Source organism: Dendrobates tinctorius, unplaced genomic scaffold (assembly GCF_039654945.1).
Source record: "Dendrobates tinctorius isolate UK_male_01 unplaced genomic scaffold, ASM3965494v1 ptg000019l, whole genome shotgun sequence".
NCBI lineage: Eukaryota > Metazoa > Chordata > Amphibia > Anura > Dendrobatidae > Dendrobates > Dendrobates tinctorius.
In genome coordinates, this window is record NW_027361687.1 from 15,629,105 (window position 1) to 15,701,193 (window position 72,089).

Sequence of the window (72,089 nt, forward strand, 5' to 3'; positions counted from 1 at the left end):
TAATGATTATGACATCATCAAATGATTATGACATCAACAAAATGATTATGACATCAACAAAATGATTATGACATCATCTAATGATTATGACATCATCAAATGATTATGACATCAACAAAATGATTATGACATCATCCAATGATTATGACATCAAATGATTATGACATCATCAAATGATTATGACATCAACAAAATGATTATGACATCATCTAATGATTATGACATCATCAAATGATTATGACATCATCAAATCATTATGACATAATCAAATGATTATGACATCAACAAAATGATTATGACATCATCCAATGATTATGACATCAAATGATTATGACATCATCAAATGATTATGACATCAACAAAATGATTATTACATCATCTAATGATTATGACATCATCAAATGATTATGACATCAACAAAATGATTATGACATCATCCAATGATTATGACATCAAATGATTATGACATCATCAAATCATTATGACATCAACAAAATGATTATGACATCAACAACATGATTATGACATCACCAAATGATTATGACATCAAATGATTATGACATCAACAAAATGATTATGACATCATCTAATGATTATGACATCAAACGATTATGACATCATCAAATGATTATGACATCAACAAAATGATTATGACATCAACAAAATGATTATGACATCATCTAATGATTATGACATCAAATGATTATGACATCAACAAAATGATTATGACATCATCTAATGATTATGACATCATCAAATGATTTTGACATCAACAAAATGATTATGACATCAACAAAATGATTATGACTTCATCTAATGATTATGACATCATCAAATGATTATGACATCAACAAAATGATTATGACATCATCCAATGATTATGACATCAAATGATTATGACATCATCAAATGATTATGACATCAACAAAATGATTATGACATCATCCAATGATTATGACATCAAATGATTATGACATCATCAAATCATTATGACATCAACAAAATGATTATGACATCAACAAAATGACTATGACATCATCAAATGATTGTAACATCAACAAAATGATTATGACATCATCTAATGATTATGACATCATCAAATGATTATGACATCAACAAAATGATTATGACATTATCCAATGATTATGAAATCAAATGATTATGACATCATCAAATGATTATGACATCAACAAATGATTATGACATCATCAAATGATTATGACATCAACAAAATGATTATGACATCATCAAATGATTATCACATCATCAAATGATTATGACATCAAAAAAATGATTATGACATCATCTAATGATTATGACATCAACAAAATGATTATGACATCATCCAATGATTATGACATCAAATGATTATGACATCATCAAATGATTATGACATCAACAAAATGATTATTACATCAACAAAATGATTATGACATCATCAAATGATTATGACATCAACAAAATGATTATGTCATCATCCAATGATTATGACATCAAATGATTATGACATCATCAAATGATTATGACATCAACAAAATGATTATGACATTATCTAATGATTATGACATAGTCAAATGATTATGACATCAACAAAATGATTATGACATCATCCAATGATTATTACATCAAATGATTATGACATCATCAAATGATTATGACATCAACAAAATGATTATGACATCATCAAATGACAATGACATCAACAAAATGATTATGACATCATCTATTGATTATGACATCAAATGAATATGACATCATCTAATGATTATGACATCAAACGATTATGACATCTTCAAATGATTATGACATCAACAAAATGATTATGACATCATCAAATGATTATGACATCAACAAAATGATTATGACATCATCTAATGATTATGACATCATCAAATGATTATGACATCAACAAAATGATTATGACATCATCAAATGATTATGACATCAACAAAATGATTATGACATCAACAAAATGATTATGACATCATCTAATGATTATGACATCAACAAAATGATTATGACATCATCCAATGATTATGACATCAAATGATTATGACATCATCAAATGATCATGACATCAACAAAATGATTATGACATCATCCAATGATTATGACATCAAATGATTATGACATCATCAAATGATTATGACATCAACAAAATGATTATGACATCATCAAATGATTATGACATCAACAAAATGATTATGACATCATCTAATGATGATGACATCATCAAATGATTATGATATCAACAAAATGAATATGACATTATACAATGATTATGACATCAAATGATTTTGACATCATCAAATGATTATTACATCAACAAAATGATTATGACATCATCAAATGATTCTGACATCAACAAAATGATTATGACATCATCTAATGATTATGACATCAGCAAATGATTATGACATCAACAAAATGATTATGACATCATCCAATGATTATGACATCAAATGATTATGACATCATAAAATGATTATGACATCAACAAATTGATTATGACATCATCTAATGATTATGACATCATCAAATGATTATGACATCAACAAAATGATTATGACATCATCCAATGATTATGACATCATCTAATGATTATGACATCATCAAATGATTATGACATCAACAAAATGATTATGACATCATCCAATGATTATGACATCAAATGATTATTACATCATCAAATCATTATGACATCAACAAAATGATTATGACATCAACAAAATGATTATGACATCATCTAATGATTATGACATAATCAAATGATTATGACATCATCTAATGATTATGACATATTCAAATGATTATGACATCAAATGATTATGACATCATCAAATGATTATGACATCAACAAAATGATTATGACATCATCAAATGACTATGAAATCAACAAAATGATTATGACATCATCTAATGATTATGACATCAAATGATTATGACATCATCAACATGATTATGACATCATCTAATGATTATGACATCATCAAATCATTATGACATCAACAAAATGATTATTACATCAACAAAATGATTATGACATCATCAAATGATTATGACATCAACAAAATGATTATGTCATCATCCAATGATTATGACATCAAATGATTATGACATCATCAAATGATTATGACATCAACAAAATGATTATGACATCATCTAATGATTATGACATAGTCAAATGATTATGACATCAACAAAATGATTATGACATCATCCAATGATTATGACATCAAATGATTATGACATCATCAAATGATTATGACATCAACAAAATGATTATGACATCATCAAATGACTATGACATCAACAAAATGATTAAGACATCATCTATTGATTATGACATCAAATGAATATGACATCATCTAATGATTATGACATCAAACGATTATGACATCTTCAAATGATTATGACATCAACAAAATGATTATGACATCATCAAATGATTATGACATCAACAAAATGATTATGACATCATCTAATGATTATGACATCATCAAATGATTATGACATCAACAAAATGATTATGACATCATCTAATGATTATGACATCATCAAATGATTATGACATCAACAAAATGATTATGACATCAACAAAATGATTATGACATCATCTAATGATTATGACATCAACAAAATGATTATGACATCATCCAATGATTATGACATCAAATGATTATGACATCATCAAATGATTATGACATCAACAAAATGATTATGACATCATCCAATGATTATGACATCAAATGATTATGACATCATCAAATGATTATGACATCAACAAAATGATTATGACATCATCAATTGATTATGACATCAACAAAATGATTATGACATCATCTAATGATGATGACATCATCAAATGATTATGATATCAACAAAATGAATATGACATTATACAATGATTATGACATCAAATGATTTTGACATCATCAAATGATTATTACATCAACAAAATGATTATGACATCATCAAATGATTCTGACATCAACAAAATGATTATGACATCATCTAATGATTATGACATCAGCAAATGATTATGACATCAACAAAATGATTATGACATCATCCAATGATTATGACATCAAATGATTATGACATCATCAAATGATTATGACATCAACAAATTGATTATGACATCATCTAATGATTATGACATCATCAAATGATTATGACATCAACAAAATGATTATGACATCATCCAATGATTATGACATCATCTAATGATTATGACATCATCAAATGATTATGACATCAACAAAATGATTATGACATCATCCAATGATTATGACATCAAATGATTATGACATCATCAAATCATTATGACATCAACAAAATGATTATGACATCATGAAATGATTATGACATCAACAAAATGATTATGACATCATCTAATGATTATGACATAATCAAATGATTATGACATCATCTAATGATTATGACATATTCAAATGATTATGACATCAAATGATTATGACATCATCAAATGATTATGACATCAACAAAATGATTATGACATCATCAAATGACTATGAAATCAACAAAATGATTATGACATCATCTAATGATTATGACATCAAATGATTATGACATCATCAACATGATTATGACATCATCTAATGATTATGACATCATCAAATCATTATGACATCAACAAAATGATTATTACATCAACAAAATGATTATGACATCATCAAATGATTATGACATCAACAAAATGATTATGTCATCATCCAATGATTATGACATCAAATGATTATGACATCATCAAATGATTATGACATCAAGAAAATGATTATGACATCATTTAATGATTATGACATCATCAAATGATTATGACATCAACAAAATGATTATGACATCATCCAATGATTATGACATCAAATGATTATGACATCATCAAATGATTATGACATCAACAAAATGATTATGACATCATCAAATGACTATGACATCAACAAAATGATTATGACATCATCTAATGATTATGACATCAAATGATTATGACATCAACAAAATGATTATGACATCATCTAATGATTATGACAACAAACGATTATGACATCTTCAAATGATTATGACATCAACAAAATGATTATGACATCATCAAATGATTATGACATCAACAAAATGATTATGACATCATCTAATGATTATGACATCATCAAATGATTATGACATCCACAAAATGATTATGACATCATCTAATGATTATGACATCATCAAATGATTATGACATCAACAAAATGATTATGACATCATCCAATGATTATGACATCAAATGATTATGACATCATCAAATGATTGTGACATCAACAAAATGATTATTACATCAACAAAATGATTATGACATCATCAAATGATTATGACATCAACAAAATGATTATGTCATCATCCAATGATTATGACATCAAATGATTATGACATCATCAAATGAATATGACATCAACAAAATGATTATGACATCATCAAATGATTATGACATCAACAAAATGATTATGACATCATCTAATGATTATGACATCATCAAATGTTTATGGCATCATCAAATGATTATGACATCAACAAAAAGATTATGACATCATCCAATGATTATGACATCAAATTATTATGTCATCATCCAATCATTATGACATCAACAAAATGATTATTACATCAACAAAATGATTATGACATCATCAAATGATTATGACATCAACAAAATGATTATGTCATCATCCAATGATTATGACATCAAATGATTATGTTATCATCAAATGATTATGACATCATCTAATGATTATGACATCATCAAATGATTATGACATCAACAAAATGATTATGACATCAACAAAATGATTATGACATCATCTAATGATTATGACATAATCAAATGATTATGACATCAACAAAATGATTATGACATCATCTAATGATTATAACATCATCAAATGATTATGACATCAACAAAGTGATTATGACATCATCCAATGATTATGACATCAAAAGATTATGACATCATCAAATCATATGACATCAGCAAAATGATTATGACATCAACAAAATGATTATGACATCATCAAATGATTATGACATCAACAAAATGATTATGACATCATCAAATGATTCTGACATCAACAAAATGATTATGACATCATCTAATGATTATGACATCATCAAATGATTATGACATCAACAAAATGATTATGACATCATCCAATGATTATGACATCAAATGATTATGACATCATCAAATGATTATGACATCAACAAAATGATTATGACATCATCTAATGATTATGACATCATCAAATAATTATGACATCAACAAAATGATTATGACATCATCCAATGATTATGACATCAAATGATTATGACATCATCAAATGATTATGACATCAACAAAATGATTATGACATCATCCAATGATTATGACATCAAATGATTATGACATCATCAAATCATTATGACATCAACAAAATGATTATGACATCAACAAAATGATTATGACATCACCAAATGATTATGACATCAAATGATTATGACATCAACAAAATGATTATGACATCATCTAATGATTATGACATCAAACGATTATGACATCATCAAATGATTATGACATCAACAAAATGATTATGACATCAACAAAATGATTATGACATCATCTAATGATTATGACATCAAATGATTATGACATCAACAAAATGATTATGACATCATCTAATGATTATGACATCATCAAATGATTATGACATCAACAAAATGATTATGACATCATCCAAAGATTATGACATCAAATGATTATGACATCATCAAATGATTATGACATCAACAAAATGATTATTACATCAACAAAATGATTATGACATCATCAAATGATTATGACGTCAACAAAATGATTATGTCATCATCCAATGATTATGACATCAAATGATTATGACATCATCAAATGATTATGACATCAACAAAATGATTATGACATCATCTAATGATTATGACATCATCAAATGATTATGACATCAACAAAATGATTATGACATCATCCAATGATTATGACATCAAATGATTATGACATCCTCTAATGATTATGACATCATCTAATGATTATGACATAATCAAATGACTATGACATCAACAAAATGATTATGACATCATCTAATGATTATGACATCAAATGATTATGTCATCAACAAAATGATTATGACATCATCTAATGATTATGACATCAAATGATTATGTCATCATCCAATCATTATGACATCAACAAAATGATTATTACATCAACAAAATGATTATGACATCATCAACTGATTATGACATCAACAAAATGATTATGTCATCATCCAATGATTATGACATCAAATGATTATGACATCATCAAATGATTATGACATCAACAAAATGATTATGACATCATCTAATGATTATGACATCATCAAATAATTATGACATCAAAAAAATGATTATGACATCATCCAATGTTTATGACATAAAATGATTATGACATCATCAAATGATTATGACATCAACAAAATGATTATGACATCATCAAATGATTCTGACATCTACAAAATGATTATGACATCATCTAATGATTATGACATCATCAAATGATTATGACATCAACAAAATGATTATGACATCATCTAATGATTATGACATCATCAAATGATTATGACATCAACAAAATGATTATGACATCATCCAATGATTATGACATCATCAAATGATTATGACATCATCAAATGATTATGACATCAACAAAATGATTATGACATCATCTAATGATTATGACATCATCAAATGATTATGACATCAACAAAATGATTATGACATCATCCAATGATTATGACATCAAATGATTATGACATCATCAAATGATTATGACATCAACAAAATGATTATGACATCATCCAATGATTATGACATCAAATGATTATGACATCATCTAATGATTATGACATCAACAAAATGATTATGACATCAACAACATGATTATGACATCACCAAATGATTATGACATCAAATGATTATGACATCAACAAAATGATTGTGACATCATCTAATGATTATGATATCAAACGATTATGACATCATCAAATGATTATGACATCACCAAAATGATTATGACATCAACAAAATGATTATGACATCATCTAATGATTATGACATCAAATGATTATGACATCACCAAAATGATTATGACATCATCTAATGATTATGACATCATCAAATGATTATGACATCAACAAAATGATTATGACATCAACAAAATGATTATGACATCATCTAATGATTATGACATCATCAAATGATTATGACATCAACAAAATGATTATGACATCATCCAATGATTATGACATCAAATGATTATGACATCATCAAATGATTATGACATCAACAAAATGATTATGACATCATCTAATGATTATGACATCATCAAATGATTATGACATCATCAAATCATTATGACATAATCAAATGATTATGACATCAACAAAATGATTATGACATCATCCAATGATTATGACATCAAATGATTATGACATCATCAAATGATTATGACATCAACAAAATGATTATTACATCATCTAATGATTATGACATCATCAAATGATTATGACATCAACAAAATGATTATGACATCATCCATTGATTATGACATCAAATGATTATGACATCATCAAATGATTATGACAACAACAAAATGATTATGACATCATCCAATGATTATGACATCAAATGATTATGACATCATCAAATCATTATGACATCAACAAAATGATTATGACATCAACAACATGATTATGACATCACCAAATGATTATGACATCAAATGATTATGACATCAACAAAATGATTATGACATCATCTAATGATTATGACATCAAACGATTATGACATCATCAAATGATTATGACATCAACAAAATGATTATGACATCAACAAAATGATTATGACATCATCTAATGATTATGACATCAAATGATTATGACATCAACAAAATGATTATGACATCATCTAATGATTATGACATCATCAAATGATTTTGACATCAACAAAATGCTTATGACATCAACAAAATGATTATGACATCATCTAATGATTATGACATCATCAAATGATTATGACATCAACAAAATGATTATGACATCATCCAATGATTATGACATCAAATGATTATGACATCATCAAATGATTATGACATCAACAAAATGATTATGACATCATCCAATGATTATGACATCAAATGATTATGACATCATCAAATCATTATGACATCAACAAAATGATTATGACATCAACAAAATGACTATGACATCATCAAATGATTGTAACATCAACAAAATGATTATGACATCATCTAATGATTATGACATCATCAAATGATTATGACATCAACAAAATGATTATGACATTATCCAATGATTATGAAATCAAATGATTATGACATCATCAAATGATTATGACATCAACAAAATGATTATGACATCATCAAATGATTATGACATCAACAAAATGATTATGACATCATCAAATGATTATCACATCATCAAATGATTATGACATCAACAAAATGATTATGACATCATCTAATGATTATGACATCAACAAAATGATTATGACATCATCCAATGATTATGACATCAAATGATTATGACATCATCAAATGATTATGACATCAACAAAATGATTATTACATCAACAAAATGATTATGACATCATCAAATGATTATGACATCAACAAAATGATTATGTCATCATCCAATGATTATGACATCAAATGATTATGACATCATCAAATGATTATGACATCAACAAAATGATTATGACATCATCTAATGATTATGACATAGTCAAATGATTATGACATCAACAAAATGATTATGACATCATCCAATGATTATGACATCAAATGATTATGACATCATCAAATGATTATGACATCAACAAAATGATTATGACATCATCAAATGACTATGACATCAACAAAATGATTATGACATCATCTATTGATTATGACATCAAATGAATATGACATCATCTAATGATTATGACATCAAACGATTATGACATCTTCAAATGATTATGACATCAACAAAATGATTATGACATCATCAAATGATTATGACATCAACAAAATGATTATGACATCATCTAATGATTATGACATCATCAAATGATTATGACATCAACAAAATGATTATGACATCATCTAATGATTATGACATCATCAAATGATTATGACATCAACAAAATGATTATGACATCAACAAAATGATTATGACATCATCTAATGATTATGACATCAACAAAATGATTATGACATCATCCAATGATTATGACATCAAATGATTATGACATCATCAAATGATTATGACATCAACAAAATGATTATGACATCATCCAATGATTATGACATCAAATGATTATGACATCATCAAATGATTATGACATCAACAAAATGATTATGACATCATCAAATGATTATGACATCAACAAAATGATTATGACATCATCTAATGATGATGACATCATCAAATGATTATGATATCAACAAAATGAATATGACATTATACAATGATTATGACATCAAATGATTTTGACATCATCAAATGATTATTACATCAACAAAATGATTATGACATCATCAAATGATTCTGACATCAACAAAATGATTATGACATCATCTAATGATTATGACATCAGCAAATGATTATGACATCAACAAAATGATTATGACATCATCCAATGATTATGACATCAAATGATTATGACATCATCAAATGATTATGACATCAACAAATTGATTATGACATCATCTAATGATTATGACATCATCAAATGATTATGACATCAACAAAATGATTATGACATCATCCAATGATTATGACATCATCTAATGATTATGACATCATCAAATGATTATGACATCAACAAAATGATTATGACATCATCCAATGATTATGACATCAAATGATTATGACATCATCAAATCATTATGACATCAACAAAATGATTATGACATCATGAAATGATTATGACATCAACAAAATGATTATGACATCATCTAATGATTATGACATAATCAAATGATTATGACATCATCTAATGATTATGACATATTCAAATGATTATGACATCAAATGATTATGACATCATCAAATGATTATGACATCAACAAAATGATTATGACATCATCAAATGACTATGAAATCAACAAAATGATTATGACATCATCTAATGATTATGACATCAAATGATTATGACATCATCAACATGATTATGACATCATCTAATGATTATGACATCATCAAATCATTATGACATCAACAAAATGATTATTACATCAACAAAATGATTATGACATCATCAAATGATTATGACATCAACAAAATGATTATGTCATCATCCAATGATTATGACATCAAATGATTATGACATCATCAAATGATTATGACATCAAGAAAATGATTATGACATCATCTAATGATTATGACATCATCAAATGATTATGACATCAACAAAATGATTATGACATCATCCAATGATTATGACATCAAATGATTATGACATCATCAAATAATTATGACATCAACAAAATGATTATGACATCATCTAATGATTATGACATCAACAAAATGATTATGACATCATCCAATGATTATGACATCAAATGATTATGACATCATCAAATGATTATGACATCAACAAAATGATTATGACATCATCAAATGACTATGACATCAACAAAATGATTATGACATCATCTATTGATTATGACATCAAATGAATATGACATCATCTAATGATTATGACATCAAACGATTATGACATCTTCAAATGATTATGACATCAACAAAATGATTATGACATCATCAAATGATTATGACATCAACAAAATGATTATGACATCATCTAATGATTATGACATCATCAAATGATTATGACATCAACAAAATGATTATGACATCATCTAATGATTATGACATCATCAAATGATTATGACATCAACAAAATGATTATGACATCAACAAAATGATTATGACATCATCTAATGATTATGACATCAACAAAATGATTATGACATCATCCAATGATTATGACATCAAATGATTATGACATCATCAAATGATTATGACTTCAACAAAATGATTATGACATCATCCAATGATTATGACATCAAATGATTATGACATCATCAAATGATTATGACATCAACAAAATGATTATGACATCATCAAATGATTATGACATCAACAAAATGATTATGACATCATCTAATGATGATTACATCATCAAATGATTATGATATCAACAAAATGAATATGACATTATACAATGATTATGACATCAAATGATTTTGACATCATCGAATGATTATTACATCAACAAAATGATTATGACATCATCCAATGATTATGACATCAAATGATTATGACATCATCAAATCATTATGACATCAACAAAATGATTATGACATCAACAAAATGACTATGACATCATCAAATGATTGTAACATCAACAAAATGATTATGACATCATCTAATGATTATGACATCATCAAATGATTATGACATCAACAAAATGATTATGACATTATCCAATGATTATGAAATCAAATGATTATGACATCATCAAATGATTATGACATCAACAAAATGATTATGACATCATCAAATGATTATGACATCAACAAAATGATTATGACATCATCAAATGATTATCACATCATCAAATGATTATGACATCAACAAAATGATTATGACATCATCTAATGATTATGACATCAACAAAATGATTATGACATCATCCAATGATTATGACATCAAATGATTATGACATCATCAAATGATTATGACATCAACAAAATGATTATTACATCAACAAAATGATTATGACATCATCAAATGATTATGACATCAACAAAATGATTATGTCATCATCCAATGATTATGACATCAAATGATTATGACATCATCAAATGATTATGACATCAACAAAATGATTATGACATCATCTAATGATTATGACATAGTCAAATGATTATGACATCAACAAAATGATTATGACATCATCCAATGATTATGACATCAAATGATTATGACATCATCAAATGATTATGACATCAACAAAATGATTATGACATCATCAAATGACTATGACATCAACAAAATGATTATGACATCATCTATTGATTATGACATCAAATGAATATGACATCATCTAATGATTATGACATCAAACGATTATGACATCTTCAAATGATTATGACATCAACAAAATGATTATGACATCATCAAATGATTATGACATCAACAAAATGATTATGACATCATCTAATGATTATGACATCATCAAATGATTATGACATCAACAAAATGATTATGACATCATCTAATGATTATGACATCATCAAATGATTATGACATCAACAAAATGATTATGACATCAACAAAATGATTATGACATCATCTAATGATTATGACATCAACAAAATGATTATGACATCATCCAATGATTATGACATCAAATGATTATGACATCATCAAATGATTATGACATCAACAAAATGATTATGACATCATCCAATGATTATGACATCAAATGATTATGACATCATCAAATGATTATGACATCAACAAAATGATTATGACATCATCAAATGATTATGACATCAACAAAATGATTATGACATCATCTAATGATGATGACATCATCAAATGATTATGATATCAACAAAATGAATATGACATTATACAATGATTATGACATCAAATGATTTTGACATCATCAAATGATTATTACATCAACAAAATGATTATGACATCATCAAATGATTCTGACATCAACAAAATGATTATGACATCATCTAATGATTATGACATCAGCAAATGATTATGACATCAACAAAATGATTATGACATCATCCAATGATTATGACATCAAATGATTATGACATCATCAAATGATTATGACATCAACAAATTGATTATGACATCATCTAATGATTATGACATCATCAAATGATTATGACATCAACAAAATGATTATGACATCATCCAATGATTATGACATCATCTAATGATTATGACATCATCAAATGATTATGACATCAACAAAATGATTATGACATCATCCAATGATTATGACATCAAATGATTATGACATCATCAAATCATTATGACATCAACAAAATGATTATGACATCATGAAATGATTATGACATCAACAAAATGATTATGACATCATCTAATGATTATGACATAATCAAATGATTATGACATCATCTAATGATTATGACATATTCAAATGATTATGACATCAAATGATTATGACATCATCAAATGATTATGACATCAACAAAATGATTATGACATCATCAAATGACTATGAAATCAACAAAATGATTATGACATCATCTAATGATTATGACATCAAATGATTATGACATCATCAACATGATTATGACATCATCTAATGATTATGACATCATCAAATCATTATGACATCAACAAAATGATTATTACATCAACAAAATGATTATGACATCATCAAATGATTATGACATCAACAAAATGATTATGTCATCATCCAATGATTATGACATCAAATGATTATGACATCATCAAATGATTATGACATCAAGAAAATGATTATGACATCATCTAATGATTATGACATCATCAAATGATTATGACATCAACAAAATGATTATGACATCATCCAATGATTATGACATCAAATGATTATGACATCATCAAATAATTATGACATCAACAAAATGATTATGACATCATCTAATGATTATGACATCAACAAAATGATTATGACATCATCCAATGATTATGACATCAAATGATTATGACATCATCAAATGATTATGACATCAACAAAATGATTATGACATCATCAAATGACTATGACATCAACAAAATGATTATGACATCATCTATTGATTATGACATCATCAAATGATTATGACATCAACAAAATGATTATGACATCATCTAATGATTATGACATCATCAAATGATTATGACATCAACAAAATGATTACGACATCAACAAAATGATTATGACATCATCTAATGATTATGACATCAACAAAATGATTATGACATCATCCAATGATTATGACATCAAATGATTATGACATCATCAAATGATTATGACTTCAACAAAATGATTATGACATCATCCAATGATTATGACATCAAATGATTATGACATCATCAAATGATTATGACATCAACAAAATGATTATGACATCATCAAATGATTATGACATCAACAAAATGATTATGACATCATCTAATGATGATTACATCATCAAATGATTATGATATCAACAAAATGAATATGACATTATACAATGATTATGACATCAAATGATTTTGACATCATCGAATGATTATTACATCAACAAAATGATTATGACATCATCAAATGATTCTGACATCAACAAAATGATTATGACATCATCTAATGATTATGACATCAGCAAATGATTATGACATCAACAAAATGATTATGACATCATCCAATGATTATGACATCAAATGATTAAGACATCATCAAATGATTATGACATCAACAAATTGATTATGACATCATCTAATGATTATGACATCATCAAATGATTATGACATCAACAAAATGATTATGACATCATCCAATGATTATGACATCATCTAATGATTATGACATCATCAAATGATTATGACATCAACAAAATGATTATGACATCATCCAATGATTATGACATCAAATGATTATGACATCATCAAATCATTATGACATCAAAAAAATGATTATGACATCATGAAATGATTATGACATCAACAAAATGATTATGACATCATCTAATGATTATGACATAATCAAATGATTATGACATCATCTAATGATTATGACATATTCAAATGATTATGACATCAAATGATTATGACATCATCAAATGATTATGACATCAACAAAATGATTATGACATCATCAAATGACTATGAAATCAACAAAATGATTATGACATCATCTAATGATTATGACATCAAATGATTATGACATCATCAACATGATAATGACATCATCTAATGATTATGACATCATCAAATCATTATGACATCAACAAAATGATTATGACATCATCAAATGATTATGACATCAACAAAATGATTATGACATCATCTAATGATTATGACATCATCAAATGTTTATGGCATCATCAAATGATTATGACATCAACAAAAAGATTATGACATCATCCAATGATTATGACATCAAATGATTATGTCATCATCCAATCATTATGACATCAACAAAATGATTATTACATCAACAAAATGATTATGACATCATCAAATGATTATGACATCAACAAAATGATTATGTCATCATCCAATGATTATGACATCAAATGATTATGTTATCATCAAATGATTATGACATCATCTAATGATTATGACATCATCAAATGATTATGACATCAACAAAATGATTATGACATCATCCAATGATTACGACATCAAATGATTATGACATCATCAAATGATTATGACATCAACAAAATGATTATGACATCATCTAATGATTATGACATAATCAAATGATTATGACATCAACAAAATGATTATGACATTATCTAATGATTATAACATCATCAAATGATTATGACATCAACAAAGTGATTATGACATCATCCAATGATTATGACATCAAAAGATTATGACATCATCAAATCATATGACATCAGCAAAATGATTATGACATCAACAAAATGATTATGACATCATCAAATGATTCTGACATCAACAAAATGATTATGGCATCATCTAATGATTATGACATCATCAAATGATTATGACATCAACAAAATGATTATGACATCATCCAATGATTATGACATCAAATGATTATGACATCATCAAATGATTATGACATCAACAAAATGATTATGACATCATCTAATGATTATGACATCATCAAATAATTATGACATCAACAAAATGATTATGACATCATCCAATGATTATGACATCAAATGATTATGACATCATCAAATGATTATGACATCAACAAAATGATTATGACATCATCCAATGATTATGACATCAAATGATTATGACATCATCAAATCATTATGACATCAACAAAATGATTATGACATCAACAAAATGATTATGACATCACCAAATGATTATGACATCAAATGATTATGACATCAACAAAATGATTATGACATCATCTAATGATTATGACATCAAACGATTATGACATCATCAAATGATTATGACATCAACAAAATGATTATGACATCAACAAAATGATTATGACATCATCTAGTGATTATGACATCAAATGATTATGACATCAACAAAATGATTATGACATCATCTAATGATTATGACATCATCAAATGATTATGACATCAACAAAATGATTATGATATCATCCAATGATTATGACATCAAATGATTATGACATCATCAAATGATTATGACATCAACAAAATGATTATTACATCAACAAAATGATTATGACATCATCAAATGATTATGACGTCAACAAAATGATTATGTCATCATCCAATGATTATGACATCAAATGATTATGACATCATCCAATGATTATGACATCAAATGATTATGACATCCTCTAATGATTATGACATCATCTAATGATTATGACATCATCAAATGACTATGACATCAACAAAATGATTATGACATCATCTAATGATTATGACATCAAATGATTATGTCATCAACAAAATGATTATGACATCATCTAATGATTATGACATCAAAAGATTATGTCATCATCCAATCATTATGACATCAACAAAATGATTATTACATCAACAAAATGATTATGACATCATCAACTGATTATGACATCAACAAAATGATTATGTCATCATCCAATGATTATGACATCAAATGATTATGACATCATCAAATGATTATGACATCAACAAAATGATTATGACATCATCTAATGATTATGACATCATCAAATGATTATGACATCAACAAAATGATTATGACATCATCCAATGTTTATGACATAAAATGATTATGACATCATCAATTGATTATGACATCAACAAAATGATTATGACATCATCAAATGATTCTGACATCAACAAAATGATTATGACATCATCTAATGATTATGACATCATCAAATGATTATGACATCAACAAAATGATTATGACATCATCTAATGATTATGACATCATCAAATGATTATGACATCAACAAAATGATTATGACATCATCCAATGATTATGACATCATCAAATGATTATGACATCATCAAATGATTATGACATCAACAAAATGATTATGACATCATCTAATGATTATGACATCAACAAAATGATTATGACATCATCTAATGATTATGACATCATCAAATGATTATGACATCAACAAAATGATTATGACATCATCCAATGATTATGACATCAAATGATTATGACATCATCAAATGATTATGACATCAACAAAATGATTATGACATCATCCAATGATTATGACATCAAATGATTATGACATCATCAAATCATTATGACATCAACAAAATGATTATGACATCAACAACATGATTATGACATCACCAAATGATTATGACATCAAATGATTATGACATCAACAAAATGATTATGACATCATCTAATGATTATGATATCAAACGATTATGACATCATCAAATGATTATGACATCAACAAAATGATTATGACATCAACAAAATGATTATGACATCATCTAATGATTATGACATCAAATGATTATGACATCACCAAAATGATTATGACATCATCTAATGATTATGACATCATCAAATGATTATGACATCAACAAAATGATTATGACATCAACAAAATGATTATGACATCATCTAATGATTATGACATCATCAAATGATTATGACATCAACAAAATGATTATGACATCATCCAATGATTATGACATCAAATGATTATGACATCATCAAATGATTATGACATCAACAAAATGATTATGACATCATCTAATGATTATGACATCATCAAATGATTATGACATCATCAAATCATTATGACATAATCAAATGATTATGACATCAACAAAATGATTATGACATCATCCAATGATTATGACATCAAATGATTATGACATCATCAAATGATTATGACATCAACAAAATGATTATTACATCATCTAATGATTATGACATCATCAAATGATTATGACATCAACAAAATGATTATGACATCATCCATTGATTATGACATCAAATGATTATGACATCATCAAATGATTATGACATCAACAAAATGATTATGACATCATCCAATGATTATGACATCAAATGATTATGACATCATCAAATCATTATGACATCAACAAAATGATTATGACATCAACAACATGATTATGACATCACCAAATGAATATGACATCAAATGATTATGACATCAACAAAATGATTATGACATCATCTAATGATTATGACATCAAACGATTATGACATCATCAAATGATTATGACATCAACAAAATGATTATGACATCAACAAAATGATTATGACATCATCTAATGATTATGACATCAAATGATTATGACATCAACAAAATGATTATGACATCATCTAATGATTATGACATCATCAAATGATTTTGACATCAACAAAATGATTATGACATCAACAAAATGATTATGACTTCATCTAATGATTATGACATCATCAAATGATTATGACATCAACAAAATGATTATGACATCATCCAATGATTATGACATCAAATGATTATGACATCATCAAATGATTATGACATCAACAAAATGATTATGACATCATCCAATGATTATGACATCAAATGATTATGACATCATCAAATCATTATGACATCAACAAAATGATTATGACATCAACAAAATGACTATGACATCATCAAATGATTGTAACATCAACAAAATGATTATGACATCATCTAATGATTATGACATCATCAAATGATTATGACATCAACAAAATGATTATGACATTATCCAATGATTATGAAATCAAATGATTATGACATCATCAAATGATTATGACATCAACAAATGATTATGACATCATCAAATGATTATGACATCAACAAAATGATTATGACATCATCAAATGATTATCACATCATCAAATGATTATGACATCAAAAAAATGATTATGACATCATCTAATGATTATGACATCAACAAAATGATTATGACATCATCCAATGATTATGACATCAAATGATTATGACATCATCAAATGATTATGACATCAACAAAATGATTATTACATCAACAAAATGATTATGACATCATCAAATGATTATGACATCAACAAAATGATTATGTCATCATCCAATGATTATGACATCAAATGATTATGACATCATCAAATGATTATGACATCAACAAAATGATTATGACATCATCTAATGATTATGACATAGTCAAATGATTATGACATCAACAAAATGATTATGACATCATCCAATGATTATTACATCAAATGATTATGACATCATCAAATGATTATGACATCAACAAAATGATTATGACATCATCAAATGACAATGACATCAACAAAATGATTATGACATCATCTATTGATTATGACATCAAATGAATATGACATCATCTAATGATTATGACATCAAACGATTATGACATCTTCAAATGATTATGACATCAACAAAATGATTATGACATCATCAAATGATTATGACATCAACAAAATGATTATGACATCATCTAATGATTATGACATCATCAAATGATTATGACATCAACAAAATGATTATGACATCATCAAATGATTATGACATCAACAAAATGATTATGACATCAACAAAATGATTATGACATCATCTAATGATTATGACATCAACAAAATGATTATGACATCATCCAATGATTATGACATCAAATGATTATGACATCATCAAATGATCATGACATCAACAAAATGATTATGACATCATCCAATGATTATGACATCAAATGATTATGACATCATCAAATGATTATGACATCAACAAAATGATTATGACATCATCAAATGATTATGACATCAACAAAATGATTATGACATCATCTAATGATGATGACATCATCAAATGATTATGATATCAACAAAATGAATATGACATTATACAATGATTATGACATCAAATGATTTTGACATCATCAAATGATTATTACATCAACAAAATGATTATGACATCATCAAATGATTCTGACATCAACAAAATGATTATGACATCATCTAATGATTATGACATCAGCAAATGATTATGACATCAACAAAATGATTATGACATCATCCAATGATTATGACATCAAATGATTATGACATCATCAAATGATTATGACATCAACAAATTGATTATGACATCATCTAATGATTATGACATCATCAAATGATTATGACATCAACAAAATGATTATGACATCATCCAATGATTATGACATCATCTAATGATTATGACATCATCAAATGATTGTGACATCAACAAAATGATTATGACATCATCCAATGATTATGACATCAAATGATTATTACATCATCAAATCATTATGACATCAACAAAATGATTATGACATCAACAAAATGATTATGACATCATCTAATGATTATGACATAATCAAATGATTATGACATCATCTAATGATTATGACATATTCAAATGATTATGACATCAAATGATTATGACATCATCAAATGATTATGACATCAACAAAATGATTATGACATCATCAAATGACTATGAAATCAACAAAATGATTATGACATCATCTAATGATTATGACATCAAATGATTATGACATCATCAACATGATTATGACATCATCTAATGATTATGACATCATCAAATCATTATGACATCAACAAAATGATTATTACATCAACAAAATGATTATGACATCATCAAATGATTATGACATCAACAAAATGATTATGTCATCATCCAATGATTATGACATCAAATGATTATGACATCATCAAATGATTATGACATCAACAAAATGATTATGACATCATCTAATGATTATGACATAGTCAAATGATTATGACATCAACAAAATGATTATGACATCATCCAATGATTATGACATCAAATGATTATGACATCATCAAATGATTATGACATCAACAAAATGATTATGACATCATCAAATGACTATGACATCAACAAAATGATTATGACATCATCTATTGATTATGACATCAAATGAATATGACATCATCTAATGATTATGACATCAAACGATTATGACATCTTCAAATGATTATGACATCAACAAAATGATTATGACATCATCAAATGATTATGACATCAACAAAATGATTATGACATCATCTAATGATTATGACATCATCAAATGATTATGACATCAACAAAATGATTATGACATCATCTAATGATTATGACATCATCAAATGATTATGACATCAACAAAATGATTATGACATCAACAAAATGATTATGACATCATCTAATGATTATGACATCAACAAAATGATTATGACATCATCCAATGATTATGACATCAAATGATTATGACATCATCAAATGATTATGACATCAACAAAATGATTATGACATCATCCAATGATTATGACATCAAATGATTATGACATCATCAAATGATTATGACATCAACAAAATGATTATGACATCATCAATTGATTATGACATCAACAAAATGATTATGACATCATCTAATGATGATGACATCATCAAATGATTATGATATCAACAAAATGAATATGACATTATACAATGATTATGACATCAAATGATTTTGACATCATCAAATGATTATTACATCAACAAAATGATTATGACATCATCAAATGATTCTGACATCAACAAAATGATTATGACATCATCTAATGATTATGACATCAGCAAATGATTATGACATCAACAAAATGATTATGACATCATCCAATGATTATGACATCAAATGATTATGACATCATCAAATGATTATGACATCAACAAATTGATTATGACATCATCTAATGATTATGACATCATCAAATGATTATGACATCAACAAAATGATTATGACATCATCCAATGATTATGACATCATCTAATGATTATGACATCATCAAATGATTATGACATCAACAAAATGATTATGACATCATCCAATGATTATGACATCAAATGATTATGACATCATCAAATCATTATGACATCAACAAAATGATTATGACATCATGAAATGATTATGACATCAACAAAATGATTATGACATCATCTAATGATTATGACATAATCAAATGATTATGACATCATCTAATGATTATGACATATTCAAATGATTATGACATCAAATGATTATGACATCATCAAATGATTATGACATCAACAAAATGATTATGACATCATCAAATGACTATGAAATCAACAAAATGATTATGACATCATCTAATGATTATGACATCAAATGATTATGACATCATCAACATGATTATGACATCATCTAATGATTATGACATCATCAAATCATTATGACATCAACAAAATGATTATTACATCAACAAAATGATTATGACATCATCAAATGATTATGACATCAACAAAATGATTATGTCATCATCCAATGATTATGACATCAAATGATTATGACATCATCAAATGATTATGACATCAAGAAAATGATTATGACATCATCTAATGATTATGACATCATCAAATGATTATGACATCAACAAAATGATTATGACATCATCCAATGATTATGACATCAAATGATTATGACATCATCAAATGATTATGACATCAACAAAATGATTATGACATCATCAAATGACTATGACATCAACAAAATGATTATGACATCATCTAATGATTATGACATCAAATGATTATGACATCAACAAAATGATTATGACATCATCTAATGATTATGACAACAAACGATTATGACATCTTCAAATGATTATGACATCAACAAAATTATTATGACATCATCAAATGATTATGACATCAACAAAATGATTATGACATCATCTAATGATTATGACATCATCAAATGATTATGACATCAACAAAATGATTATGACATCATCTAATGATTATGACATCATCAAATGATTATGACATCAACAAAATGATTATGACATCATCCAATGATTATGACATCAAATGATTATGACATCATCAAATGATTGTGACATCAACAAAATGATTATTACATCAACAAAATGATTATGACATCATCAAATGATTATGACATCAACAAAATGATTATGTCATCATCCAATGATTATGACATCAAATGATTATGACATCATCAAATGAATATGACATCAACAAAATGATTATGACATCATCAAATGATTATGACATCAACAAAATGATTATGACATCATCTAATGATTATGACATCATCAAATGTTTATGGCATCATCAAATGATTATGACATCAACAAAAAGATTATGACATCATCCAATGATTATGACATCAAATTATTATGTCATCATCCAATCATTATGACATCAACAAAATGATTATTACATCAACAAAATGATTATGACATCATCAAATGATTATGACATCAACAAAATGATTATGTCATCATCCAATGATTATGACATCAAATGATTATGTTATCATCAAATGATTATGACATCATCTAATGATTATGACATCATCAAATGATTATGACATCAACAAAATGATTATGACATCAACAAAATGATTATGACATCATCTAATGATTATGACATAATCAAATGATTATGACATCAACAAAATGATTATGACATCATCTAATGATTATAACATCATCAAATGATTATGACATCAACAAAGTGATTATGACATCATCCAATGATTATGACATCAAAAGATTATGACATCATCAAATCATATGACATCAGCAAAATGATTATGACATCAACAAAATGATTATGACATCATCAAATGATTATGACATCAACAAAATGATTATGACATCATCAAATGATTCTGACATCAACAAAATGATTATGACATCATCTAATGATTATGACATCATCAAATGATTATGACATCAACAAAATGATTATGACATCATCCAATGATTATGACATCAAATGATTATGACATCATCAAATGATTATGACATCAACAAAATGATTATGACATCATCTAATGATTATGACATCATCAAATAATTATGACATCAACAAAATGATTATGACATCATCCAATGATTATGACATCAAATGATTATGACATCATCAAATGATTATGACATCAACAAAATGATTATGACATCATCCAATGATTATGACATCAAATGATTATGACATCATCAAATCATTATGACATCAACAAAATGATTATGACATCAACAAAATGATTATGACATCACCAAATGATTATGACATCAAATGATTATGACATCAACAAAATGATTATGACATCATCTAATGATTATGACATCAAACGATTATGACATCATCAAATGATTATGACATCAACAAAATGATTATGACATCAACAAAATGATTATGACATCATCTAATGATTATGACATCAAATGATTATGACATCAACAAAATGATTATGACATCATCTAATGATTATGACATCATCAAATGATTATGACATCAACAAAATGATTATGACATCATCCAAAGATTATGACATCAAATGATTATGACATCATCAAATGATTATGACATCAACAAAATGATTATTACATCAACAAAATGATTATGACATCATCAAATGATTATGACGTCAACAAAATGATTATGTCATCATCCAATGATTATGACATCAAATGATTATGACATCATCAAATGATTATGACATCAACAAAATGATTATGACATCATCTAATGATTATGACATCATCAAATGATTATGACATCAACAAAATGATTATGACATCATCCAATGATTATGACATCAAATGATTATGACATCCTCTAATGATTATGACATCATCTAATGATTATGACATAATCAAATGACTATGACATCAACAAAATGATTATGACATCATCTAATGATTATGACATCAAATGATTATGTCATCAACAAAATGATTATGACATCATCTAATGATTATGACATCAAATGATTATGTCATCATCCAATCATTATGACATCAACAAAATGATTATTACATCAACAAAATGATTATGACATCATCAACTGATTATGACATCAACAAAATGATTATGTCATCATCCAATGATTATGACATCAAATGATTATGACATCATCAAATGATTATGACATCAACAAAATGATTATGACATCATCTAATGATTATGACATCATCAAATAATTATGACATCAACAAAATGATTATGACATCATCCAATGTTTATGACATAAAATGATTATGACATCATCAAATGATTATGACATCAACAAAATGATTATGACATCATCAAATGATTCTGACATCTACAAAATGATTATGACATCATCTAATGATTATGACATCATCAAATGATTATGACATCAACAAAATGATTATGACATCATCTAATGATTATGACATCATCAAATGATTATGACATCAACAAAATGATTATGACATCATCCAATGATTATGACATCATCAAATGATTATGACATCATCAAATGATTATGACATCAACAAAATGATTATGACATCATCTAATGATTATGACATCATCAAATGATTATGACATCAACAAAATGATTATGACATCATCCAATGATTATGACATCAAATGATTATGACATCATCAAATGATTATGACATCAACAAAATGATTATGACATCATCCAATGATTATGACATCAAATGATTATGACATCATCAAATCATTATGACATCAACAAAATGATTATGACATCAACAACATGATTATGACATCACCAAATGATTATGACATCAAATGATTATGACATCAACAAAATGATTGTGACATCATCTAATGATTATGATATCAAACGATTATGACATCATCAAATGATTATGACATCACCAAAATGATTATGACATCAACAAAATGATTATGACATCATCTAATGATTATGACATCAAATGATTATGACATCACCAAAATGATTATGACATCATCTAATGATTATGACATCATCAAATGATTATGACATCAACAAAATGATTATGACATCAACAAAATGATTATGACATCATCTAATGATTATGACATCATCAAATGATTATGACATCAACAAAATGATTATGACATCATCCAATGATTATGACATCAAATGATTATGACATCATCAAATGATTATGACATCAACAAAATGATTATGACATCATCTAATGATTATGACATCATCAAATGATTATGACATCATCAAATCATTATGACATAATCAAATGATTATGACATCAACAAAATGATTATGACATCATCCAATGATTATGACATCAAATGATTATGACATCATCAAATGATTATGACATCAACAAAATGATTATTACATCATCTAATGATTATGACATCATCAAATGATTATGACATCAACAAAATGATTATGACATCATCCATTGATTATGACATCAAATGATTATGACATCATCAAATGATTATGACAACAACAAAATGATTATGACATCATCCAATGATTATGACATCAAATGATTATGACATCATCAAATCATTATGACATCAACAAAATGATTATGACATCAACAACATGATTATGACATCACCAAATGATTATGACATCAAATGATTATGACATCAACAAAATGATTATGACATCATCTAATGATTATGACATCAAACGATTATGACATCATCAAATGATTATGACATCAACAAAATGATTATGACATCAACAAAATGATTATGACATCATCTAATGATTATGACATCAAATGATTATGACATCAACAAAATGATTATGACATCATCTAATGATTATGACATCATCAAATGATTTTGACATCAACAAAATGCTTATGACATCAACAAAATGATTATGACATCATCTAATGATTATGACATCATCAAATGATTATGACATCAACAAAATGATTATGACATCATCCAATGATTATGACATCAAATGATTATGACATCATCAAATGATTATGACATCAACAAAATGATTATGACATCATCCAATGATTATGACATCAAATGATTATGACATCATCAAATCATTATGACATCAACAAAATGATTATGACATCAACAAAATGACTATGACATCATCAAATGATTGTAACATCAACAAAATGATTATGACATCATCTAATGATTATGACATCATCAAATGATTATGACATCAACAAAATGATTATGACATTATCCAATGATTATGAAATCAAATGATTATGACATCATCAAATGATTATGACATCAACAAAATGATTATGACATCATCAAATGATTATGACATCAACAAAATGATTATGACATCATCAAATGATTATCACATCATCAAATGATTATGACATCAACAAAATGATTATGACATCATCTAATGATTATGACATCAACAAAATGATTATGACATCATCCAATGATTATGACATCAAATGATTATGACATCATCAAATGATTATGACATCAACAAAATGATTATTACATCAACAAAATGATTATGACATCATCAAATGATTATGACATCAACAAAATGATTATGTCATCATCCAATGATTATGACATCAAATGATTATGACATCATCAAATGATTATGACATCAACAAAATGATTATGACATCATCTAATGATTATGACATAGTCAAATGATTATGACATCAACAAAATGATTATGACATCATCCAATGATTATGACATCAAATGATTATGACATCATCAAATGATTATGACATCAACAAAATGATTATGACATCATCAAATGACTATGACATCAACAAAATGATTATGACATCATCTATTGATTATGACATCAAATGAATATGACATCATCTAATGATTATGACATCAAACGATTATGACATCTTCAAATGATTATGACATCAACAAAATGATTATGACATCATCAAATGATTATGACATCAACAAAATGATTATGACATCATCTAATGATTATGACATCATCAAATGATTATGACATCAACAAAATGATTATGACATCATCTAATGATTATGACATCATCAAATGATTATGACATCAACAAAATGATTATGACATCAACAAAATGATTATGACATCATCTAATGATTATGACATCAACAAAATGATTATGACATCATCCAATGATTATGACATCAAATGATTATGACATCATCAAATGATTATGACATCAACAAAATGATTATGACATCATCCAATGATTATGACATCAAATGATTATGACATCATCAAATGATTATGACATCAACAAAATGATTATGACATCATCAAATGATTATGACATCAACAAAATGATTATGACATCATCTAATGATGATGACATCATCAAATGATTATGATATCAACAAAATGAATATGACATTATACAATGATTATGACATCAAATGATTTTGACATCATCAAATGATTATTACATCAACAAAATGATTATGACATCATCAAATGATTCTGACATCAACAAAATGATTATGACATCATCTAATGATTATGACATCAGCAAATGATTATGACATCAACAAAATGATTATGACATCATCCAATGATTATGACATCAAATGATTATGACATCATCAAATGATTATGACATCAACAAATTGATTATGACATCATCTAATGATTATGACATCATCAAATGATTATGACATCAACAAAATGATTATGACATCATCCAATGATTATGACATCATCTAATGATTATGACATCATCAAATGATTATGACATCAACAAAATGATTATGACATCATCCAATGATTATGACATCAAATGATTATGACATCATCAAATCATTATGACATCAACAAAATGATTATGACATCATGAAATGATTATGACATCAACAAAATGATTATGACATCATCTAATGATTATGACATAATCAAATGATTATGACATCATCTAATGATTATGACATATTCAAATGATTATGACATCAAATGATTATGACATCATCAAATGATTATGACATCAACAAAATGATTATGACATCATCAAATGACTATGAAATCAACAAAATGATTATGACATCATCTAATGATTATGACATCAAATGATTATGACATCATCAACATGATTATGACATCATCTAATGATTATGACATCATCAAATCATTATGACATCAACAAAATGATTATTACATCAACAAAATGATTATGACATCATCAAATGATTATGACATCAACAAAATGATTATGTCATCATCCAATGATTATGACATCAAATGATTATGACATCATCAAATGATTATGACATCAAGAAAATGATTATGACATCATCTAATGATTATGACATCATCAAATGATTATGACATCAACAAAATGATTATGACATCATCCAATGATTATGACATCAAATGATTATGACATCATCAAATAATTATGACATCAACAAAATGATTATGACATCATCTAATGATTATGACATCAACAAAATGATTATGACATCATCCAATGATTATGACATCAAATGATTATGACATCATCAAATGATTATGACATCAACAAAATGATTATGACATCATCAAATGACTATGACATCAACAAAATGATTATGACATCATCTATTGATTATGACATCAAATGAATATGACATCATCTAATGATTATGACATCAAACGATTATGACATCTTCAAATGATTATGACATCAACAAAATGATTATGACATCATCAAATGATTATGACATCAACAAAATGATTATGACATCATCTAATGATTATGACATCATCAAATGATTATGACATCAACAAAATGATTATGACATCATCTAATGATTATGACATCATCAAATGATTATGACATCAACAAAATGAATATGACATCAACAAAATGATTATGACATCATCTAATGATTATGACATCAACAAAATGATTATGACATCATCCAATGATTATGACATCAAATGATTATGACATCATCAAATGATTATGACTTCAACAAAATGATTATGACATCATCCAATGATTATGACATCAAATGATTATGACATCATCAAATGATTATGACATCAACAAAATGATTATGACATCATCAAATGATTATGACATCAACAAAATGATTATGACATCATCTAATGATGATTACATCATCAAATGATTATGATATCAACAAAATGAATATGACATTATACAATGATTATGACATCAAATGATTTTGACATCATCGAATGATTATTACATCAACAAAATGATTATGACATCATCAAATGATTCTGACATCAACAAAATGATTATGACATCATCTAATGATTATGACATCAGCAAATGATTATGACATCAACAAAATGATTATGACATCATCCAATGATTATGACATCAAATGATTAAGACATCATCAAATGATTATGACATCAACAAATTGATTATGACATCATCTAATGATTATGACATCATCAAATGATTATGACATCAACAAAATGATTATGACATCATCCAATGATTATGACATCATCTAATGATTATGACATCATCAAATGATTATGACATCAACAAAATGATTATGACATCATCCAATGATTATGACATCAAATGATTATGACATCATCAAATCATTATGACATCAAAAAAATGATTATGACATCATGAAATGATTATGACATCAACAAAATGATTATGACATCATCTAATGATTATGACATAATCAAATGATTATGACATCATCTAATGATTATGACATATTCAAATGATTATGACATCAAATGATTATGACATCATCAAATGATTATGACATCAACAAAATGATTATGACATCATCAAATGACTATGAAATCAACAAAATGATTATGACATCATCTAATGATTATGACATCAAATGATTATGACATCATCAACATGATAATGACATCATCTAATGATTATGACATCATCAAATCATTATGACATCAACAAAATGATTATGACATCATCAAATGATTATGACATCAACAAAATGATTATGACATCATCTAATGATTATGACATCATCAAATGTTTATGGCATCATCAAATGATTATGACATCAACAAAAAGATTATGACATCATCCAATGATTATGACATCAAATGATTATGTCATCATCCAATCATTATGACATCAACAAAATGATTATTACATCAACAAAATGATTATGACATCATCAAATGATTATGACATCAACAAAATGATTATGTCATCATCCAATGATTATGACATCAAATGATTATGTTATCATCAAATGATTATGACATCATCTAATGATTATGACATCATCAAATGATTATGACATCAACAAAATGATTATGACATCATCCAATGATTACGACATCAAATGATTATGACATCATCAAATGATTATGACATCAACAAAATGATTATGACATCAACAAAATGATTATGACATCATCTAATGATTATGACATAATCAAATGATTATGACATCAACAAAATGATTATGACATTATCTAATGATTATAACATCATCAAATGATTATGACATCAACAAAGTGATTATGACATCATCCAATGATTATGACATCAAAAGATTATGACATCATCAAATCATATGACATCAGCAAAATGATTATGACATCAACAAAATGATTATGACATCATCAAATGATTCTGACATCAACAAAATGATTATGGCATCATCTAATGATTATGACATCATCAAATGATTATGACATCAACAAAATGATTATGACATCATCCAATGATTATGACATCAAATGATTATGACATCATCAAATGATTATGACATCAACAAAATGATTATGACATCATCTAATGATTATGACATCATCAAATAATTATGACATCAACAAAATGATTATGACATCATCCAATGATTATGACATCAAATGATTATGACATCATCTAATGATTATGACATAATCAAATGATTATGACATCATCTAATGATTATGACATATTCAAATGATTATGACATCAAATGATTATGACATCATCAAATGATTATGACATCAACAAAATGATTATGACATCATCAAATGACTATGAAATCAACAAAATGATTATGACATCATCTAATGATTATGACATCAAATGATTATGACATCATCAACATGATAATGACATCATCTAATGATTATGACATCATCAAATCATTATGACATCAACAAAATGATTATGACATCATCAAATGATTATGACATCAACAAAATGATTATGACATCATCTAATGATTATGACATCATCAAATGTTTATGGCATCATCAAATGATTATGACATCAACAAAAAGATTATGACATCATCCAATGATTATGACATCAAATGATTATGTCATCATCCAATCATTATGACATCAACAAAATGATTATTACATCAACAAAATGATTATGACATCATCAAATGATTATGACATCAACAAAATGATTATGTCATCATCCAATGATTATGACATCAAATGATTATGTTATCATCAAATGATTATGACATCATCTAATGATTATGACATCATCAAATGATTATGACATCAACAAAATGATTATGACATCATCCAATGATTACGACATCAAATGATTATGACATCATCAAATGATTATGACATCAACAAAATGATTATGACATCAACAAAATGATTATGACATCATCTAATGATTATGACATAATCAAATGATTATGACATCAACAAAATGATTATGACATTATCTAATGATTATAACATCATCAAATGATTATGACATCAACAAAGTGATTATGACATCATCCAATGATTATGACATCAAAAGATTATGACATCATCAAATCATATGACATCAGCAAAATGATTATGACATCAACAAAATGATTATGACATCATCAAATGATTCTGACATCAACAAAATGATTATGGCATCATCTAATGATTATGACATCATCAAATGATTATGACATCAACAAAATGATTATGACATCATCCAATGATTATGACATCAAATGATTATGACATCATCAAATGATTATGACATCAACAAAATGATTATGACATCATCTAATGATTATGACATCATCAAATAATTATGACATCAACAAAATGATTATGACATCATCCAATGATTATGACATCAAATGATTATGACATCATCAAATGATTATGACATCAACAAAATGATTATGACATCATCCAATGATTATGACATCAAATGATTATGACATCATCAAATCATTATGACATCAAATGATTATGACATCAACAAAATGATTATGACATCATCTAATGATTATGACATCACCAAATGATTATGACATCAAATGATTATGACATCAACAAAATGATTATGACATCATCTAATGATTATGACATCAAACGATTATGACATCATCAAATGATTATGACATCAACAAAATGATTATGACATCAACAAAATGATTATGACATCATCTAGTGATTATGACATCAAATGATTATGACATCAACAAAATGATTATGACATCATCAAATGATTATGACATCATCAAATGATTATGACATCAACAAAATGATTATGATATCATCCAATGATTATGACATCAAATGATTATGACATCATCAAATGATTATGACATCAACAAAATGATTATTACATCAACAAAATGATTATGACATCATCAAATGATTATGACGTCAACAAAATGATTATGTCATCATCCAATGATTATGACATCAAATGATTATGACATCATCCAATGATTATGACATCAAATGATTATGACATCCTCTAATGATTATGACATCATCTAATGATTATGACATCATCAAATGACTATGACATCAACAAAATGATTATGACATCATCTAATGATTATGACATCAAATGATTATGTCATCAACAAAATGATTATGACATCATCTAATGATTATGACATCAAAAGATTATGTCATCATCCAATCATTATGACATCAACAAAATGATTATTACATCAACAAAATGATTATGACATCATCAACTGATTATGACATCAACAAAATGATTATGTCATCATCCAATGATTATGACATCAAATGATTATGACATCATCAAATGATTATGACATCAACAAAATGATTATGACATCATCTAATGATTATGACATCATCAAATGATTATGACATCAACAAAATGATTATGACATCATCCAATGTTTATGACATAAAATGATTATGACATCATCAATTGATTATGACATCAACAAAATGATTATGACATCATCAAATGATTCTGACATCAACAAAATGATTATGACATCATCTAATGATTATGACATCATCAAATGATTATGACATCAACAAAATGATTATGACATCATCTAATGATTATGACATCATCAAATGATTATGACATCAACAAAATGATTATGACATCATCCAATGATTATGACATCATCAAATGATTATGACATCATCAAATGATTATGACATCAACAAAATGATTATGACATCATCTAATGATTATGACATCATCAAATGATTATGACATCAACAAAATGATTATGACATCATCCAATGATTATGACATCAAATGATTATGACATCATCAAATGATTATGACATCAACAAAATGATTATGACATCATCCAATGATTATGACATCAAATGATTATGACATCATCAAATCATTATGACATCAACAAAATGATTATGACATCAACAACATGATTATGACATCACCAAATGATTATGACATCAAATGATTATGACATCAACAAAATGATTATGACATCATCTAATGATTATGATATCAAACGATTATGACATCATCAAATGATTATGACATCAACAAAATGATTATGACATCATCTAATGATTATGACATCAAATGATTATGACATCACCAAAATGATTATGACATCATCTAATGATTATGACATCATCAAATGATTATGACATCAACAAAATGATTATGACATCAACAAAATGATTATGACATCATCTAATGATTATGACATCATCAAATGATTATGACATCAACAAAATGATTATGACATCATCCAATGATTATGACATCAAATGATTATGACATCATCAAATGATTATGACATCAACAAAATGATTATGACATCATCTAATGATTATGACATCATCAAATGATTATGACATCATCAAATCATTATGACATAATCAAATGATTATGACATCAACAAAATGATTATGACATCATCCAATGATTATGACATCAAATGATTATGACATCATCAAATGATTATGACATCAACAAAATGATTATTACATCATCTAATGATTATGACATCATCAAATGATTATGACATCAACAAAATTATTATGACATCATCCATTGATTATGACATCAAATGATTATGACATCATCAAATGATTATGACATCAACAAAATGATTATGACATCATCCAATGATTATGACATCAAATGATTATGACATCATCAAATCATTATGACATCAACAAAATGATTATGACATCAACAACATGATTATGACATCACCAAATGATTATGACATCAAATGATTATGACATCAACAAAATGATTATGACATCATCTAATGATTATGACATCAAACGATTATGACATCATCAAATGATTATGACATCAACAAAATGATTATGACATCAACAAAATGATTATGACATCATCTAATGATTATGACATCAAATGATTATGACATCAACAAAATGATTATGACATCATCTAATGATTATGACATCATCAAATGATTTTGACATCAACAAAATGATTATGACATCAACAAAATGATTATGACTTCATCTAATGATTATGACATCATCAAATGATTATGACATCAACAAAATGATTATGACATCATCCAATGATTATGACATCAAATGATTATGACATCATCAAATGATTATGACATCAACAAAATGATTATGACATCATCCAATGATTATGACATCAAATGATTATGACATCATCAAATCATTATGACATCAACAAAATGATTATGACATCAACAAAATGACTATGACATCATCAAATGATTGTAACATCAACAAAATGATTATGACATCATCTAATGATTATGACATCATCAAATGATTATGACATCAACAAAATGATTATGACATTATCCAATGATTATGAAATCAAATGATTATGACATCATCAAATGATTATGACATCAACAAATGATTATGACATCATCAAATGATTATGACATCAACAAAATGATTATGACATCATCAAATGATTATCACATCATCAAATGATTATGACATCAAAAAAATGATTATGACATCATCTAATGATTATGACATCAACAAAATGATTATGACATCATCCAATGATTATGACATCAAATGATTATGACATCATCAAATGATTATGACATCAACAAAATGATTATTACATCAACAAAATGATTATGACATCATCAAATGATTATGACATCAACAAAATGATTATGTCATCATCCAATGATTATGACATCAAATGATTATGACATCATCAAATGATTATGACATCAACAAAATGATTATGACATCATCTAATGATTATGACATAGTCAAATGATTATGACATCAACAAAATGATTATGACATCATCCAATGATTATTACATCAAATGATTATGACATCATCAAATGATTATGACATCAACAAAATGATTATGACATCATCAAATGACAATGACATCAACAAAATGATTATGACATCATCTATTGATTATGACATCAAATGAATATGACATCATCTAATGATTATGACATCAAACGATTATGACATCTTCAAATGATTATGACATCAACAAAATGATTATGACATCATCAAATGATTATGACATCAACAAAATGATTATGACATCATCTAATGATTATGACATCATCAAATGATTATGACATCAACAAAATGATTATGACATCATCAAATGATTATGACATCAACAAAATGATTATGACATCAACAAAATGATTATGACATCATCTAATGATTATGACATCAACAAAATGATTATGACATCATCCAATGATTATGACATCAAATGATTATGACATCATCAAATGATCATGACATCAACAAAATGATTATGACATCATCCAATGATTATGACATCAAATGATTATGACATCATCAAATGATTATGACATCAACAAAATGATTATGACATCATCAAATGATTATGACATCAACAAAATGATTATGACATCATCTAATGATGATGACATCATCAAATGATTATGATATCAACAAAATGAATATGACATTATACAATGATTATGACATCAAATGATTTTGACATCATCAAATGATTATTACATCAACAAAATGATTATGACATCATCAAATGATTCTGACATCAACAAAATGATTATGACATCATCTAATGATTATGACATCAGCAAATGATTATGACATCAACAAAATGATTATGACATCATCCAATGATTATGACATCAAATGATTATGACATCATAAAATGATTATGACATCAACAAATTGATTATGACATCATCTAATGATTATGACATCATCAAATGATTATGACATCAACAAAATGATTATGACATCATCCAATGATTATGACATCATCTAATGATTATGACATCATCAAATGATTATGACATCAACAAAATGATTATGACATCATCCAATGATTATGACATCAAATGATTATTACATCATCAAATCATTATGACATCAACAAAATGATTATGACATCAACAAAATGATTATGACATCATCTAATGATTATGACATAATCAAATGATTATGACATCATCTAATGATTATGACATATTCAAATGATTATGACATCAAATGATTATGACATCATCAAATGATTATGACATCAACAAAATGATTATGACATCATCAAATGACTATGAAATCAACAAAATGATTATGACATCATCTAATGATTATGACATCAAATGATTATGACATCATCAACATGATTATGACATCATCTAATGATTATGACATCATCAAATCATTATGACATCAACAAAATGATTATTACATCAACAAAATGATTATGACATCATCAAATGATTATGACATCAACAAAATGATTATGTCATCATCCAATGATTATGACATCAAATGATTATGACATCATCAAATGATTATGACATCAACAAAATGATTATGACATCATCTAATGATTATGACATAGTCAAATGATTATGACATCAACAAAATGATTATGACATCATCCAATGATTATGACATCAAATGATTATGACATCATCAAATGATTATGACATCAACAAAATGATTATGACATCATCAAATGACTATGACATCAACAAAATGATTATGACATCATCTATTGATTATGACATCAAATGAATATGACATCATCTAATGATTATGACATCAAACGATTATGACATCTTCAAATGATTATGACATCAACAAAATGATTATGACATCATCAAATGATTATGACATCAACAAAATGATTATGACATCATCTAATGATTATGACATCATCAAATGATTATGACATCAACAAAATGATTATGACATCATCTAATGATTATGACATCATCAAATGATTATGACATCAACAAAATGATTATGACATCAACAAAATGATTATGACATCATCTAATGATTATGACATCAACAAAATGATTATGACATCATCCAATGATTATGACATCAAATGATTATGACATCATCAAATGATTATGACATCAACAAAATGATTATGACATCATCCAATGATTATGACATCAAATGATTATGACATCATCAAATGATTATGACATCAACAAAATGATTATGACATCATCAATTGATTATGACATCAACAAAATGATTATGACATCATCTAATGATGATGACATCATCAAATGATTATGATATCAACAAAATGAATATGACATTATACAATGATTATGACATCAAATGATTTTGACATCATCAAATGATTATTACATCAACAAAATGATTATGACATCATCAAATGATTCTGACATCAACAAAATGATTATGACATCATCTAATGATTATGACATCAGCAAATGATTATGACATCAACAAAATGATTATGACATCATCCAATGATTATGACATCAAATGATTATGACATCATCAAATGATTATGACATCAACAAATTGATTATGACATCATCTAATGATTATGACATCATCAAATGATTATGACATCAACAAAATGATTATGACATCATCCAATGATTATGACATCATCTAATGATTATGACATCATCAAATGATTATGACATCAACAAAATGATTATGACATCATCCAATGATTATGACATCAAATGATTATGACATCATCAAATCATTATGACATCAACAAAATGATTATGACATCATGAAATGATTATGACATCAACAAAATGATTATGACATCATCTAATGATTATGACATAATCAAATGATTATGACATCATCTAATGATTATGACATATTCAAATGATTATGACATCAAATGATTATGACATCATCAAATGATTATGACATCAACAAAATGATTATGACATCATCAAATGACTATGAAATCAACAAAATGATTATGACATCATCTAATGATTATGACATCAAATGATTATGACATCATCAACATGATTATGACATCATCAACATGATTATGACATCATCAAATCATTATGACATCAACAAAATGATTATTACATCAACAAAATGATTATGACATCATCAAATGATTATGACATCAACAAAATGATTATGTCATCATCCAATGATTATGACATCAAATGATTATGACATCATCAAATGATTATGACATCAAGAAAATGATTATGACATCATCTAATGATTATGACATCATCAAATGATTATGACATCAACAAAATGATTATGACATCATCCAATGATTATGACATCAAATGATTATGACATCATCAAATGATTATGACATCAACAAAATGATTATGACATCATCAAATGACTATGACATCAACAAAATGATTATGACATCATCTAATGATTATGACATCAAATGATTATGACATCAACAAAATGATTATGACATCATCTAATGATTATGACAACAAACGATTATGACATCTTCAAATGATTATGACATCAACAAAATGATTATGACATCATCAAATGATTATGACATCAACAAAATGATTATGACATCATCTAATGATTATGACATCATCAAATGATTATGACATCAACAAAATGATTATGACATCATCTAATGATTATGACATCATCAAATGATTATGACATCAACAAAATGATTATGACATCATCCAATGATTATGACATCAAATGATTATGACATCATCAAATGATTGTGACATCAACAAAATGATTATTACATCAACAAAATGATTATGACATCATCAAATGATTATGACATCAACAAAATGATTATGTCATCATCCAATGATTATGACATCAAATGATTATGACATCATCAAATGAATATGACATCAACAAAATGATTATGACATCATCTAATGATTATGACATCATCAAATGATTATGACATCAACAAAATGATTATGACATCATCCAATGATTAGGACATCAAATGATTATGACATCATCAAATGATTATGACATCAACAAAATGATTATGACATCATCAAATGACTATGACATCAACAAAATGATTATGACATCATCTATTGATTATGACATCAAATGATTATGACATCAACAAAATGATTATGACATCATCTAATGATTATGACATCAAACGATTATGACATCTTCAAATGATTATGACATCAGCAAAATGATTATGACATCATAAAATGATTATGACATCAACAAAATGATTATGACATCATCTAATGATTATGACATCATCAAATGATTATGACATCAACAAAATGATTATGACATCATCTAATGATTATGACATCATCAAATGATTATGACATCAACAAAATGATTATGACATCAACAAAATGATTATGACATCAACAAAATGATTATGACATCATCTAATGATTATGACATCATCAAATGATTATGACATCAACAAAATGATTATGACATCATCCAATGATTATGACATCAAATGATTATGACATCATCAAATGATTATGACATCAACAAAATGATTATGACATCAACAAAATGATTATGACATCAACAAATGATTATGACATCAACAAAATGATTATGACATCATCTAATGATGATGACATCATCAAATGATTATGATATCAACAAAATGAATATGACATTATACAATGATTATGACATCAAATGATTTTGACATCATCAAATGATTCTGACATCAACAAAATGATTATGACATCATCAAATGATTCTGACATCAACAAAATGATTATGACATCATCTAATGATTATGACATCAACAAAATGATTATGACATCATCCAATGATTAAGACATCATCTAATGATTATGACATCATCAAATGATTATGACATCAACAAAATGATTATGACATCATTCAATGATTATGACATCAAATGATTATGACATCATCAAATCATTATGACATCAACAAAATGATTATGACATCATGAAATGATTATGACATCAACAAAATGATTATGACATCATCCAATGATTATGACATCAAATGATTATGACATCATCAAATGATTATGACATCAACAAATTGATTATGACATCATCTAATGATTATGACATCATCAAATGATTATGACATCAACAAAATGATTATGACATCATCCAATGATTATGACATCATCTAATAATTATGACATCATCAAATGATTATGACATCAACAAAATGATTATGACATCATCCAATGATTAGGACATCAAATGATTATGACATCATCAAATCATTATGACATCAACAAAATGATTATGACATCATGAAATGATTATGACATCAACAAAATGATTATGACATCATCTAATGATTATGACATAATCAAATGATTATGACATCATCTAATGATTATGACATATTCAAATGATTATGACATCAAATGATTATGACATCATCAAATGATTATGACATCAACAAAATGATTATGACATCATCAAATGACTATGAAATCAACAAAATGATTATGACATCATCTAATGATTATGACATCAAATGATTATGACATCATCAACATGATTATGACATCATCTAATGATTATGACATCATCAAATCATTATGACATCAACAAAATGATTATTACATCAACAAAATGATTATGACATCATCAAATGATTATGACATCAACAAAATGATTATGTCATCATCCAATGATTATGACATCAAATGATTATGACATCATCAAATCATTATGACATCATCAAATGATTATGACATCAACAAAATGATTATGACATCATCTAATGATTATGACATCATCAAATGATTATGACATCAACAAAATGATTATGACATCATCTAATGATTATGACATCATCAAATGATTATGACATCAACAAAATGATTATGACATCATCTAATGATTATGACATCATCAAATGACTATGACATCAACAAAATGATTATGACATCATCCAATGATTATGACATCAAATGATTATGACATCATCAAATGATTATGACATCAACAAAATGATTATGACATCATCCAATGACTATGACATCAAATGATTATGACATCATCAAATGATTATGACATCAACAAAATGATTATGACATCATCTAATGATTATGACATCATCAAATGATTATGACATCAACAAAATGATTATGACATCATCCAATGATTATGACATCAAATGATTATGACATCATCAAATGATTATGACATCAACAAAATGATTATGACATCATCAAATGACTATGACATCGACAAAATGATTATGACATCATCTAATGATTATGACATCAAATGATTATGACATCAACAAAATGATTATGACATCATCTAATGATTATGACAACAAACGATTATGACATTTTCAAATGATTATGACATCAACAAAATGATTATGACATCATCAAATGATTATGACATCAACAAAATGATTATGACATCATCTAATGATTATGACATCATCAAATGATTATGACATCAACAAAATGATTATGACATCATCTAATGATTATGACATCATCAAATGATTATGACATCAACAAAATGATTATGACATCATCCAATGATTATGACATCAAATGATTATGACATCATCAAATGATTATGACATCAACAAAATGATTATTACATCAACAAAATGATTATGACATCATCAAATGATTATGACATCAACAAAATGATTATGTCATCATCCAATGATTATGACATCAAATGATTATGACATCATCAAATGATTATGACATCAACAAAATGATTATGACATCATCTAATGATTATGACATCATCAAATGATTATGACATCAACAAAATGATTATGACATCATCCAATGATTAGGACATCAAATGATTATGACATCATCAAATGATTATGACATCAACAAAATGATTATGACATCATCAAATGACTATGACATCAACAAAATGATTATGACATCATCTATTGATTATGACATCAAATGATTATGACATCAACAAAATGATTATGGCATCATCTAATGATTATGACATCAAACGATTATGACATCTTCAAATGATTATGACATCAACAAAATGGTTATGACATCATAAAATGATTATGACATCAACAAAATGATTATGACATCATCTAATGATTATGACATCATCAAATGATTATGACATCAACAAAATGATTATGACATCATCTAATGATTATGACATCATCAAATGATTATGACATCAACAAAATGATTATGACATCATCTAATGATTATGACATCATCAAATGATTATGACATCAACAAAATGATTATGACATCAACAAAATGATTATGACATCAACAAAATGATTATGACATCATCTAATGATTATGACATCATCAAATGATTATGACATCAACAAAATGATTATGACATCATCTAATGATTATGACATCAGCAAATGATTATGACATCAACAAAATGATTATGACATCATCCAATGATTATGACATCAAATGATTATGACATCATCAAATGATTATGACATCAACAAATTGATTATGACATCATCTAATGATTATGACATCATCAAATGATTATGACATCAACAAAATGATTATGACATCATCCAATGATTATGACATCATCTAATGATTATGACATCATCAAATGATTATGACATCAACAAAATGATTATGACATCATCCAATGATTATGACATCAAATGATTATTACATCATCAAATCATTATGACATCAACAAAATGATTATGACATCAACAAAATGATTATGACATCATCTAATGATTATGACATAATCAAATGATTATGACATCATCTAATGATTATGACATATTCAAATGATTATGACATCAAATGATTATGACATCATCAAATGATTATGACATCAACAAAATGATTATGACATCATCAAATGACTATGAAATCAACAAAATGATTATGACATCATCTAATGATTATGACATCAAATGATTATGACATCATCAACATGATTATGACATCATCTAATGATTATGACATCATCAAATCATTATGACATCAACAAAATGATTATTACATCAACAAAATGATTATGACATCATCAAATGATTATGACATCAACAAAATGATTATGTCATCATCCAATGATTATGACATCAAATGATTATGACATCATCAAATGATTATGACATCAACAAAATGATTATGACATCATCTAATGATTATGACATAGTCAAATGATTATGACATCAACAAAATGATTATGACATCATCCAATGATTATGACATCAAATGATTATGACATCATCAAATGATTATGACATCAACAAAATGATTATGACATCATCAAATGACTATGACATCAACAAAATGATTATGACATCATCTATTGATTATGACATCAAATGAATATGACATCATCTAATGATTATGACATCAAACGATTATGACATCTTCAAATGATTATGACATCAACAAAATGATTATGACATCATCAAATGATTATGACATCAACAAAATGATTATGACATCATCTAATGATTATGACATCATCAAATGATTATGACATCAACAAAATGATTATGACATCATCTAATGATTATGACATCATCAAATGATTATGACATCAACAAAATGATTATGACATCAACAAAATGATTATGACATCATCTAATGATTATGACATCAACAAAATGATTATGACATCATCCAATGATTATGACATCAAATGATTATGACATCATCAAATGATTATGACATCAACAAAATGATTATGACATCATCCAATGATTATGACATCAAATGATTATGACATCATCAAATGATTATGACATCAACAAAATGATTATGACATCATCAATTGATTATGACATCAACAAAATGATTATGACATCATCTAATGATGATGACATCATCAAATGATTATGATATCAACAAAATGAATATGACATTATACAATGATTATGACATCAAATGATTTTGACATCATCAAATGATTATTACATCAACAAAATGATTATGACATCATCAAATGATTCTGACATCAACAAAATGATTATGACATCATCTAATGATTATGACATCAGCAAATGATTATGACATCAACAAAATGATTATGACATCATCCAATGATTATGACATCAAATGATTATGACATCATCAAATGATTATGACATCAACAAATTGATTATGACATCATCTAATGATTATGACATCATCAAATGATTATGACATCAACAAAATGATTATGACATCATCCAATGATTATGACATCATCTAATGATTATGACATCATCAAATGATTATGACATCAACAAAATGATTATGACATCAACAAAATGATTATGACATCATCTAATGATTATGACATCATCAAATGATTATGACATCAACAAAATGATTATGACATCATCCAATGATTATGACATCAAATGATTATGACATCATCAAATGATTATGACATCAACAAAATGATTATGACATCAACAAATGATTATGACATCAACAAAATGATTATGACATCATCTAATGATGATGACATCATCAAATGATTATGATATCAACAAAATGAATATGACATTATACAATGATTATGACATCAAATGATTTTGACATCATCAAATGATTCTGACATCAACAAAATGATTATGACATCATCAAATGATTCTGACATCAACAAAATGATTATGACATCATCTAATGATTATGACATCAACAAAATGATTATGACATCATCCAATGGTTAAGACATCATCTAATGATTATGACATCATCAAATGATTATGACATCAACAAAATGATTATGACATCATTCAATGATTATGACATCAAATGATTATGACATCATCAAATCATTATGACATCAACAAAATGATTATGACATCATGAAATGATTATGACATCAACAAAATGATTATGACATCATCCAATGATTATGACATCAAATGATTATGACATCATCAAATGATTATGACATCAACAAATTGATTATGACATCATCTAATGATTATGACATCATCAAATGATTATGACATCAACAAAATGATTATGACATCATCCAATGATTATGACATCATCTAATAATTATGACATCATCAAATGATTATGACATCAACAAAATGATTATGACATCATCCAATGATTAGGACATCAAATGATTATGACATCATCAAATCATTATGACATCAACAAAATGATTATGACATCATGAAATGATTATGACATCAACAAAATGATTATGACATCATCTAATGATTATGACATAATCAAATGATTATGACATCATCTAATGATTATGACATATTCAAATGATTATGACATCAAATGATTATGACATCATCAAATGATTATGACATCAACAAAATGATTATGACATCATCAAATGACTATGAAATCAACAAAATGATTATGACATCATCTAATGATTATGACATCAAATGATTATGACATCATCAACATGATTATGACATCATCTAATGATTATGACATCATCAAATCATTATGACATCAACAAAATGATTATTACATCAACAAAATGATTATGACATCATCAAATGATTATGACATCAACAAAATGATTATGTCATCATCCAATGATTATGACATCAAATGATTATGACATCATCAAATCATTATGACATCATCAAATGATTATGACATCAACAAAATGATTATGACATCATCTAATGATTATGACATCATCAAATGATTATGACATCAACAAAATGATTATGACATCATCTAATGATTATGACATCATCAAATGATTATGACATCAACAAAATGATTATGACATCAACAAAATGATTATGACATCATCTAATGATTATGACATCATCAAATGATTATGACATCAACAAAATGATTATGACATCAACAAAATGATTATGACATCATCCAATGATTATGACATCAAATGATTATGACATCATCAAATGATTATGACATCAACAAAATGATTATGACATCATCCAATGACTATGACATCAAATGATTATGACATCATCAAATGATTATGACATCAACAAAATGATTATGACATCATCTAATGATTATGACATCATCAAATGATTATGACATCAACAAAATGATTATGACATCATCCAATGATTATGACATCAAATGATTATGACATCATCAAATGATTATGACATCAACAAAATGATTATGACATCATCAAATGACTATGACATCGACAAAATGATTATGACATCATCTAATGATTATGACATCAAATGATTATGACATCAACAAAATGATTATGACATCATCTAATGATTATGACAACAAACGATTATGACATTTTCAAATGATTATGACATCAACAATATGATTATGACATCATCAAATGATTATGACATCAACAAAATGATTATGACATCATCTAATGATTATGACATCATCAAATGATTATGACATCAACAAAATGATTATGACATCATCTAATGATTATGACATCATCAAATGATTATGACATCAACAAAATGATTATGACATCATCCAATGATTATGACATCAAATGATTATGACATCATCAAATGATTATGACATCAACAAAATGATTATTACATCAACAAAATGATTATGACATCATCAAATGATTATGACATCAACAAAATGATTATGTCATCATCCAATGATTATGACATCAAATGATTATGACATCATCAAATGATTATGACATCAAGAAAATGATTATGACATCATCTAATGATTATGACATCATCAAATGATTATGACATCAACAAAATGATTATGACATCATCCAATGATTAGGACATCAAATGATTATGACATCATCAAATGATTATGACATCAACAAAATGATTATGACATCATCAAATGACTATGACATCAACAAAATGATTATGACATCATCTATTGATTATGACATCAAATGATTATGACATCAACAAAATGATTATGGCATCATCTAATGATTATGACATCAAACGATTATGACATCTTCAAATGATTATGACATCAACAAAATGGTTATGACATCATAAAATGATTATGACATCAACAAAATGATTATGACATCATCTAATGATTATGACATCATCAAATGATTATGACATCAACAAAATGATTATGACATCATCTAATGATTATGACATCATCAAATGATTATGACATCAACAAAATGATTATGACATCATCTAATGATTATGACATCATCAAATGATTATGACATCAACAAAATGATTATGACATCAACAAAATGATTATGACATCAACAAAATGATTATGACATCATCTAATGATTATGACATCATCAAATGATTATGACATCAACAAAATGATTATGACATCATCCAATGATTATGACATCAAATGATTATGACATCATCAAATGATTATGACATCAACAAATTGATTATGACATCATCAAATGATTATGACATCATCAAATGATTATGACATCAACAAAATGATTATGACATCATCCAATGATTATGACATCATCTAATGATTATGACATCATCAAATGATTATGACATCAACAAAATGATTATGACATCATCCAATGATTATGACATCAAATGATTATGACATCATCAAATCATTATGACATCAACAAAATGATTATGACATCATGAAATGATTATGACATCAACAAAATGATTATGACATCATCTAATGATTATGACATCATCAAATGATTATGACATCATCTAATGATTATGACATATTCAAATGATTATGACATCATCTAATGATTATGACATCATCAAATGACTATGACATCAACAAAATGATTATGACATCATCCAATGATTATGACATCAAATGATTATGACATCATCAAATGATTATGACATCAACAAAATGATTATGACATCATCAAATGACTATGAAATCAACAAAATGATTATGACATCATCTAATGATTATGACATCAAATGATTATGACATCATCAACATGATTATGACATCATCTAATGATTATGACATCATCAAATCATTATGACATCAACAAAATGATTATTACATCAACAAAATGATTATGACATCATCAAATGATTATGACATCAACAAAATGATTATGTCATCATCCAATGATTATGACATCAAATGATTATGACATCATCAAATCATTATGACATCATCAAATGTTTATGACATCAACAAAATGATTATGACATCATCTAATGATTATGACATCATCAAATGATTATGACATCAACAAAATGATTATGACATCATCTAATGATTATGACATCATCAAATGATTATGACATCAACAAAATGATTATGACATCAACAAAATGATTATGACATCATCTAATGATTATGACATCATCAAATGACTATGACATCAACAAAATGATTATGACATCATCCAATGATTATGACATCAAATGATTATGACATCATCAAATGATTATGACATCAACAAAATGATTATGACATCATCCAATGATTATGACATCAAATGATTATGACATCATCAAATGATTATGACATCAACAAAATGATTATGACATCATCAAATGATTATGACATCAACAAAATGATTATGACATCATCTAATGATGATGACATCATCAAATGATTATGATATCAACAAAATGAATATGACATTATACAATGATTATGACATCAAATGATTTTGACATCATCAAATGATTATTACATCAAAAAAATGATTATGACATCATCAAATGATTCTGACATCAACAAAATGATTATGACATCATCTAATGATTATGACATCAGCAAATGATTATGACATCAACAAAATGATTATGACATCATCCAATGATTATGACATCAAATGATTATGACATCATCAAATGATTATGACATCAACAAATTGATTATGACATCATCTAATGATTATGACATCATCAAATGATTATGACATCAACAAAATGATTATGACATCATCCAATGATTATGACATCATCTAATGATTATGACATCATCAAATGATTATGACATCAACAAAATGATTATGACATCATCCAATGATTATGACATCATCCAATGATTATGACATCAAATGATTATGACATCATCAAATCATTATGACATCAACAAAATGATTATGACATCAACAAAATGATTATGACATCATCTAATGATTATGACATAATCAAATGATTATGACATCATCTAATGATTATGACATATTCAAATGATTATGACATCAAATGATTATGACATCATCAAATGATTATGACATCAACAAAATGATTATGACATCATCAAATGACTATGAAATCAACAAAATGATTATGACATCATCTAATGATTATGACATCAAATGATTATGACATCATCAACATGATTATGACATCATCTAATGATTATGACATCATCAAATCATTATGACATCAACAAAATGATTATTACATCAACAAAATGATTATGACATCATCAAATGATTATGACATCAACAAAATGATTATGTCATCATCCAATGATTATGACATCAAATGATTATGACATCATCAAATGATTATGACATCAATAAAATGATTATGACATCATCTAATGATTATGACATCATCAAATGATTATGACATCATCTAATGATTATGACATCAAATGATTATGACATCAACAAAATGATTATGACATCATCTAATGATTATGACAACAAACGATTATGACATCTTCAAATGATTATGACATCAACAAAATGATTATGACATCATCAAATGATTATGACATCAACAAAATGATTATGTCATCATCCAATGATTATGACATCAAATGATTATGACATCATCAAATGATTATGACATCAACAAAATGATTATGACATCATCAAATGACTATGACATCAACAAAATGATTATGACATCATCTAATGATTATGACATCAAATGATTATGACATCAACAAAATGATTATGACATCATCTAATGATTATGACAACAAACGATTATGACATCTTCAAATGATTATGACATCAACAAAATGATTATGACATCATCAAATGATTATGACATCAACAAAATGATTATGACATCATCTAATGATTATGACATCATCAAATGATTATGACATCAACAAAATGATTATGACATCATCTAATGATTATGACATCATCAAATGATTATGACATCAACAAAATGATTATGACATCATCCAATGATTATGACATCAAATGATTATGACATCATCAAATGATTATGACATCAACAAAATGATTATTACATCAACAAAATGATTATGACATCATCAAATGATTATGACATCAACAAAATGATTATGTCATCATCCAATGATTATGACATCAAATGATTATGACATCATCAAATGATTATGACATCAACAAAATGATTATGACATCATCTAATGATTATGACATCATCAAATGATTATGACATCAACAAAATGATTATGACATCATCCAATGATTAGGACATCAAATGATTATGACATCATCAAATGATTATGACATCAACAAAATGATTATGACATCATCAAATGACTATGACATCAACAAAATGATTATGACATCATCTATTGATTATGACATCAAATGATTATGACATCAACAAAATGATTATGACATCATCTAATGATTATGACATCAAACGATTATGACATCTTCAAATGATTATGACATCAACAAAATGATTATGACATCATCAAATGATTATGACATCAACAAAATGATTATGACATCATCCAATGATTATGACATCATCTAATGATTATGACATCATCAAATGATTATGACATCAACAAAATGATTATGACATCATCCAATGATTATGACATCAAATGATTATGACATCATCAAATCATTATGACATCAACAAAATGATTATGACATCATGAAATGATTATGACATCAACAAAATGATTATGACATCATCTAATGATTATGACATAATCAAATGATTATGACATCATCTAATGATTATGACATATTCAAATGATTATGACATCAAATGATTATGACATCATCAAATGATTATGACATCAACAAAATGATTATGACATCATCAAATGACAATGAAATCAACAAAATGATTATGACATCATCTAATGATTATGACATCAAATGATTATGACATCATCAACATGATTATGACATCATCTAATGATTATGACATCATCAAATCATTATGACATCAACAAAATGATTATTACATCAACAAAATGATTATGACATCATCAAATGATTATGACATCAACAAAATGATTATGTCATCATCCAATGATTATGACATCAAATGATTATGACATCATCAAATGATTATGACATCAAGAAAATGATTATGACATCATCTAATGATTATGACATCATCAAATGATTATGACATCAACAAAATGATTATGACATCATCCAATGATTATGACATCAAATGATTATGACATCATCAAATGATTATGACATCAACAAAATGATTATGACATCATCAAATGACTATGACATCAACAAAATGATTATGACATCATCTAATGATTATGACATCAAATGATTATGACATCAACAAAATGATTATGACATCATCTAATGATTATGACAACAAACGATTATGACATCTTCAAATGATTATGACATCAACAAAATGATTATGACATCATCAAATGATTATGACATCAACAAAATGATTATGACATCATCTAATGATTATGACATCATCAAATGATTATGACATCAACAAAATGATTATGACATCATCTAATGATTATGACATCATCAAATGATTATGACATCAACAAAATGATTATGACATCATCCAATGATTATGACATCAAATGATTATGACATCATCAAATGATTATGACATCAACAAAATGATTATTACATCAACAAAATGATTATGACATCATCAAATGATTATGACATCAACAAAATGATTACGTCATCATCCAATGATTATGACATCAAATGATTATGACATCATCAAATGATTATGACATCAACAAAATGATTATGACATCATCTAATGATTATGACATCATCAAATGATTATGACATCAACAAAATGATTATGACATCATCCAATGATTAGGACATCAAATGATTATGACATCATCAAATGATTATGACATCAACAAAATGATTATGACATCATCAAATGACTATGACATCAACAAAATGATTATGACATCATCTATTGATTATGACATCAAATGATTATGACATCAACAAAATGATTATGGCATCATCTAATGATTATGACATCAAACGATTATGACATCTTCAAATGATTATGACATCAACAAAATGGTTATGACATTATAAAATGATTATGACATCAACAAAATGATTATGACATCATCTAATGATTATGACATCATCAAATGATTATGACATCAACAAAATGATTATGACATCATCTAATGATTATGACATCATCAAATGATTATGACATCAACAAAATGATTATGACATCATCTAATGATTATGACATCATCAAATGATCATGACATCAACAAAATGATTATGACATCAACAAAATGATTATGACATCAACAAAATGATTATGACATCATCTAATGATTATGACTTCATCAAATGATTATGACATCAACAAAATGATTATGACATCATCCAATGATTATGACATCAAATGATTATGACATCATCAAATGATTATGACATCAACAAATTGATTATGACATCATCTAATGATTATGACATCATCAAATGATTATGACATCAACAAAATGATTATGACATCATCCAATGATTATGACATCATCTAATGATTATGACATCATCAAATGATTATGACATCAACAAAATGATTATGACATCATCCAATGATTATGACATCAAATGATTATGACATCATCAAATCATTATGACATCAACAAAATGATTATGACATCATGAAATGATTATGACATCAACAAAATGATTATGACATCATCTAATGATTATGACATAATCAAATGATTATGACATCATCTAATGATTATGACATATTCAAATGATTATGACATCAAATGATTATGACATCATCAAATGATTATGACATCAACAAAATGATTATGACATCATCAAATGACTATGAAATCAACAAAATGATTATGACATCATCTAATGATTATGACATCAAATGATTATGACATCATCAACATGATTATGACATCATCTAATGATTATGACATCATCAAATCATTATGACATCAACAAAATGATTATTACATCAACAAAATGATTATGACATCAACAAAATGATTATGACATCAACAAAATGATTATGTCATCATCCAATGATTATGACATCAAATGATTATGACATCATCAAATCATTATGACATCATCAAATGATTATGACATCAACAAAATGATTATGACATCATCTAATGATTATGACATCATCAAATGATTATGACATCAACAAAATGATTATGACATCATCTAATGATTATGACATCATCAAATGATTATGACATCATCAAATGATTATGACATCAACAAAATGATTATGACATCATCAAATGATTATGACATCAACAAAATGATTATGACATCATCTAATGATGATGACATCATCAAATGATTATGATATCAACAAAATGAATATGACATTATACAATGATTATGACATCAAATGATTTTGACATCATCAAATGATTATTACATCAACAAAATGATTATGACATCATCAAATGATTCTGACATCAACAAAATGATTATGACATCATCTAATGATTATGACATCAGCAAATGATTATGACATCAACAAAATGATTATGACATCATCCAATGATTATGACATCAAATGATTATGACATCATCAAATGATTATGACATCAACAAATTGATTATGACATCATCTAATGATTATGACATCATCAAATGATTATGACATCAACAAAATGATTATGACATCATCCAATGATTATGACATCATCTAATGATTATGACATCATCAAATGATTATGACATCAACAAAATGATTATGACATCATCCAATGATTATGACATCAAATGATTATGACATCATCAAATCATTATGACATCAACAAAATGATTATGACATAATGAAATGATTATTACATCAACAAAATGATTATGACATCATCTAATGTTTATGACATAATCAAATGATTATGACATCATCTAATGATTATGACATATTCAAATGATTATGACATCAAATGATTATGACATCATCAAATGATTATGACATCAACAAAATGATTATGACATCATCAAATGACTATGAAATCAACAAAATGATTATGACATCATCTAATGATTATGACATCAAATGATTATGACATCATCAACATGATTATGACATCATCTAATGATTATGACATCATCAAATCATTATGACATCAACAAAATGATTATTACATCAACAAAATGATTATGACATCATCAAATGATTATGACATCAACAAAATGATTATGTCATCATCCAATGATTATGACATCAAATGATTATGACATCATCAAATGATTATGACATCAAGAAAATGATTATGACATCATCTAATGATTATGACATCATCAAATGATTATGACATCAACAAAATGATTATGACATCATCCAATGATTATGACATCAAATGATTATGACATCATCAAATGATTATGACATCAACAAAATGATTATGACATCATCAAATGACTATGACATCAACAAAATGATTATGACATCATCTAATGATTATGACATCAAATGATTATGACATCAACAAAATGATTATGACATCATCTAATGATTATGACAACAAACGATTATGACATCTTCAAATGATTATGACATCAACAAAATGATTATGACATCATCAAATGATTATGACATCAACAAAATGATTATGACATCATCTAATGATTATGACATCATCAAATGATTATGACATCAACAAAATGATTATGACATCATCTAATGATTATGACATCATCAAATGATTATGACATCAACAAAATGATTATGACATCATCCAATGATTATGACATCAAATGATTATGACATCATCAAATGATTATGACATCAACAAAATGATTATTACATCAACAAAATGATTATGACATCATCAAATGATTATGACATCAACAAAATGATTATGTCATCATCCAATGATTATGACATCAAATGATTATGACATCATCAAATGATTATGACATCAACAAAATGATTATGACATCATCTAATGATTATGACATCATCAAATGATTATGACATCAACAAAATGATTATGACATCATCCAATGATTAGGACATCAAATGATTATGACATCATCAAATGATTATGACATCAACAAAATGATTATGACATCATCAAATGACTATGACATCAACAAAATGATTATGACATCATCTATTGATTATGACATCAAATGATTATGACATCAACAAAATGATTATGACATCATCTAATGATTATGACATCAAACGATTATGACATCTTCAAATGATTATGACATCAACAAAATGATTATGACATCATAAAATGATTATGACATCAACAAAATGATTATGACATCATCTAATGATTATGACATCATCAAATGATTATGACATCAACAAAATGATTATGACATCATCTAATGATTATGACATCATCAAATGATTATGACATCAACAAAATGATTATGACATCATCTAATGATTATGACATCATCAAATGATTATGACATCAACAAAATGATTATGACATCAACAAAATGATTATGACATCATCTAATGATTATGACATCATCAAATGATTATGACATCAACAAAATGATTATGACATCATCCAATGATTATGACATCAAATGATTATGACATCATCAAATGATTATGACATCAACAAAATGATTATGACATCAACAAAATGATTATGACATCATCAAATGATTATGACATCAACAAAATGATTATGACATCATCTAATGATTATGACATCAAATGATTTTGACATCATCTAATGATTATGACATCAACAAAATGATTATGACATCATCAAATGATTCTGACATCAACAAAATGATTATGACATCATCTAATGATTATGACATCAACAAAATGATTATGACATCATCCAATGATTATGACATCATCTAATGATTATGACATCATCAAATGATTATGACATCAACAAAATGATTATGACATCATTCAATGATTATGACATCAAATGATTATGACATCATCAAATCATTATGACATCAACAAAATGATTATGACATCATGAAATGATTATGACATCAACAAAATGATTATGACATCATCTAATGATTATGACATCAACAAAATGATTATGACATCATCCAATGATTATGACATCATCTAATGATTATGACATCATCAAATGATTATGACATCAACAAAATGATTATGACATCATTCAATGATTATGACATCAAATGATTATGACATCATCAAATCATTATGACATCAACAAAATGATTATGACATCATGAAATGATTATGACATCAACAAAATGATTATGACATCATCCAATGATTATGACATCAAATGATTATGACATCATCAAATGATTATGACATCAACAAATTGATTATGACATCATCTAATGATTATGACATCATCAAATGATTATGACATCAACAAAATGATTATGACATCATCCAATGATTATGACATCAAATGATTATGACATCATCAAATCATTATGACATCAACAAAATGATTATGACATCATGAAATGATTATGACATCAACAAAATGATTATGACATCATCTAATGATTATGACATAATCAAATGATTATGACATCATCTAATGATTATGACATATTCAAATGATTATGACATCAAATGATTATGACATCATCAAATGATTATGACATCAACAAAATGATTATGACATCATCAAATGACTATGAAATCAACAAAATGATTATGACATCATCTAATGATTATGACATCAAATGATTATGACATCATCAACATGATTATGACATCATCTAATGATTATGACATCATCAAATCATTATGACATCAACAAAATGATTATTACATCAACAAAATGATTATGACATCATCAAATGATTATGACATCAACAAAATGATTATGTCATCATCCAATGATTATGACATCAAATGATTATGACATCATCAAATCATTATGACATCAACAAAATGATTATGACATCAACAAAATGACTATGACATCATCAAATGATTGTAACATCAACAAAATGATTATGACATCATCTAATGATTATGACATCATCAAATGATTATGACATCAACAAAATGATTATGACATTATCCAATGATTATGAAATCAAATGATTATGACATTATCAAATGATTATGACATCAACAAAATGATTATGACATCATCAAATGATTATGACATCAACAAAATGATTATGACATCATCAAATGATTATCACATCATCAAATGATTATGACATCAACAAAATGATTATGACATCATCAAATGATTATGACATCAACAAAATGATTATGTCATCATCCAATGATTATGACATCAAATGATTATGACATCATCAAATGATTATGACATCAACAAAATGATTATGACATCATCTAATGATTATGACATAATCAAATGATTATGACATCAACAAAATGATTATGACATCATCCAATGATTATGACATCAAATGATTATGACATCATCAAATGATTATGACATCAACAAAATGATTATGACATCATCAAATGACTATGACATCAACAAAATGATTATGACATCATCTATTGATTATGACATCAAATGAATTTGACATCATCTAATGATTATGACATCAAACGATTATGACATCTTCAAATGATTATGACATCAACAAAATGATTATGACATCATCAAATGATTATGACATCAACAAAATGATTATGACATCATCTAATGATTATGACATCATCAAATGATTATGACATCAACAAAATGATTATGACATCATCTAATGATTATGACATCATCAAATGATTATGACATCAACAAAATGATTATGACATCATCAAATGATTATGACATCATCAAATGATTATGACATCAACAAAATGATTATGACATCAACAAAATGATTATGACATCATCTAATGATTATGACATCATCAAATGATTATGACATCAACAAAATGATTATGACATCATCCAATGATTATGACATCAAATGATTATGACATCATCAAATGATTATGACATCAACAAAATGATTATGACATCATCCAATGATTATGACATCAAATGATTATGACATCATCAAATGATTATGACATCAACAAAATGATTATGACATCATCCAATGATTATGACATCAAATGATTATGACATCATCAAATGATTATGACATCAACAAAATGATTATGACATCAACAAAATGATTATGACATCATCAAATGATTATGACATCAACAAAATGATTATGACATCATCTAATGATGATGACATCATCAAATGATTATGATATCAACAAAATGAATATGACATTATACAATGATTATGACATCAAATGATTTTGACATCATCAAATGATTATTACATCAACAAAATGATTATGACATCATCAAATGATTCTGACATCAACAAAATGATTATGACATCATCTAATGATTATGACATCAGCAAATGATTATGACATCAACAAAATGATTATGACATCATCCAATGATTATGACATCAAATGATTATGACATCATCAAATGATTATGACATCAACAAATTGATTATGACATCATCTAATGATTATGACATCATCAAATGATTATGACATCAACAAAATGATTATGACATCATCCAATGATTATGACATCATCTAATGATTATGACATCATCAAATGATTATGACATCAACAAAATGATTATGACATCATCCAATGATTATGACATCAAATGATTATGACATCATCAAATCATTATGACATCAACAAAATGATTATGACATCATGAAATGATTATTACATCAACAAAATGATTATGACATCATCTAATGATTATGACATAATCAAATGATTATGACATCATCTAATGATTATGACATATTCAAATGATTATGACATCAAATGATTATGACATCATCAAATGATTATGACATCAACAAAATGATTATGACATCATCAAATGACTATGAAATCAACAAAATGATTATGACATCATCTAATGATTATGACATCAAATGATTATGACATCATCAACATGATTATGACATCATCTAATGATTATGACATCATCAAATCATTATGACATCAACAAAATGATTATTACATCAACAAAATGATTATGTCATCATCCAATGATTATGACATCAAATGATTATGACATCATCAAATGATTATGACATCAACAAAATGATTATGACATCATCAAATGACTATGACATCAACAAAATGATTATGACATCATCTAATGATTATGACAACAAACGATTATGACATCTTCAAATGATTATGACATCAACAAAATGATTATGACATCATCAAATGATTATGACATCAACAAAATGATTATGACATCATCTAATGATTATGACATCATCAAATGATTATGACATCAGCAAAATGATTATGACATCATCTAATGATTATGACATCATCAAATGATTATGACATCAACAAAATGATTATGACATCATCCAATGATTATGACATCAAATGATTATGACATCATCAAATGATTATGACATCAACAAAATGATTATTACATCAACAAAATGATTATGACATCATCAAATGATTATGACATCAACAAAATGATTATGTCATCATCCAATGATTATGACATCAAATGATTATGACATCATCAAATGATTATGACATCAACAAAATGATTATGACATCATCTAATGATTATGACATCATCAAATGATTATGACATCAACAAAATGATTATGACATCATCCAATGATTAGGACATCAAATGATTATGACATCATCAAATGATTATGACATCAACAAAATGATTATGACATCATCAAATGACTATGACATCAACAAAATGATTATGACATCATCTATTGATTATGACATCAAATGATTATGACATCAACAAAATGATTATGACATCATCTAATGATTATGACATCAAACGATTATGACATCTTCAAATGATTATGACATCAACAAAATGATTATGACATCATCAAATGATTATGACATCAACAAAATGATTATGACATCATCTAATGATTATGACATCATCAAATGATTATGACATCAACAAAATGATTATGACATCATCTAATGATTATGACATCATCAAATGATTATGACATCAACAAAATGATTATGACATCATCTAATGATTATGACATCATCAAATGATTATGACATCAACAAAATGATTATGACATCAACAAAATGATTATGACATCAACAATATGATTATGACATCATCTAATGATTATGACATCATCAAATGATTATGACATCAACAAAATGATTATGACATCATCCAATGATTATGACATCAAATGATTATGACATCATCAAATGATTATGACATCAACAAAATGATTATGACATCAACAAAATGATTATGACATCATCAAATGATTATGACATCAACAAAATGATTATGACATCATCTAATGATGATGACATCATCAAATGATTATGATATCAACAAAATGAATATGACATTATACAATGATTATGACATCAAATGATTTTGACATCATCAAATGATTATGACATCAACAAAATGATTATGACATCAACAAATGATTCTGACATCAACAAAATGATTATGACATCATCTAATGATTATGACATCAACAAAATGATTATGACATCATCCAATGATTATGACATCATCTAATGATTATGACATCATCAAATGATTATGACATCAACAAAATGATTATGACATCATTCAATGATTATGACATCAAATGATTATGACATCATCAAATCATTATGAAATCAACAAAATGATTATGACATCATGAAATGATTATGACATCAACAAAATGATTATGACATCATCCAATGATTATGACATCAAATGATTATGACATCATCAAATGATTATGACATCAATAAATTGATTATGACATCATCTAATGATTATGACATCATCAAATGATTATGACATCAACAAAATGATTATGACATCATCCAATGATTATGACATCATCTAATGATTATGACATCATCAAATGATTATGACATCAACAAAATGATTATGACATCATCCAATGATTATGACATCAAATGATTATGACATCATCAAATCATTATGACATCAACAAAATGATTATGACATCATGAAATGATTATGACATCAACAAAATGATTATGACATCATCTAATGATTATGACATAATCAAATGATTATGACATCATCTAATGATTATGACATATTCAAATGATTATGACATCAAATGATTATGACATCATCAAATGATTATGACATCAACAAAATGATTATGACATCATCAAATGACTATGAAATCAACAAAATGATTATGACATCATCTAATGATTATGACATCAAATGATTATGACATCATCAACATGATTATGACATCATCTAATGATTATGACATCATCAAATCATTATGACATCAACAAAATGATTATTACATCAACAAAATGATTATGACATCATCAAATGATTATGACATCAACAAAATGATTATGTCATCATCCAATGATTATGACATCAAATGATTATGACATCATCAAATGATTATGACATCAAGAAAATGATTATGACATCATCTAATGATTATGACATCATCAAATGATTATGACATCAACAAAATGATTATGACATCATCCAATGATTATGACATCAAATGATTATGACATCATCAAATGATTATGACATCAACAAAATGATTATGACATCACCAAATGACTATGACATCAACAAAATGATTATGACATCATCTAATGATTATTACATCAAAGGATTATGACATCAACAAAATGATTATGACATCATCTAATGATTATGACAACAAACGATTATGACAACTTCAAATGATTATGACATCAACAAAATGATTATGACATCATCAAATGATTATGACATCAACAAAATGATTATGACATCATGTAATGATTATGACATCATCAAATGATTATGACATCAACAAAATGATTATGACATCATCTAATGATTATGACATCATCAAATGATTATGACATCAACAAAATGATAATGACATCATCCAATGATTATGACATCAAATGATAATGACATCAAAAAAATGATTATGACATCATCTAATGATTATGACATCATCAAATGATTATGACATCAACAAAATGATTATGACATCATCCAATGATTATGACATCAAATGATTATGACATCATCAAATGATTATGACATCAACAAAATGATTATTACATCAACAAAATGATTATGACATCATCAAATGATTATGACATCAACAAAATGATTATGTCATCATCCAATGATTATGACATCAAATGATTATGACATCATCAAATGATTATGACATCAACAAAATGAGTATGACATCATATAATGATTATGACATCATCAAATGATTATGACATCAACAAAATGATTATGACATCATCCAATGATTATGACATCAAATGATTATGACATCATCAAATGATTCTGACATCAGCAAAATGATTATGACATCATGAAATGATTATGACATCAACAAAATGATTATGACATCATCCATTGATTATGACATCAAATGATTATGACATCATCAAATGATTATGACATCAACAAAATGATTATGACATCATTCAATGATTATGACATCAAATGATTATGACATCATCAAATCATTATGACATCAACAAAATGATTATGACATCATGAAATGATTATGACATCAACAAAATGATTATGACATCATCCAATGATTATGACATCAAATGATTATGACATCATCAAATGATTATGACATCAACAAAATGATTATGACATCAACAAAATGATTATGACATCAACAATATGATTATGACATCATCTAATGATTATGACATCATCAAATGATTATGACATCAACAAAATGATTATGACATCATCCAATGATTATGACATCAAATGATTATGACATCATCAAATGATTATGACATCAAGAAAATGATTATGACATCAACAAAATGATTATGACATCATCAAATGATTATGACATCAACAAAATGATTATGACATCATCTAATGATGATGACATCATCAAATGATTATGATATCAACAAAATGAATATGACATTATACAATGATTATGACATCAAATGATTTTGACATCATCAAACAAATGATTCTGACATCAACAAAATGATTATGACATCATCTAATGATTATGACATCAACAAAATGATTATGACATCATCCAATGATTATGACATCATCAAATCATTATGACATCAACAAAATGATTATGACATCATTCAATGATTATGACATCAAATGATTATGACATCATCAAATCATTATGACATCAACAAAATGATTATGACATCATGAAATGATTATGACATCAACAAAATGATTATGACATCATCCAATGATTATGACATCAAGTGATTATGACATCATCAAATGATTATGACATCAACAAATTGATTATGACATCATCTAATGATTATGACATCATCAAATGATTATGACATCAACAAAATGATTATGACATCATCCAATGATTATGACATCATCTAATGATTATGACATCATCAAATGATTATGACATCAACAAAATGATTATGACATCATCCAATGATTATGACATCAAATGATTATGACATCATCAAATCATTATGACATCAACAAAATGATTATGACATCATGAAATGATTATGACATCAACAAAATGATTATGACATCATCTAATGATTATGACATAATCAAATGATTATGACATCATCTAATGATTATGACATATTCAAATGATTATGACATCAAATGATTATGACATCATCAAATGATTATGACATCAACAAAATGATTATGACATCATCTAATGATTATGACATCAAATGATTATGACATCATCAACATGATTATGACATCATCTAATGATTATGACATCATCAAATCATTATGTCATCAACAAAATGATTATTACATCAACAAAATGATTATGACATCATCAAATGATTATGACATCAACAAAATGATTATGTCATCATCCAGTGATTATGACATCAAATGATTATGACATCATCAAATGATTATGACATCAAGAAAATGATTATGACATCATCTAATGATTATGACATCATCAAATGATTATGACATCAACAAAATGATTATGACATCATCGAATGATTATGACATCAAATGATTATGACATCATCAAATGATTATGACATCAACAAAATGATTATGACATCATCAAATGACTATGACATCAACAAAATGATTATGACATCATCTAATGATTATGACATCAAAGGATTATGACATCAACAAAATGATTATGACATCATCTAATGATTATGACAACAAACGATTATGACATCTTCAAATGATTATGACATCAACAAAATGATTATGACATCATCAAATGATTATGACATCAACAAAATGATTATGACATCATGTAATGATTATGACATCATCAAATGATTATGACATCAACAAAATGATTATGACATCATCTAATGATTATGACATCATCAAATGATTATGACATCAACAAAATGATAATGACATCATCCAATGATTATGACATCAAATGATAATGACATCAAAAAAATGATTATGACATCATCTAATGATTATGACATCATCAAATGATTATGACATCAACAAAATGATTATGACATCATCCAATGATTATGACATCAAATGATTATGACATCATCAAATGATTATGACATCAACAAAATGATTATTACATCAACAAAATGATTATGACATCATCAAATGATTATGACATCAACAAAATGATTATGTCATCATCCAATGATTATGACATCAAATGATTATGACATCATCAAATGATTATGACATCAACAAAATGATTATGACATCATCTAATGATTATGACATCATCAAATGATTATGACATCAACAAAATGATTATGACATCATCCAATGATTATGACATCAAATGATTATGACATCATCAAATGATTATGACATCAACAAAATGATTATGACATCATCAAATGACTATGACATCAACAAAATGATTATGTCATCATCTATTGATTATGACATCAAATGATTATGACATCAACAAAATGATTATGACATCATCTAATGATTATGACATCAAACGATTATGACATCTTCAAATGATTATGACATCAACAAAATGATTATGACATCATCAAATGATTATGACATCAACAAAATGATTATGACATCATCTAATGATTATGACATCATCAAATGATTATGACATCAACAAAATGATTATGACATCATCTAATGATTATGACATCATCAAATGATTATGACATCAACAAAATGATTATGACATCATCTAATGATTATGACATCATCAAATGATTATGACATCAACAAAATGATTATGACATCAACAAAATGATTATGACATCATCAAATGATTATGACATCAACAAAATGATTATGACATCATCCAATGATTATGACATCAAATGATTATGACATCATCAAATGATTATGACATCAACAAAATGATTATGACATCATCTAATGATTATGACATCATCAAATGATTATGACATCAACAAAATGATTATGACATCATCCAATGATTATGACATCAAATGATTATGACATCATCAAATGATTATGACATCAACAAAATGATTATGACATCATCTAATGATTATGACATCATCAAATGATTATGACATCAACAAAATGATAATGACATCATCCAATGATTATGACATCAAATGATAATGACATCAAAAAAATGATTATGACATCATCTAATGATTATGACATCATCAAATGATTATGACATCAACAAAATGATTATGACATCATCCAATGATTATGACATCAAATGATTATGACATCATCAAATGATTATGACATCAACAAAATGATTATTACATCAACAAAATGATTATGACATCATCAAATGATTATGACATCAACAAAATGATTATGTCATCATCCAATGATTATGACATCAACAAAATGATTATGACATCATCCAATGATTATGACATCAAATGATTATGACATCATCAAATGATTATGACATCAACAAAATGATTATGACATCAACAAAATGATTATGACATCATCAAATGATTATGACATCAACAAAATGATTATGACATCATCTAATGATGATGACATCATCAAATGATTATGATATCAACAAAATGAATATGACATTATACAATGATTATGACATCAAATGATTTTGAAATCATCAAATGATTATTACATCAACAAAATGATTATGACATCATCAAATGATTCTGACATCAACAAAATGATTATGACATCATCTAATGATTATGACATCAACAAAATGATTATGACATCATCCAATGATTATGACATCATCCAATGATTATGACATCATCAAATGATTATGACATCAACAAAATGATTATGACATCATTCAATGATTATGACATCAAATGATTATGACATCATCAAATCATTATGACATCAACAAAATGATTATGACATCATGAAATGATTATGACATCAACAAAATGATTATGACATCATCCAATGATTATGACATCAAATGATTATGACATCATCAAATGATTATGTTATCAACAAATTGATTATGACATCAACAAAATGATTATGACATCATGAAATGATTATGACATCAACAAAATGATTATGACATCATCCAATGATTATGACATCAAATGATTATGACATCATCAAATGATTATGTTATCAACAAATTGATTATGACATCAACAAAATGATTATGACATCATGAAATGATTATGACATCAACAAAAAGATTATGACATCATCTAATGATTATCACATCAACAAAATGATTATGACATCAACAAAATGATTATGACATCATCCAATGATTATGACATCAAATGATTATGACATCATCAAATGATTATGACATCAACAAATTGATTATGACATCAACAAAATGATTATGACATCATGAAATGATTATGACATCAACAAAATGATTATGACATCATCTAATGATTATGACATAATCAAATGATTATGACATCATCTAATGATTATGACATATTCAAATGATTATGACATCAAATGATTATGACATCATCAAATGATTATGACATCAAGAAAATGATTATGACATCATCTAATGATTATGACATCATCAAATGATTATGACATCAACAAAATGATTATGACATCATCCAATGATTATGACATCAAATGATTATGACATCATCAAATGATTATGACATCAACAAAATGATTATGACATCATCAAATGACTATGACATCAACAAAATGATTATGACATCATCTAATGATTATGACATCAAATGATTATGACATCAACAAAATGATTATGACATCATCTAATGATTATGACAACAAACGATTATGACATCTTCAAATGATTATGACATCAACAAAATGATTATGACATCATCAAATGATTATGACATCAACAAAAAGATTATGACATCATGTAATGATTATGACATCATCAAATGATTATGACATCAACAAAATGATTATGACATCATCTAATGATTATGACATCATCAAATGATTATGACATCAACAAAATGATAATGACATCATCCAATGATTATGACATCAAATGATAATGACATAAAAAAATGATTATGACATCATCTAATGATTATGACATCATCAAATGATTATGACATCAACAAAATGATTATGACATCATCCAATGATTATGACATCAAATGATTATGACATCATCAAATGATTATGACATCAACAAAATGATTATTACATCAACAAAATGATTATGACATCATCCAATGATTATGACATCAAATGATTATGACATCATCAAATGATTATGACATCAACAAAATGATTATGACATCATCTAATGATTATGACATCATCAAATGATTATGACATCAACAAAATGATTATGACATCATCCAATGATTATGACATCAAATGATTATGACATCATCAAATGATTATGACATCAACAAAATGATTATGACATCATCAAATGATTATGACATCAACAAAATGATTATGACATCATCTAATGATTATGACATCAAATGATTATGACATCATCAACATGATTATGACATCATCTAATGATTATGACATCATCAAATCATTATGTCATCAACAAAATGATTATTACATCAACAAAATGATTATGACATCATCAAATGATTATGACATCAACAAAATGATTATGTCATCATCCAATGATTATGACATCAAATGATTATGACATCATCAAATGATTATGACATCAAGAAAATGATTATGACATCATCTAATGATTATGACATCATCAAATGATTATGACATCAACAAAATGATTATGACATCATCGAATGATTATGACATCAAATGATTATGACATCATCAAATGATTATGACATCAACAAAATGATTATGACATCATCAAATGACTATGACATCAACAAAATGATTATGACATCATCTAATGATTATGACATCAAAGGATTATGACATCAACAAAATGATTATGACATCATCTAATGATTATGACAACAAACGATTATGACATCTTCAAATGATTATGACATCAACAAAATGATTATGACATCATCAAATGATTATGACATCAACAAAATGATTATGACATCATGTAATGATTATGACATCATAAAATGATTATGACATCAACAAAATGATTATGACATCATCTAATGATTATGACATCATCAAATGATTATGACATCAACAAAATGATAATGACATCATCCAATGATTATGACATCAAATGATAATGACATCAAAAAAATGATTATGACATCATCTAATGATTATGACATCATCAAATGATTATGACATCAACAAAATGATTATGACATCATCCAATGATTATGACATCAAATGATTATGACATCATCAAATGATTATGACATCAACAAAATGATTATTACATCAACAAAATGATTATGACATCATCAAATGATTATGACATCAACAAAATGATTATGTCATCATCCAATGATTATGACATCAAATGATTATGACATCATCAAATGATTATGACATCAACAAAATGATTATGACATCATCTAATGATTATGACATCATCAAATGATTATGACATCAACAAAATGATTATGACATCATCCAATGATTATGACATCAAATGATTATGACATCATCAAATGATTATGACATCAACAAAATGATTATGACATCATCAAATGACTATGACATCAACAAAATGATTATGTCATCATCTATTGATTATGACATCAAATGATTATGACATCAACAAAATGATTATGACATCATCTAATGATTATGACATCAAACGATTATGACATCTTCAAATGATTATGACATCAACAAAATGATTATGACATCATCAAATGATTATGACATCAACAAAATGATTATGACATCATCTAATGATTATGACATCATCAAATGATTATGACATCAACAAAATGATTATGACATCATCTAATGATTATGACATCATCAAATGATTATGACATCAACAAAATGATTATGACATCATCTAATGATTATGACATCATCAAATGATTATGACATCAACAAAATGATTATGACATCAACAAAATGATTATGACATCATCAAATGATTATGACATCAACAAAATGATTATGACATCATCCAATGATTATGACATCAAATGATTATGACATCATCAAATGATTATGACATCAACAAAATGATTATGACATCATCTAATGATTATGACATCATCAAATGATTATGACATCAAC